The 72089-nt window shown below is 45.3% G+C and overlaps 2 protein-coding genes across 2 annotated transcripts; both read right to left on the reverse strand.

Moving 5' to 3' along the window:
* Positions 1–17881: 17881 nt before the first annotated feature.
* Tmem238l (transmembrane protein 238 like) lies at positions 17882–18121 on the reverse strand. The gene has a single exon (XM_076871407.1). The coding sequence runs from the start codon at positions 18119–18121 to the stop codon at positions 17882–17884; it is 240 nt and encodes a 79-aa protein (XP_076727522.1).
* Positions 18122–34187: 16066 nt separating this feature from the next.
* Pirt (phosphoinositide interacting regulator of transient receptor potential channels) lies at positions 34188–34601 on the reverse strand. The gene has a single exon (XM_076869370.1). It carries the CDS (start codon positions 34599–34601, stop codon positions 34188–34190), a length of 414 nt encoding a protein of 137 aa, XP_076725485.1.
* Between the last annotated feature and the right edge of the window lie 37488 nt (positions 34602–72089).

Genomic DNA, 72089 nt, shown 5'->3' on the forward strand with positions numbered 1-72089 from the left:
CTGGGAGCACCCAACCTTATCCACTTGGATTTGGGAATGGAACCACTGTTTGACCCAGCTATTCCTCTCCTCGGACTATACCAAAAGGACTTAAAAAATCAGTCCTCCAGGGGATCCCATTTGGTCACAGTCCTTTGCCTTCACCCAGAGAAGAACCCAATGGCAGAAAGAGCAGGATATCAGGAGTCAGGAAATACTGGTTCTAGGTCACGTTCTGTCAGGAACAGTTTGTACGACCTTGGATGACTCACCCGTGCACCTCGGCTTTCTCATGTAGAAAACATGGGGCTTGGACAAGAGGGTGCTTTTGGATCTTAGGTAGGGGCGATTAGATGGGGCTGAACTGTGCTGACAATCTGCTGGGTGAAGCTGTGGAACTTCCACGTGTGAGAGGCTGCAGAGCCTCTGGGAGAGCACTGCTGTCAACCGTGCGAATTCCTTCTCACCTGTATTTGGTGACCCTCTGGGGCTCCGCATCACCAAGCCGGGGGAAAATCAACCTGCAGTTCAAATGCTTCCAATTTGACTTAAAAATGTGGGGAGCATTTTAACAATAGTGAACAAACAATAAAAATATCATGGGGGTAAAAGCCAACATTGCAACACATTTTTCTTTCTTTCTTTCTTTCTTTCTTAGGGATTGAACCTAGGGACACTCTACCTCGGAGTTACAACGCCAGTCCTGTTTCACTTTTCTAGTTTGAAACGGGGTTTCTCACTAAGTTGCTTGAACTTAACAGTTCTCCCTCCTCAGTCTCCAGAGTTGCTGGGATTATGAGCATGTGCCACTGCCCCCAACTACACACAAGATAAGAAGAGGTCTTGTTGGAGGCAGGTCTCTCACAACTCCATCCTTAAGTCCTGCTTCTTTTATGTCATTAAGATGTATTGGTTGAATGGAAAAAAAACAAATAATCAAGGGCCAAGGACCTGAACAGACACTTCTTAGAAGAGGATATACAATCAATCAACAAACATATGAAAAAAATACTCATCATTTCTAGCAATCAGAGAAATGCAAATTGAAACCACTCTAAGATATCATCTCACTTCAGTCAGAACAGCAGCTATTATGAAGACAAACAATAATAAGGGTTGGCGAGGATGTGGGGAAAAAGGCATACTCATACATTGCTGGTGGGACTGCAAATTGGTGCGGCCAATATGGAAAGCAGTATGGAGATTCCTTGGAAATTTGGGAATGGGACCACCATTTGACCCAGTATCCCTCTCCTTGGTCTATACCCAAAGGACTTAAAAACAGCCTACTACAGGGACACAGCCACATCAATGTTTATAGCAGTACAATTCACAATAGCTAAACTGTGGAACCAACTTAGATGCCCTTCAGTGGATTAATGGATTAAAAAAAGTGGCATGTATACATAATGGAATTTTACTTAACATTAAAGATGAACAAAATCATGGCATTTGCAGGTAAATGGATGGCGTTGGAGAAGATAATGCTAAGTGAAGTCAGCCAATACCCTCAAAACAAATGCCAAATGTTTTCTTTGATATAAGAAGGCTGACTCATAGTGGGGTAGGGAGGGGGGAGCATGGGAGGATTCGATGAATTCTAGATAGGGAAGACAGGTGGGAGGGAAAGGGAGGGGGCAGGGGATTAGCAAGGATGGTGGAAAGTGATGGACATCATTATCCAAAGTACATGTATGAAGACTTGAATTGGGGGTCAACCTACTTTATATATGAAATTCAGGAAAAAATGTTGTATATATGTGTATTGGGAATTATAATGCAAAAAACCCCACAAAGTACATGTATAAAGGCATGAATTGGCATGAAAATACTTTATATACAGAGATAAGAAAAATTGTGCTCTATATGTGTAATAAGAATTGTCATGCATTCCACTGCTGTCTGTATTTTAACAAAAGTAAAATCAATAAAAGATTTAAAAAAAAAAAAAAGATGTGTTGGTTGACAAGTGTCCTTTTTCCAGGGGCAGGCCCATCCAGTCTCAAACAGTAGCTGACCCATCATTGTTGGAGGAGAAGGATCCTGAGCCACATGGTCACCATCACTAGATCTGCTTTCCAGCCCCACCGTCTTATGAATTTCTGTGTGAGCAGGGCTCTGCAGGTGGGTATACGAAGCACCTCTCTCCAGCACCTTGCTGGCCCAGGAACCATAGCCTTGAGATCGCTGTGATGGAAGCAGGGCACACAGGTCAGTCCCCGACTTTGCCACAGACCACCACACAGCCTGTGTCCTGGAGTAGACCTAGAGGTGAAGTCTGAAGACCAACGAGGCAGGAGGTAGAGGCGAGATCTAGGGGGTCAGCCGTGTTGGGAAAGGGTATGCAGGACAGCCCGTCCACAGACTGCCCCTGGTTGGTGCTGGCCTTGTTTGTGAGGCTATATGAAATGCCCTGGTGGGTGGAGTGTATGGAAGGAGTCAAAGTCCTGAGCTGGCAGAGGGTGGGAGAAGAGTGTCGAGAAGAGCTGATAAGCATTTAGCTGATTGCTTTCCACAGGCTACCTTTGTTCACACAGGCAGCCGAGTCTCTGGTTTCATTTGTACTAGCCAGATCCCTAGGGGTGCACGGAGGCGGTAATGGATGGTTTTAAATGTCTCAAAAACTCTAATGGAAATCACAATATGTCTGTTTTCTGCTTTTTGTACACCCTGTTATGGATGTGTTTGATTAATAAATCATGGGGAAATGAATTAATTATTCCTTAATGATTACAGTCTCTTTGGCAGACGACGTATTTTAAGGCAAGAGAGATGGAAGATAAAAGAAGGTTCTGAAGCCGACGAGGTTAGGGACTGACCGAACATGAGAAGTTCTGGAAAGTTCTTTCCAATCCAGAACAGTTGGGAAGGGGCCACACCGTCTACAGCTGCCAGGGGCTGGTGGGACCAGGGGTACATGGGAGTCATGGAAGGCATAGGAGATGTCACCAGTCATTTGTCCTCATTTCTGCAGACTCAGGAAGTCCTGAGGTCAAGGGCAAGAGGTGGTGTGTGTCTTTCATTAAGGAGATCCCCATTTTGGGGGATTCTCTGATTCACTATGCCCAAGGCAGACAACAATGGAAAAACCTAGCATGGGGTAGCACATGTACCTAAAGAAATAGAATAGTTCAGCCCAGTGGTTCTCAAACTGTAGCCTGCATCCGAATGACTTAGAAGACTATTTAAAATGAAGACAAATGGGCCCACTTCTCAGAATTTCTATTTAAGTAGGTTTGGGGCTGAGACCCCAAATTGGTATGTCTAAGAAGATCCCAATGTATGTTGCCAGTCCAGTGAGGATTATCCTTTGAGGAAGACTCTTTCCCCCACTTCTCCCATCTCAGGATCTCTCTTCCGTGGATTTTCCATTCCCATTCCCCATGCCAACCTTCTTTGAATCTTTCCCTCAATTATTCCACCCCCCCACTCACCCTTTCATTTACTTTGACTCCTTGCCCGCCTCCCCCTCTCCTTTTCTGTATATCAGCCCCAGCCAGCTCAACTAGCCCACCTGACTTTCTTTCCAAACAATGGAAAACTTGATTATCTTGAAAAATAGGTAAAAGATTAAGGAGTGGGACTGAGGTTGTAGCTCGGTGGTAGAGCACTTGCCTTAAGTAAGTATGAGACACTGGGCTCCATCCTCTGTACCACATAGAAACGAATAGATAAAGACAGGCTGTTCACCTACAACTACATATAAATAAACAAGCAAGCAAACAAACAAACAAATAAATAAGATAAAGGAGAAAATCCAGTCAATCCCCATCACTGGCCAGGATACCAGGGGCAGACAGCATGGAGTATTGTGGATTGGTCAGGCTGTGAGGTTCCCCATAGCTAAAAGAGCTGCCTGGGGCTGGTGCTGTCTGGCCTGGACTCCATGTGACTAGATAGACAGCAGGACAAGGTTCCTGTGTCCAGGGAGATGTGAGGACGTGGGGTCGCCCAGAGAGCAGCATCCGGGCAGGCACATGTTCAGCATTCCAAGTCCTTTAGGGTAGGAGTGAGACTTAATGCAGCATGTATCAGAATCCCCAGGAGAGCTTGTTAAGTACCTGTCACTGGACCCCACCTCTAGAGCTGGTCATTTAGCAGGTGAGATGACCAAACAAACATCCTGATTTGTCCAAGTTCCTAGTATGTGGGATTTTTATTTATTTTTCTTTTGGAGCTTGATGGTTATCCATAGTAGTTGAGCTCATGCCTACAAACTCATACATGAATGGAAATCTATTTCAGTTCACATTACCCCCTCTTATCTCCCCCTTTCCCCTCCTGTTCAACCCCTTACTTCTCCTTCCTCTAGTCTGCTGAACTTCCTTTAGCTCATCTATTAATTTATATTTGATTAGTGTTTTATGTTATCCCATTCTTCCTTCCCCTTCTTTTATTCTACTTAACTTCCACGTATGAGAGAAAACATTTGATCTCTGAGTTTCTAAGTTTGGCCAGTTTCACTCAGCATGATCTCTCTGTTTCCATCCATTTAGTGGCAAATGCTGTCATTGCTTTCTTTTTAATGGCTGAGTAGAACTCCATTGTCCATATACACCACAATTTCTTAATCTGTTTATCTGTTGATGGACACCTGGGTTGATTTCACAGTTTAGCTATTGTGAATGATGCTGTTACAAACATTGATGTGGCTGTGTTGCTGTAGTATGCGGATTTTTAGATCTTTTGGGAAAATACCCAAAAGATTAAGTTAAAATCTCCAAATTGCTTTCCACAGGGGTCCTACTAATCTCCAGTCCCATCAACAGTATACAAGCGTTCCTTTCTCCCCACACTCCTCACTCCCTTTCTCGCCAGTATTTATTGTTGTTCATATTCTTGATCATTGCCATTCTGACTGGAGTGAGATGAAATCTTAGTGTCGTTTTGATTTGTATTTCCCTGATTGCTGGAGATTTTGAACTTTTTTTTCATGTATTTATTGGCCTTATGTGTTTCTTCTATTGAGAAGTTTCTGTTTTAGTTCTTTAACCCATTTATTGGTTGGATTATTTATTTGTTGCTGCTAAGTTTTTTTTTTTTTGAGTTCTTTATATTTTCTGGATATTAATCCCAAATTGAAGGAGTAGTTGGCCAGGGTTTTCTCCCATTCTGTAGGCTCTCTCTTTATGCCCTTAATTGTCTGTGCAGAAGCTTTTAGTTTTGATGGTACCCCACTTACTGATTGTTGGGTTTTATTTCTTGTGCTTTGTTAAGGAAGTCTGTACCAGCATTTATATGATGGAGTGTTGACCTTATGTTTTCTTCTAGCATTTGTAAAGTTTCTGGTCTAATTCCTAAGTCTTTGATCCATTTTGACTTGAATTTTGTGCAGGGTGAAAGACAGGGTTCTAATTTTGTTTTTCTATGTATGGCTCTCCAGTTTCACAGCACCATTTGTTCAAAAGGCCGTCTTTTCTCCAAGATGTATTTTTGGCATCTTTGTAAAATATCAGTCAGCTATAGGTTTGTGGGTTTGTCTTTGTGTCTTCTATTCCTTTATCTTCGTGTATATTTTGATGCCAATACTGTTTTTGTTACTACTGTGTCATATTATAATGTCAGATCAGGTGTTGGGATGCCTTCTGCTTCACTTTTCTTACTTAGTATTGCTTTGGATATTCTCTCTTATTCTTCCAAATGAATTTAAGAAATGGTTTTTTTTTCTAATTCTGTGAAGAACATTATTGGTATTTTGATGGAGATTACATTGAATATATATATATATTGCTTCGGGTAGTATGACCATTTTGACAATATTAATTTCTTCCTGTTTAAGAACATGGGATGTCCTCCCATCTTCCAAGATCTTCAAATTCTTTCTTCAGTGTTCTATAATTTTCTCTGTAGAGCTCTTTTACCTCTTTGGTTAGATTAATTCTCAAGTGTTTTCTTTATTTTTGGGGGTGATTGTGAATGGGGTGGTTTTCCTGATTTCTTCCTTGGCCTTGTCACTGTTGGAATATAGGAAAGCTACTGATTTATGGGAGGATGTGAAACTTTGGATATTAAAACCAAGAAAGCCCCAGGTAAATGGGAATGAGTTGGTCACCCTGTATGTGGCTGGAGAATCTGCATTTCTTCCAAGTTCTCAGGCCAGGTAGCTACTGTTGATCCCTGACTCTACTTTGAGAACCAATGCTTTTACTCTTCCCTAGAAGCCACAGAGGCCCTGGAATTCTTTTTCAGAGTGAGAAGCTCTGGGCAGGGGCCAGAGTTGAACCTCCAAATAGGTACAGTCAGGAAAGTAGATGTGGACTTGGGAAAGGACAGCCACAGGTTTGAGATTGAGGGCAGGGAGGAGGACTGGTCAGAAAGATCTGGTCGGGGTGAGAAGACATCTGGACTGAGGCCTCTGCAGTCCTCATTGTGGGATAAACCTGAGACTTGGGGTGAAATAAAGCTGGATGAAGAGGAAAATATTTTCTGGGACTGGGGCTATAGAGAAAAAGGAGTCAGAAAGGAAAAAATTTGAGATCATTGGAGACTGGGTACCTCTATTTGGGAAGCAGGGTTCTACCAAATTCAGTGCCCAAGCTGTTGACTTGTAAAATAGATCATGGAATCTACATGTTGATTATTTCTCCACATACTGAATGGGGGGGCATTGGGGGACAGGCAGGCCTGTGTAGGACAAGGCACTGCAGAGAGCTGGGAGCAGGGTCTGGTCAGGGAGGCCACAGTGGTTATCTGTAGCCTACATCTTCCTCCCTTTCTTGAAAGTTACCAACGTCAGATACTAAAGGATCTTCCAGTAGGGGCAATCTTTGGAACCCAAGGTTGAATGAGGCCAGAAGTGACTGACTACCTGTTGCATAAAAGACTAAATGGAAGCGCGAGACTGTATGACAGCTATAGTCATCTCTGGACTGCCTTCTGTTTAGTGCTTGGATGAATACAACCCACTTTCTCACTCAGAAGCTTTGGCATTGCCAGACACAGCATAGTAAACCTTTCACCCCAATATCCCTGACAAGGGGTGACTGGCTCTTGTCCTCGTTTTCCTGTCTGGCCTTCAGCCTTCTTATGTGTCTACCCTGCCCAGAAACTTCTGGGAGCCTCAGAAAAGTTTATTCAACGCAATCAATTTTAATGAACTGTTAGTTGGCACTCACCATGTCTACCAGGAACCAATAAAACCCCAATCTATGCTAGACTCTTTCAAGTACCATTACACATTTCTTCTTACTGACTGGTGCAATTCTGATAGTGTTTCTTCCCCCAGAACAAACGTAGGCCCTTAGTAGATGAAAAAAACTGGGAATTCCCACCAGTCTTGTTTACTGGGCCAGGCTTATCTGCACAACTCCTTTTACCATTAGGGTTGGTTTTTACCCAGAATGCTCTCTAGCCATTCATGCAAATACATTTCTGAGCCTGCCTCAACTGTGATGGAGTCAGTTTGGGATCCAGCCAGGATAAATTCCCCTCTCTCGCCCCCCCACCCCATAATAATAATTTCACTGCGAGATGGATTGAATCTGAGGGGCTTTGAGGCTATTGGTTGGGGATAAGCTACCCTTCCACTTAGCATGCCTGTCTTCCCCATTGGTCATCGCTGTAGTAAACTTTGAGGACATGGTTATGTGCAGACTTGATTATTAGTGGCAGACTTGACTTTAAGTAGCTTTAAAAATGGCAGGCCCTTGAATCATTATGAGCCTGATGACATGACCTAAGATTTACAGCTCTGTTTTGATTTCTGTGAAGGGGAAATGCCCTGTTCTAAGCTACTTGTCAATTAAGGATGTTGCAGAAGTCTCAAAAGGCCAGTGCTGAATCATGTTTGATGCCTGTGACTGTGATGTCACTCCTGTCATCTCCTCATTGTTGAGGACCACCTGTAAGGTTATTCAGCCTGTAAGGGGCACAGGGAACTGACTTCAGGTATGTGAAAAGGCCTAGCTGTCTCCCAAGGGAGCCAATAGGAGGACTGTATGACTACGATGGAGAACAGAAGGAGCTCCCCAGGCCCAGCCTCCTTTTGGGAGGCTTTCTGAGAGGATCTGAGCCCTCATCAGACTCAGTCTGGCCTCACGGGGCCGCACCTGTTTCCTCCTCTCTCTCTCTGAGCCCTGCCTACGTGATGGGCACTCATGTGCTCAGCACTCTGGCATCTGAAGTGATGCAGAGCAGTGTTGTCCTGCTCATTCCCTGGGACAAAGCACAGCAGGTTGGTGGCTGAGATGTGAACATGCATGACTCACTGGCAGCGTGAGCATGCCTCACTTCCCTGGCCGCTGCCCTGCTTGCTTGCTTGTTCTGCCTGAGGCTCTGCAAGGCTGGGGAGAAGGCAGTCAGCGGCTTATGAAGGGGAAGAAGGACTTGATTAGCAGTCTGGGGACCTGGGCTCCAGACCTGGATCTGCCGCTATCAGCTGCTTGAACTTGGGAAAGCCACACCCCCCTGTGGGTTTCAGTTTTCCCCCATCTCTAAAATGACTGGAGTTTTGGAGCTCTTTGCTCTTCCATATGTCATAGACCCCAGCAGCAGCAGCAGCAGTAGCAGCAGCAGCAGCAGCAGCAGCAGCAGCAGCAGCATCTGGGAGCTCATTAAAAAGGCACTCTCAAACCCTCAGCTCCAAATCCTTCAACAAGATCCCCAGGCAATTTGCATACCGTTGGAGGACTGCAGCTCCATGATCTCTAAGATTGCTTTTCTCTTCCTTCCTGTCCTCTAATTCTGTACCCTATGGAGTTTCGGAGTATAGTCCCTGCAGATGCGCAGTGGTGGCCCGAGAGATTTGCCCATGGAGGAATTTCCCTCCAATTTCCAAATGTGCTGTCTAGGGTGTGCCTTCTCAGTTCCAGCTCTTAAAGGTAGCTCTGGGGTGGTTGAAGATAAATTCCACGAGTTCCTTCTCTGTGAACCTCTCTTTTCTTCCTGGGGCTAATTGAAGGGTTTGCAAGTAATCAGCAATTTAATTCACCTCCCCATCCTATAATCGCAGGTTTATTCAAGTCTCATTCTCCAAAGCAGTGATTACGTACATGCTGCATCCTGCAAGATCGCGTCCTGTAGTTTGGGAGACAATTCAGAGGGTCAAACAAACGGCCTGTGTGGAGAACCACTGTGTATGTATCTCACTGCCTTGAACTTGCACACTGACACATCAAAGAGTGAGAGAGAGAGGAGGATTTAAATAGGGTGGGAAATCCCCTGGCGTGAGTCATCCTGAGGTGGGATCAGCTGCTGCTTAGCCAATCTCAGCTCTTTCAGCCTCTCCTAGATGTGAACATATGCTGTGAGCTGAGTGTGATCTTAGTTTTTTTCAAGATGGGCCTATTTTGAACAGTGTGGCTGCTGTTAAGTGGAAGTCAAGAACTGCATTTGGTTTCCAGACAAACAGAAGACAGTTCCATTTCTATAATTAAAAATAATAATAATAATAAAAAAAACAAAAGAAAATCCCAACTGTGTTTGTCTCAAGAAGTCATCAGGTCTCCAGCATAGTGTGTTCCTAAGGACAGAATGATTTTGATTCACTGCAACTTTTCCTTCTGTGCTAATTTCAGAAACCTGTGTAAGAGCAGGTGGCCACTCAGGGTGTGTAGTCAGCTTAGACACACAAAGAAAGTTCCAGCTGGGAAGATCAATAGAATTACAAGTCAAGATGTTTGGTGGGACCTGATGTTGTAATTCCAGCTACTTGGGAGCCTGAGAAAGGAGGATCCCGAAGTTCGAGGCCAGCCTAGGCACTCTCTTCAAAATAACTAATAAAAAGGGATTGGGATGTAGCTCAGTGGTAAATGACCACCTGGTTCAATCCTCAGTGTAGGGAAAAAAAAAAAAAAAGTTCAAGGAGGAGAACCTTTTTTTTTCAGTGCTTTAACTAGAATGTTCTTTTATGACATCTTTTCAGGTTTCTGAGTTAGCCTCATTCTGAAAAGCCAAGCAGGTGGCTGAACACAGAGATATTGAAAGAGTCTATGGTGTTGGGATAGCCCGCGTTATTTTTCTATCACTCTTGTACTGTGTTTCCTCCTGGGGGCACTTGCACTCAATGCAGAGTTCCAGGACTTGTGCTAAGGCAGATTAAGCCAACTGGGATATTTGATGCCCTAAAACGGGGGGTTTGAGCATTTTCACAAAATCATGCAGACTCAGAATTGTGTTATGGCAAATTGAAAATACAAGTGCAAATCTTCTTTATTTATACCATAATATATATGAGACAGCTTAAAGGAAACACATACAAAAAAAAATGAATACACATTTTGGGTGTAATATAAATAAAAAGTACAAAATCAGACCAGGGAAAATATAAATTAGTGGCGCAGGTCAAGCCTGAGTGACAAAGCAGAGCACAAAAAAAGTCAGATCGGCCTAGGAATGTCGGCCCTCCCAGTTGCTGTCATTGGACTGTTCTTGCCCATGTGCCATGTGAGCTAAAAATAAAGTCTGGCCCTTAAGTCATGAAATGAATGATATGGGGACAGCACAGCAGAGGCCAAGCTTGCTTGTCAGAAAAATGCTTGCAGGGTTTTAGGGGACTAAAGGCTCAATGTGAGCAATTCCTATGGCTTAGCTGTACAAATGGGTGGGGCTGCGTTAGCGGTACACAGCAGGCCCCGCTGAGGAGGAGAGAGTCTCTGGCACACAGCACTGGCTGTGCCTTTGAATTTGCAACCGTCATATTGGGATATGCTGCTGGGGGGGATGTGTGGATGGTGTGGATGAGGTGGAGACTTCCGAGGGCTTGCAGAGTCTATCCAGAGTCCCAGAGAAGTAGCAGCCATACTATGGGAAAGTGCACTCACAGGTGACCCCTCTGGATTTTTGGGTTTTGGTTCCAATTGTCAGTTTTAAGGGCATTGACCAGAGAGGAGCAGCAGAAGATGGGACGTTGCTTTTGGCATCTAAGCCCACAGCTGGGTTGCTGCCACAAAGACCCCACTAGGAGAACTGCCTGGCTTCTCAGGCCCTCCATAAACAGTTTGGGCAGTGACAGTGATGTGGGGGCAGGAGTGCTGGGCTCTGACACTCACAGTCTGTCACACGCACTGTTGCCTTGACATTTCAGCCTCTGGTTCTTCTTGGACACCCTGAAAGGATGTGCCACAAAGAGAGAGCATCTTGATTGGATTCTTCTCTATCAGATGGGACCTGTGTTGAATAAATGAAGACAAACGGATCAGCTGAGACTCAATTTACATCGTCTCATGCCTGGATGCGGTGAAACGAGGGTAGTTCTTAGAGTCGACCAGACTTCAGTTTGGATACTAGAGCTAATCTTCCATAGACCTGCAAGCAATTTAAGACCTTACCTGTGGAGTGGGGGTTTGAATCCCTTACTCAGAGAGTTGTAAGCAAATCAACGAGACCATGAAAATAAATGACTGGCCTAATACATACTGAGGTGCTCATCAAATCTTTGCACCACTCCCCACTCTTTCCTGAAGGCAGAGCTAATCCCTCTCTCTGAGCTCTGCATTTCAACCCCTATTCCCACCTTGGACATGATCAGAGATCTGTCCTCGGTCATCATTTCAACATCCTCTTTTCCTCCTTCCTCTCCTTCATTTACTTTCCTGCTCATTTTTCTATATTCCTTTCTTTAAAAAAAAAAAAAAAAAATCTTGGGGCTGGGGATGTGGCTCAAGCGGTAGCGTGCTCGCCTGGCATGCGCAGGGTGCTGGGTTCGAGCCTCAGCACCACATAAAAATAAAATAAAGATGTTGTGTCCACCGAAAACTAAATATATATATATAAATTCAAAAAAACAAGCAATCGCCCTGGCTTCTTCATTTCCTCACCAAATACTTTAAAGACTATTCTGTACTCGCTTCCTGCACATCTCAACAGCCACTTCACCCAGCAGCACCGGTCGGATCTTTTTCCATTTACAGATAAGGGCTCATTGCCAAGGCTGATCACCTTTCCTCAGGCTTCACCCGAGAGAGTGAGAGCTCTGACGCATCTGATGGTCATTTTCCCCACTCTTGGTAATATGTCCTTCTTTGTCCTCTCTACCACCTTCCCAGTATTGTCTTACTGTTCCTGGAAATTTTCATTTGAGCTCCCAGATCTGCCCTCCTTCTCTCCTCCCCCCCAAGCGCAGGCCTGCTCCCAGGTTCTGACCTTGCTTTCTGTGAGAAGCATCCACGGCGAGGCCTGTAAAGGGTCACATGGTCAACGTTATAGGTTTTACAGGCTCTATGGTCTCTGTGGCGAGGATCCCACCCTGCCAATATAGCATAAAGCAGCCGTGGACAATCCGTAAATCAATGAACTGGATGGAAGCTACCAGAACTTTACTTGCAAAAAATAGGAGGTGGGACAGATTTGACCACGGGCCATAGTCTGCCAGTTCCCAGTCTAGTGGAAAGAAGATGAGTGAGCAACGGATACATAGGTTTCACAGTCGGGCTCCATCATGTTGGTCAAATGACCTAAACTCTATGCTCCTTTTTATCCTTATTTGTAAAGGGGGAATAATGATGGTGATGATGGTGATGGTGATGAAGGTAGTGTTGATGGTGGTGATGGTGGTAGTGATGGTGGTGATGGTGATGCTGGTGATGCTGGTGATGGTGGTGATGGTGGTGATGGTAATGATGATGATACCTTCCCCAGGGCATTATTGATAGTGGGAACTGGGATAACGTGTAGTGGCCTTGGGCCAGGTTCAGTGAATCTTATTGTTCTCTTTCTGCTCCCTTTCTTCCTCTCCTTGCTCTTCCAATCCCTGTATTCTTCCTTATTCCTTCTGTCTCCTTGCCCTCTTCAATCTCATCTGCAGTCCTATCTCCAACCCTACCTCCAACTCCATGTCTGATCTCTCCTCTGAGCTAAAAAGTCTGCACATCCAATGCCAACTGGGTAGTTCTGCTCATGGGCACCATTTGCATCTCAAACTCAACTGCACCATCTTAACCAAACATGCCTTCTCCTGACCTTTCTTTTTCCATGGACAGAATGCTTTCTGAGGTCTTTGGTCCCACCTCCCCACTTGAGGACACAGGGACCGGCCCACTCCCCCAGCCTGTTTCTGCCTTCCCCCAGTCCTCTCCTGGCCATCGTTGCAGCTGGAGCCCATAATATCCATCATCTGGCTCTCTGAATGTTCCCCCATCTCAGAGTTTCTCCTCCTTAACCCCTTCTGCCAAGCACTTCCTCTAGCACAGCAGAGGCATGCCATTCTCCCATCTATAGAGGCAATACTATGTCATGCAATACTCCGCCATCCTGGCTAAGTGTCAGAACCTTTGCCTGGCCTTCCCAGTCCTGCCTGGTCAGCAGTGAAGATCCCAAGCCCAAGTCCAATGCATCTGCTGAGCCTTTCTTAGACTCTCTAGTTCTTTGATCTCTGCAGACTTTCTCTTGCCTGGACAACCTCCCCCCGGGGGTCTCCACCTGCCACACTCTCTTCAGGCCAGCATCTGAAACCACTGTAGCCAGACATGCCACCCACCTCCCCACCCAGCTTCCAGCCAGGAGGCTAAGCGTGTCATCCTAGATTTCAGAGCCCCCTGCAGGGCTGTGTTTATCTCCTGGAATGAATTTCCCCATGCTTCACTTTTGTGAAGCATTGAGAGCCTGAATTATCTCCTCCTTTAGATTCAAAATCCCTGGAGAGATTTGAAAACAGTAGGTCAATCCACACAGTGTCTGTCCAGCGTGTGGGCTTGCTGAGCGGGTGCAGGGGCGCTTTTACTCAGCTCACCTTTGAGCAGACTTGGCAGCAACCTGGCCTCCTCCATGGGCTGAGAGGAGAGTCTGCCTCTTGAAAAAGTCAACTGTGGAGGAACAAGTTTCACTTTCTGGCACTAGGGGCTGTGCTTCTAGCATGCACTCTGGCTTCAATTGGTTGATAGAGGGTGTGCTTGTTCCTTTGAGTGTGTGTTTCTGGGTGTGTGTTTGTGTGGCAGGTGTGAGAGGATGTGAGTGTGCATGCAGGGTGGCTGTGGGTGTGGAGGATATATGATTGCGTTTGTATGAGCGGGTGGAGGGGGACGTGTTGGTGTGTGCAAGAACATGTGCCTGCAGTTGGGAGGAATGCGTGTGTGTGTGCATAAGGTGTTTATGTGTTTGCAAAGTGAAGGAGGAGATGTGTGTGTGTGTGTGTGTGTGTGTGTGTGTGTGTGTTGTTGATTGTGTGGGATGTGCGCCTATAGGGGCAATAGAAGAGATAGGTGTGTATATAGGGTGCATGTTTGTGGGGGTACATACTTTTGGATGCTGTGTTATAAAATGACAAAAGAGTCCTCACACGATTTTGCCTGGGCACTTATCTTTATCTAGGAGAAGTAGAAAATGGAGCCGACAGTTCTGAATACAGAGAGACTGAATGATAAAAATCAAAGGGCAGAGTGTCTCGCTTGGTACACAGTGAACTATAAAACACGAACCCTTCATCCAGAAACTTATGGGGCACCCTTTGAGGTTTAGTGGGTGAGCTGTTCTCTTGTCCCTGGAGAACTTGCAAAGTTACAAGCCAGGCCCCTGCTCTATCCCATACCTGATCAGGAAGAGGACCTTTATTTTTCTCTCTAGGAGCAGGCCCTATCAACATCATCTGGAGGAACAGTGGCACTGGGCTTTGAATTCAGGAGTCCACATGCTTCCCTTTTACCCCACTCTGAGAATCAGAGAACTGGCAAGGCCAGTTATGATCTACCTATTAATCATGAATATGGTTAGTGATTATATCCAGGCCAAAGGTCAGAGAATGTAAGAGACCTGAGACTGTTTGTTTGGGGAAATAGTTTTTTGACATCAGCTGTTTTTGTTTGCATGAAGTCTTGCATGCAAGTTCAATGGGTAAAACGACCCAAGAACCCAGCCATTCTGGGTGAAATTCACTGTGTGGTGTGGTGTGGTGTGGGTGGGGCAGCTGGGTTCCTGCTCTCTCACCCTATCCTTCAATCCCCTCCCAATGGGGGTGTCTGGGCAGCACAGTTTAAAAATCTCCGTCCCATGAAGATAGATCTCTCATTGTAAAGGGAAGTAAAATGACTGCCCAAAGTCCCAGCGTGTGGAGGGTGTGCAGTTCCATAAGTGAGCAGCCTGCTGAATACCAGTCCCAGCCCACCCTAACCCATCCCTCTGGGCCAGTCCTAAGACAATGCAGGCAATGGAAGGAAAGGGGGAGGCTAGATGGGGGGGGAGCTGACTGACTCTGAGGGTCTCCTGGATGCGGAGTTTGGGGACGGAAAAGGTGAAAGTGCTATTTGCATGACTACTCGATGCATTACGCAATGGACCTTCCAATTTCCGAAGACCCACTGAGCATGTGCAAAAACCTGGCATTCTGGGGCTGCATCCACTCTCCTACCTTCCTAAAAAATGTGAACACCATACACCGCCCTAGGAATTGATCCGAGTGCTCCAGGGGTGTGTACCTCAGTGACAGGGCTCACCCTTTGGACTGTGCCCAGTTTCCTGCATTGGGATCGAGGCTTAATGGACTACCCTTTGCTTTACTCAGCCATCACTTGCGTGGTGTTGAACAGATTCTAATCCACTCAATCTGAGCAACATCTGTATGCGGGAGAGTTATTATTAATTGCACCATCTCTGTCTTATAGACTCGGAAACCGGGGCTTGGAGAGGTGAAGTAACTTGCTCCAAGTCGCACAGCCAGGAAGGGGCGAAACTAGACCCCCAAACCAGATAGTCTGGAACTTGGCCCATAGTCCTCACCTCTGGGCTGTGGAACTTCCTTTGGATGTAGGAAGAATGTGTGTGGCAAAGGGCCTCACACTGAGCTTGTGCCTTGGTTTCCAGAAATGGTAATACTAACTATCGTTGCTCTCTGCCCTGTGGCCAGCTGATCTTTTGGGAACGCAGATCCAGTTATGTCCAGCCCCAACCCTTGCTTTCATCCCTTCAGTGGCTTTTTATTATCCTTAAAGTCATGATCAACATCCTCAACGGGGCTTTCAAGGCCCTGCCAGGCCTGGCCTCTGCCTACTCAGGGCCGTAACCCTCTCTCGCGCTTGCCCTCTGTCCTTCTGTTTACCTACTCTCTTTTATTTCCTGCTCCTCCAGGACCTAGGCCTAAGTCATCTCCTCTCCTTGAATGATTTTCCAATCGACTCCTACTTTGGGTTTGGGATTCAGCCTCATATCACCTCCTGCAGGAAGCCCTCTGTGACTCTACCCAGCTGGATTGGTTTCTCTGTTGGAGGTTCTCGTGCGTGGCATGATGCTCTTCCCCTTCCTGGTCCTCACCTGACTTTGTTATTGTACTCCTGTTAGTGTGACTCTCTGGCTAATGTCTGTCTTTCTCACTGGACAAGCAGATTTCCTGAGAATAGAACCCTCCTGAGTCTTATTCTTCACAGCATCCCCCAATGCCTCATCCATTCCCAACGAACCATCAAAAAAACCTTGGTTGGGGGGCGGGGTCTCCTTCCTTAGAATTTCCATAATGCAAAATGCGAGCTGACCTCACCCACCATTACCCCACTTGAGGGACAACGAAGTATTCCACATTAGGAGTCTGGGTCAGTTTACTTACCCCAGACTACACGTTTAGTAACAACACAGGACGTCCGGGAGAGCCACACCATTGGCAAAGGGTCTTTTCCTGCCTTACCTCTTTTGGGTTCTCTTAACGAAGGTGAGGAAGAGCATCCTCATTTTACAGTTAGGAACAATGAGGCTCAGAGTGCAGTGCCACCTGTCCAAGGTCACCCAGCTAAGAAGTGCGGAAGCTCAGAGAGAGCCCTTGGTATTCGAATATCTCATCATCTGTATCCTCTACCAGTTTACTCCACGGAGGCCAAGTACGAGACTCCCTCAATTTGCTGGTTTTTTTTCTTTTTTTCCCCTAAGTTCTGGGGGTTAGATATAATCTTGTATAAGAGATAACATCCATTATTTCCTTCTTTCAACTCAGCAATAACCTTTGCCCCTACATCTCCTAATCAAAAGGGAGTGCCCAACTGTACCTGAATGCAGGTTCCACGGCACCTGGGGAGGTGGGGGGGTATGGTGAGATCGACTCACCCAGGGCTCTCCGGTTTCTATGCCCTGGGTGAAAGCTGCCTATTTTGAATCAGAATCGGAAGGGCCAGACCGGCATGGTCTCCTGGGCTCTATCTCCATGCGAAAAATCTCATCCGTAGCTGCCTCTCTGATTTCATGCTCTCCACCGAGCTCCCTGCCTGGCTGTGACATACAGCTCAGTTGAGGAATTCCTTGACGCTATGGTCTGTTGATTTCTGGTGTGTTGTGGCTGGTCTGGGCACATATGTCACCTGCATGGGGTATATATGTGGGATGGGGACACTGCTAAGGAAGGAGCAGGTGTCACGTGCACTTGGAGGCAGGTCCCGACCCCCTCTGGGGTGTCCCATGGGGGCAGGTGCAGGGAGGAAGAAAGTGAGAAGGGCCATTCTGGGTGGTTCTGCTCTGCTTCCTCCCACACAGCCCGGTTCACACCCGCTCTGTGCATGTAAGGGCGTAAGCAGCCATTCCGGAACTTTCCATCCTCTCCTAGTGCTGGAGGCTTTTTTTCCTACAAAGGATTCTCCTCTCAAGTTCCAAGCTGAAGGGAAAACTCCTACTTCTACACATCAGGTCGGGATCCTTTGTGGGATATCAGAGGTGGAAGGGGCCATTGAGGGCCTCTTTCCAGACTCTTGCAGGAAAACAATCCCTGGAGGAGAAAAACCCCTGCTCCCCATTCTGCCGGCTAGTTCACCCCAGCACGGCCGTGGGCCCACGTTTACAGTCGGGGTACATGGCCCAGCTGTTTGTCTACTTAGTCCTGGCCTGTCCCTGCTCGTCTGAGTCTCCCTGACCACCCTGCCAGGCAGGTCTTGCATGCACTCACCTGGTCCCGGTGGAGGGCTGCCTGCTGGGTGGGAGCTGTTAACACATCACCGCCTGATGGCCCCAGGTTGACAGCTTCATGTGGCACCTGCATCCCTCCTCCTCTGCCTCGGCCAAACTACAAGTCTAGCTTCTCCAGAGGCACCTCGATGTTGAAGGAATACCAAGCGATCCAGAACAGCAGGCTGAGAGCCAGGATCAGGGCCCCCGTGTAGACTAAGAAGTCCCAGTAGTTCAGCGTGGCAAAGATCCCCAGCAGCAAAACCACCAGGCCCACAGCGTCGCTCAGGAGGGCGATGACCAGGAAGAACACACAGCGCCCGGGATGGCATCTCCCACAGGGCCTGCCCAGGAGCATTGCCCGGGGAGGAGCAGGAGGAGTCCAGCTATACTCCCTGGGGTGATTTGCATGGGAGGGTGGCAGCCCTGCCTGCCGCTGCTGCTGCCTTCTCTCCCTCTGGGCGGGAGCAAATGAGTGAGCCGGCTTTGGCTGCGTCTTGGAGCCACAAGGAAGTACACGTGGGTCCACCTTTATGAGTCTGGCAGCCAGTGGGACAGGATATTTCTTAACCGTTTCATGGTTCAGGAATGATGCCAACCCTGAACAGTCTGACATCACTGTTCACTGGGCTGGTCATCACTGGGACCAATCAGGTGACATGGCAGAGGCATCCAGTGCCTTGGATGGATTTGCAAGTTCAGGGGTCCTGCAGCCACGGAGGAGGGAATGTCCCGTGGTTTGTTCTCTGATGTGGAAGCCAGAGAGCCTTTGAATGTCCTGTTTCTGAGACTCAGTGGCTTCATCTGATGTGATAGAGTGGAGTCTTTTTCTGTCTGTGCCTTCTGCCCTCCTCTTAGGGAAAGGAGGACCTTCATCTCTATGCCCTCGAAGATATCATGAGCAGCCCCGAAGGGTGATATGCAAAACGAAGAGATCTTATCACTGCTGTCACTCACAGGTGTGCAGAGTGACCATCACATGACCAAGATGCATGGCAGCTCTTGGCCCCTGTGGCTTTGCTACACAGATGGACACCTCTCTGTCCCTGATTCAGACCAGGGACTCAAACAAGGTGACTAAGATTTCTGGGCCCCAGTTTCTCCAGATAAGTGAAGGAAATAATTTCTACTGTGTCTAGTCTGGGGATCAACAAGTTTTGCACTCAAATTTATGTATAGTGGAAAATTCTTTAGTCATCCTGGTTGAGCGATATACCCTTGACTTTTTTTTTTTTTTTTCTCTTTAAACTGGGGATTGAATCCAGGGGCACTTTACCACTGAGATACATCTCTAGTGCTTTTTATTTTTTGATTTTAACCAGGGTCCCTCCAAATTGCTGAGGCTGGCCTCAAAATTTCGATCCTCCTGCTTCAGCCTCCCCCTCTGCCCTGCCTGCCTCTTCAGGCCAGCCACACTCAACTCAGATGCAGAACATCCCAGGAAATGTTGGGGTTTGGGGTCTCCTCAAATGTTTTAGGGCTAGCCTTGTCCCTCGGTATCCAGGGAGTGATTGGTTTCAGGATCCTTATGGATATCAAACTCCATAAAACACTCAAGAACCTTATAATAAATGGCATCGTGTTGGCATAAAATCTAAGCACCCTCTCCTGTTTACTTGATTCCCTCTTTTTTTCTTCTCACCCTCCCTTCCTTCCTCCCTCCCTCTCCCTTTCTCTTCTTTCTCTTGCAGTACCCAGGTTTGAACCTAGGGGGCGCTCTGCCACAGAGCTACGTCACAGAACTTTTTTTATTCTTATATTTTTGAGACAGGGTCTGGCTATATTCCCCAAGTGGGTCTCAAACACCTGCAATCCTTCTGCTTTAGCCTCCCAAGTCACTGGAATTACACCTCCTGTAGGCTTTAAATCACCCCTAGATTACTCATGCTACCTAATACAACGTAAATGCCATGTAAATAGTTATTACACCGTATTGTTTAGGGAATTATGACCAGAAAAACATCTGCACCTGTTCCCAACAGATGTAGTGTTACTTGTAATCCACAGTTTTAGAGGATCCAACTGTACTATTCTTTCTCTTTCTCTCTCTCACACACACCCACCCATACACATTTCCAGCCGAAAAACTATGACAGATTCACAAGCCCAAGGACCAAAATGGAAATCACTTACTACCTCATTATTCAAAGCCCATTAGCATCATTCCTTGGTATTCCTCCTCCAGGACCAGAAATCTCTGTTTCCTTTGTTACAGAAGCGGGCTGCTTTGTATTCTTGCTCATTGGTAACCTGTGGCCATTCTTGCATGTCATTAACCAAGGCTCCAAGCACGCTGGCCAGGCGGTGAGCAGCCTCCCGTCCTGCCCTGTAGCTTTCTTGCTCCCGCTTCTTGCAGTGATCTGCCCTGTGTGTCCAGGCAGTCTAATATTTGAATAGCTGGAAGAGAACAACTGGGACATTTGATGAAAAGCTAGATGTGTGAACTGGAGCCCTGGCTTGGAACAGGCTGGAAAGAGGAAGTGGGAGAGGAGACTCTGTAGGAAGAGGCACCCGATGTGTGGGAATGGAAAGCACCTGGGGTGGAGGTCGGCCTAGACCAGGGCAGCTCATCAGCAAGAACACATTCATCTGACCTGGCGAGGAGTGGCTTGCTGGGCTCCTTTCAGCAAGGACACCAACGCCCTCTTTCCACTGCGATCCTCTAGGACTCGCCAAGACTATAAGGATCCACTGTTGGAGATAGCTCTGTTGCTTTCCCAGGCCTGCTGTGACAAAGTACCTTGAATTTGGTGGCTTGCACAACAGATGCGTTGGACCACAGTTCTGGAGGCTGGAAGTCAGATCAAGGTGCCGTCGGCAGGGTTGGTTCCTCTCTGGGCTTTGAGATAGAAGTTGTTCCCACCCTCTCCTTAGCTGCTGGTGCTTCTCTCTAGCAATCCTTGGCTTGAAGAAGCCTTACCCTGAACCTGTCTTCAGCTTTACCTGGTGCTCTCCCTGGGCCCGTAGCTGCGTCTGAACTTCCCTCTTTTATACAGGCACTGGCCATATTGAACTAGGAGCTTACCAACCTTACCAGAGCCCTACCACCCAGGAGGTGACTGAGCCTTGGACATTTGCAGAGTCAGGTCTGGGAACTGGGACTCTGGGTCAAGTGAATGCCTGACGGGCTCAACCCTGTCTCAATTTCAGCCTGCTTTTTTAGGATCAGAAAAGGATTGCTAGGATGCTTTTTATGACCTCCTCTAAACGAATCGAATCTGTGCAGGCTCCATTTCCAAAGATGATCACTCTCTGAAAAACTGGGGGTTCGGACTTCAACATGTGGATTTAGGGTACATAATTCAACCTTTAACCTAATTAAAGTAACTGGCAGACTTGTTCATTTGTTTGCTTGGACCCTCTTTGATTTCTAGCTGTGGTATAGCTAGAACATTTAAAACCTCACACTGAGCCTTCCGAGATATGCTTAAGTGAAAAGTCAGACCCACCATGCCACCAGGTACCAGGAAGGATGCTTCAGCCCTTGGGACACTGAGATTCCACTGGTTGCTTTTGCAGCATCGGGAGAGAGGCCAAGAAGGCAGGTCTTGCTCTGCCCACTGTCTGACGGGCTGTCCCTCCCATCACCAAACCCAGGAGCTCATCTTCCACGAGTGGATAACCCTGAGTGACCCCCTACACACGTAGAAGCTTGAACTGAAGTGGGATTCAAATGACACAGATATTACAGAGTGCCTACTATGTGTTGAGCAGCAGAGAACAAGATAAAATACAGAATCCAATACCACAGAGCTAATGCTCGAATGGGGGAAGACCCAACTACAATGCATAACTATAAAGCTCTAATAAAAAAATAAAGATTTAAATCATACATGAATGATGCAGTTTCAGGGGGCGATAAATGCAGTGGAAAAAGAAAAACAAACAAACAAACAAACAAAAAACCAGGGAAATAAGAGAGAGCAGGCATCTGTTATGCTGCCCTGAAAATTTGCTTTCTGAACCACGAACATGGTGTGTCGGGTGCAGCTGGACCCCCGCCCCTGGCCTCTGACCCAGGTTTGGTCACTGTCCCTCTGCTGTTGAGGGTTCCTCTGGCTGTTGGGGCTGCCGCCACCCCTGTGGCTCAGAGAAGTTTGTCCTGCTGTTGCCTCACAGCTCTGCCTCTCGTTGGCAATCGATCCCTTCCTTGTCCCTCCCTTGGCAAAGTCATCGTCATCTGTCCTCTCCCTGTGATGTCACAGGATGACAACCTCTCCATGACCCAGCTCTTAAAAAGCAGGCTGAAGTTGAGACAGGGTTGAGCCCGTCAGGCATTCAGCTGACCCAGAGTCACAGTTCCCAGAGCTGACTCTGCAAATGACCAAGGCTCAGTCACCTCCTGGGTGGGCAGGGCTCAGATACTGGGTGGAGGTAGCCATGCCGTCCTGTCTGATAGGCCCTTCTGCCTTTCCCCGGTGCAGAGCTTAGTAGAGCGCTACTCACGGACGGTGTGACTTTGCACAAGTTACTTACCCTTTCTGTGCCTCAGTTTCCTCATTGTGAAGGAAATCCCTTATTTTGTAGAGTTCTCGTGGAGAGTAAATGAGCTCATAAGTATAAAGTGCTTAGAATCTGTGTACTACAAACTGGGACAAGTAACACTGTTGTCATTGTAATGGGTATCTTTGCATTCTTTCTATCATGATGCTTCTGGAAGGGAAAAACCCAGGTGGAAGGATCTATCCTTGACCTTCTTGAACAATTACTTTCCTCCCCATGGCTTCATATGGCTATAGCTCCTGGCCCCTGGCTTCCCTCCATGCCACCCCGACTAAGTCCGTTAGGATATCCGGAGGCCTCTCTCCATTCTTGGATGGGTACAAATCCCCCATTCTCATGAAATCCTGTTCCCAGACCTCATCTGGTCCTTCAAATCCCTTTCCTCTAAAACAAACTGGCTGTTCACCTTTCTCATCCTCAAATCTCTCTACCTTCCATACTTTAGTAGTGCAGGGGTTATCCACCCCCACGATGTGGCCACAGCTGCAGTCGACTTCTATTATTTATTCTGGAACACTAGTAAATTAATTTTGTAATATTGTCTTATTTTGTTAGTGTTCCATAAAAGTGGTTTTTTTAAAACTTCAATCAATTATTGTCTCTGACAGTAAAAAAAGAAGCAAACTGGTATGACTTAGAATTTAAAGATGTAAATGCTAAAAAAAAAAAAAAAATCAATGTAATTAAACTAGACATGGCTCCTTGAACTTTTTCTGTAGCAGGCCACAGAGTAAACATTTTAGATTCTGTGACCATGCCACTGGTCACTGTTAGAACCATTCCACTTAGCCACTGTAGCCAGAGATGATCTAGAAATGAATGGGTGTGTCTGTGTTCCAATAAAACTTTATAAAATCAAGATTTTATAAAGATTTGGTGACTGTTGAGCTAGACACTGTTGCTTAGGGCAATTGTTGAATCGGGGGGCTTATTCTCTCAAAAGAAGGACCAAGACTTACAGATTTTAGAGGGTGAATAAATGTAATAGCACCCATCAGAGACTTTGTCCTAGAAGTCATTTGAAAGACTGAAAATTGAAAGGCTCATACCTTTTAATGTAAGCCTGCGTACCAGCTGAAATCATGTTCACCATATTCCTGGGGCGATAGAGCCAGAATTTGGAAAATCATTGATCCTTGTCAATGATCTCCAATCAATATTTATTCCTCCCTTTTTTTTTTTTTTAATAGACTGGGACTTAAGATCAGTATTTTAAGAAATATGTTCACTCCTTTCTTAGGAGCTATTTGTTCTTTCTCTGTTAGGCAACTAGGCTGACTTTTGAGAATTCTCCAAAATGAGTTGCCTGGACCTCTGGGATCCCTGCTCAGGGGCCCTCCTTGCTGCTTAGCGAACTTGTTAACCCCTTCCACTCCACACTGGGATGAGCAAAAGCATCTCCCATTACCACTGCCCCTTGCTCATCGTTTCCAGTAGGTGGATGACCCAGTCCCTATTTAGCAGAGAATAATATTTCTATGCATTTGGACTGCACTTTAATGGACAGTGGGCATCTGTCCATGTCTAGCCTCTCCTAGTCCTCCCAGAAGCCCCATTCCTGTCAGAGTGGAGAGCAATGAAGGGATTTCCCTGTGTCCTCCCCCAAGTAACAGCTGCAATTAGAACCTGGTCCTGTTTGCATTAAATACAATCAACTGTCCCTCACAGCCTGTTCGCCTCCCTGTTCTCATGCAGACTCTTTGCCCATCAAAGTCCTTGGGGAATCATGTGACTTCCTTGTTCTTCTTGAATTGAAAACATTTAAAAATAAAAGTGTTAATTTAATTGTGGCAAAATATCTGTAACATGAAATTTACCATCTCAGCTGTTTTCAGTTGTACGGCTGGGTGGCATTATGGACCCTCCTGCTGCCCGACCACCAACACTGCCATCCATCTTCAGAACATTTTCATCTACCCACACTGAAACTCTGGACCCCTCTCCCCAGCCCCTGGCAAACACCATTCTACTTTCTGTCCGTGTGAATTTTATTACTCCTTCCGCAACCAGCTTATTTCACTTAGCACAATATCCTTAAGATTCATCCACGTTGTTAGAGGATGTGTCAGAATTTCCTTCCTTCTTAAGGCTCATTAATATTTCACTTTATGTAAATACCACATCTTGTTCATCCATTCTTCTGTTGATGGACACTTGGGTTGCCTATTGTTGTGAATAATGCTGCTGTAAACACGGATGTATCCACATCTGTCTTTGCTTTCGGTCTTTTCCCCATACATACCCCAAATTGGAATTACTAGATCATATGGTACTTCTGTTTAATTTTTTTTTTTTGAGGAACCTCTTCTGCTTCCCATCCTGGATGCACAATTTTACATTGCCACCAGCAGTGTAGGAGAGTTTCAGTCCCATCACACCTTTACCACAGATTGTTTTTTCTGTTTTCTTTTGAGAATAGTTATCCTAAAGTGAAAAGTGGATTGTTCTTTAATTGGATATTTACTTCTATAACAGCACCTGTTCCATTTATTGGAGTAATTTGTTTGATTCTCGGTCTCCCTCATTAGATGGGCATCTCTTTCAGTTAGGGATTGGCTCTGCTTTCTTGGTAACCCAGCAATGAGTGTTTACTGAGTAGATTCATTTTATAATTCCTGGAAACTCCCAGATGATTGGAAAGGTGGAAACTTTTCCTCCAGATTCCCTCGACTCAACTCAGTGCTACTCCAAGTCCCTCTGTATCTTCCTGCTCCTCCCAGTTTCCAGGGATGTGATCCTCCACGATTATTCCCTCCAGAGGAGAATGCTTCCCTGCCATACCTTAAGGTTTCTTCTAGTGGCGGGGGGGAATGGTGCTCTTCTGAGTCTGCTGCACTTTTAGGTCCCACCCTCTAGCCCACTTGGTTCTATTGGCCATTTCTGCTGCCACTCAGCTCTGAACTCATTGCTGGGAACACAGCAAGAATTGTCAAGAGATACAAATCCTAATGTCCCAGGACCAGGCTGTTTGGCTGGGTTTGGTACTAGAACCTACCTATCTGCTACCAATTTTTTTTTTCTTCTTGAGAGTATTTATCTCGCATAACTGAAACTCCACAATATTTTAACTTACAAAATTCACTTAAAAGGGACTGCATGTGATAAGCGTTCCCGTTTGGGTGTGTGCTTGTGGTGTGAGACAATGTAGAACGTCAGGAGGCGAAGTGGTTGGGTTATGAGAGTTGTAACCTAATCGGTGGATTAGTCCACTGACATGGATTAACTGGGTGGTAATTGTAAGCCGTCAGGGTGTGACTGCAGGAGGTAAGTCTCTAGGAGTGTGCCTTGAGGGTCTATATTTTGTCCTCGATGAGCAGAGCTCTCTCTCTGCTTCCTGGTAAGCCATGTCCTGAGCTGCCTCCACCGGGTCCTTCTGCCATGATGTTCTGCCTCACCTCAGGCCTGGATCTATGGAGTCAGCTGAACTTGGACTAAACCTCTGAAAGCATGAGCCCCCTCAAAATGCCTTTTTCTCCTCTAAATTGTTCTTGTCAATCTTGTGGTCAGGCAACCTAAAACTCACAATGAGATAAAACAAAATCCATTTATATAAAACAAAGAAAGTAGGAGGAACACCCACATGACATGGGTTACCTCACAGCTACAGGACAGACGACAGGGTGCCCAAGACTCACCTCAGGGCAGTTGGAACGGATGGATGTCTCATCACAGTTGCGAAGGACAGGAGGGAGTTGAGGAAGAGAGGTGATGGTGTGTGTGTGTGTGTGTGTGTGTGTGTGTGTGTGTGTGTGTGTGTTAGTCAGCTTTCTGTCATTGGGACCAAAATAGCTTATAAGAACAACTTAAAGGAGAAAAAGTTTATTGGGGGTTCATGGTTTTCGAGGCTCAGTCCATGGTCGGCTGACTCCATTGCTGTGGATGTGAGTAAAGCAGAATCTGGTGGTGGAAGGGCAGGGTGGAGGAGGGGAATGTGAGACGGAAAGGGTGGGGAGAAGATAAACCCTCCCAGAGTACAGTCCCAGTGACCTGTTTCCTCCAGTTAAGTCCCAGCTCCCAATGATCCACTCAGCTATCAGTGGTCTAATCCACAGATGAGATCAGAGCCTTTGTAATCCAATCATTTACCTCTGAGCTTTGCTGCATTGCCTAACACATGAGCTTTTGGGGGACATTTTACATCCAAACCAAACATAGTATCAGTCAACTTTCTGTTACTGTAACAAATACCTGAGGTAATCAGCTTATAAAAAGAAAAGATTTATTTTGGCTCACACTTTTGGAGGTTTCAGTTCTTGACCGGTTTGGGCCTGTTGCCTTTCGGTTGGTGTGAGGCAGCATACCGGGTCGGGGGAGAACAAGCTGCTTACGTATCTCAAGGTGACTGGAAAAGAAGAGGCTGGGGTCCCAACTTCCCCTTTAAGAGCACACCCCAATGACCTAACTTCCTCTCACTAGGCCCCACCTCTTAAAGGCTCTTCCACCTCCTAATAGTACCATGCTTGGGTCTGAGTCTTTAAAACATGAGTCTTTGGGAGACATTCAAGATATAAATTATATAGCAGTTGAGGTCTCCACTCTCATGGATCTCCTCTGCCCTTGCTTTCCTCTTTCCTCTCTTGGAATGTTCTCCCTAAATCTTCACTTGTCTGCCTCCTCCCCTTCATTGAGGTCTAAAGGCAAATGACCCCTCTTCAAGAGAGGTCTCTTGGACCACACGATCAGGCAGTTCCTCTGCCTCCATTCTCTATCCCTTCAGCCTCTTGATAACCCCTAAAACTCTCTAGCACCTTTTTATTTGGTGCCAGGGGTCCTTATTCATGGTCTCTCTGCTTCTACTAGGGAGAAAGTGCTAGAATGCAGGAATTTTGGTGTGTTTTGTTCAACTCCCTCTCCCTGTGACAGCCCAGAATAGCACCAGCGAGGTGCTTAATAGCTATTTGCTGACTTAATGAGTGGAAGAATCCTGTCTTCATGGGCTGCCAGGGAAAAGGCTTCCCAAGCCATCCCATGCCCTTCCCACATCCAGCTCTGTCCCTGGCCCTCCCCCTCCTCCTCCCAGCTGAGCCGACTTGCTTAGTTTTCCAGCAGCCTGTCTGGCCACGTGGGGGCCACACCCAGCGGACACCCACCCCAGCAGGTCTCTTCTCACTGACATGGGTTTTCCCAGGAGCTGGTCTCACTCCCTTTCATGCTATTGTTGTGTTAACCAGAAATGGGGCTGCTCTGGACTTGGTGCCAATGCCAACCAAGTCTGGTTACTAAACCCAGTCCTCAGAGGGAAAGCAGGCCACGCTCTCTCCCCAGGGGGACGGGTGTGGACTGCAGGCACCTTCAATGGGGCCTTTCTTCTCTTCCTGGTGAATGAACACTCATGGCGTGGCTGGCTAGGGTCCCAGGATTATTTATTTACTTGGTGTTCTTACCTGAGCTTTGGGAGATTCTTACATGGATTCTGAGCAAAATTCTAAGGGAACATGTGCTCATGCAAATTCATCTCTGTCTTAAGAGGATCTCCAATAATTACTGTAATACTACTGGTATGAAACCTGCCATTGGTTGCCAAAATATTGCATTTCTTTGTTCAAAATCAGGCATCAATCAGGGTCACACGTAGAAGAATCTATTTATGGCTTTACATGTTCAAGCTCAAATCTGTACTTACCAAGGATTTTGAAATCCTTGCACTGTGGTTTTAGCCTGGAATTCTCTCTTCCTGGGACAAAGATAATAACAATGTCGGCATTTTGTAGAATTCCTACTGTCTTAGACCATTTAGGCTGGTATAACAAAGTTTATTTCTCATAGTACAAATTTGGATGGAAGTCTGAGGTTAAGGTGCAAGCATGGTCAGTTTGGGAGAAGACCCTCTTGCAGTTGGCAGATGGCTGGCTTCTTGTAACCTCACATGGCAGAGAAGGAGAAAGCTCTCTGGGGTCTCTCATAAGGACACTAATCCCTCTCATGAGACAAACTGGCTATCTCTCAAAGGACTCACCTCCTAGTATCATCTTGGGGATTAGATTTCATCTTGTGAAATCTGTGGGTACACAAACCTTCCAACCACAGTACCTGATGTGTGTGTATATTCTGTTGGCACTTTCTCTTACAAGGGCCTATGGGGTAATTACTTTCCTCCTGCATACCTGGAATTCTGAGCTAGAAATGGGAAGTTATGTAATATAGCTGAAAGGGTCAGTTTGGAACCCAGTTCTGTTTAGCACCAAACCTCTCATTTTCCCATGAGAAGAAGAACTGCTTCTTACCAAATAAATGTGTGTGTGTGTTTTTTTTTTCCTCCAAAGCCGAATTTGTTAGATAAGCATGAGCAGTTTGGTAGGAGAAAGTACAGCTTGGAAAAAAAAAAAAAAAAGAAGAAGGATGAAGAGTGAGATTGAGTTGGATAAATGAAGGGAAGAGAGAGGAATGGGGTTGTAGATGAATGGAATATCGCTGAGGGAAGGACAGAGATGGAGTAGAGCAAGGGAAATGAGGATCTGAAAGATGTTTGAAGGGAATTGAGCATGGCTTGCTGTTAGGAAGGGAATGGCAAGAGGTGAGGCCTCACGGGCTGAGTTGGAGAGCTGAGACTTCACAACAGGACAGTATTGAGCCATGGAGGGTCTTTACATTTAGGAAGATTTTGCATTTGGGAAAAGGTTACTTTGGTGTATCATGTAGCATGGATTGATTAGGAGAGATCAAGACAAAGGGAGGAGACAAGGTAAGGAACTGATAAAATAATCAGAAAAATGGATTGCACTTGGCTTAGAGTGGTGTTAGTAGGGGAATTGCTAGTTGCTGTAACAACTAAACCCCAGCATTTCAGTGACTCTATAAAATCAAAATTTATTTCTACTTCATAGACCCATTCAGTGTAGTATCCCTGGTCCTCATGGGGCTTTTCTGCCCTTGATAACTTGGGCTCCAGGTTCCTTTCTTGTAGTGAGCTAGGCTAAAAGAGCCTGGAGGAGACGTTCTAAAAAAGGCCCAGCTGGCAGAGTCACATGCAACTTCTGCTTCATGTTGCTTTGCTGATAGTCATGCCTGGATGCTAGGGGTTCTGGGACATGTGGATCTGGTGGAACAGCTGCTTTTCTCCTCTCTAGGAGGGGAATAATGAATAAATGAATAACTAATATTATCCAGTGCTTGATACATCAGAGTCTTCTGTGGATTTTCCCAAATAGTGCTCTGAAGGAGGTGAGTACTTTTATTCACCCATTTGCAGTTGTTAAGGTGACAGGTGTGGAGAAGTGAGTGGTCCCAGGTCAAGGAGCCCAGGGAGAGCCTCTATGGGAGGTGAAGGCTGCCAAAGAGACAGAGGCCTCAGGAGAAACCAACTGTGCTGATCTCTTGAAGTCAGACTTCCAGCTTCCAGAAATAAAATTTCTGGAATTTAAATTTAAATCGCTGTTGTTTAAGCCAGCCAGTATGTGGTATTTTGTTGCAGTAGCCCTAGCAAATTAATACAATGATTTTGCGATTGGGAGATTATTCTAGATTATCCACGTGGGTCCAGCATAAAGACTCAACATCAGGGCCTCATAGAAAGCCCAATGAAGTGTTTTTTAATAGAAAGAGGAGGCAAGAGGGTCAGAACAGGACACGTGACGAGAGGAGAGGCCAGGTTGATGAGATTGCTGGCCTTGAGATGGGAGGGACCACCACCGAGGGATGTACGCAGCCCCCAGAGCCTGGAAACAGTGAGTGGCAGGTCCCAGGTGTTCAGATGCAAAGCAGCCCAGATTGCACTTTGATTCAAGTCTATTAGATCCACGTTGGACTTCCAACCTCCAAAACCGTTAGATGGGAAATTTATGTGGTTTTAAGCTACAAATTTATGTTGCACGTTTTTATAGCCACACTGGGAAGCTAACAGAGTGTCCACAAGGTATTTAGAAGTTTGGGATTGTTTGGGAAGCCCCCCCATCACACAGAAAAGAACCGGAAGCCGATGTCAGAGAAGAAATCATTCAGAGAAGTGCTTAGAATGAGGCAGAGATGGGGACCTAGGGAAGAAGTGTCAGGAAGATCCTCTTGCCAGGGAAAGGCAAAACAGCAAAGCTGTTTCTTTGAGGACTGGGTTTCAGGACAAAAGTGTAACTTGGCGGGGGTAGTGTGGAGAGCCACTGAACCCCCCCGCCCCGAGAATATTCTTCAAATGTGGCCCCTCTGAAGTTGAAGGCTATGATGGATAGGTTCTAGAGGAGGCTGTGGAAAGCATAACCAAGAAGTATAATAGTGAATACAGCCAGAGGGGTGCTTTGGTTTTTATGGGCAGCACCCCCACTAACCAACAGGGGGCCCCATTTCCTCTTGTCCTGGGGTTCTCCTATCCAGCTCTGATGTGGAAACCCAGCATGGATCTATTCCAGAAGACCAGAGAGGCAGGTTGGGGCCCGACCGACTTGGGTGCCAATCTCTGAGCATCCCTGCTTTCCTCTGTCCCTGTCTGTATCATAACAAATGATCTGCTTGTCTCTCTCCTCTGGGGACTAGCCTGATTGCTTTCTGAGCTCAGAGGTCACGTCCCATCACTGCACCCCCAGCTCTGATGTCTGGTGCGTGGCAGGTGCTCGGGAGATTGCACTTCCAGGCTAATGGCTACCCTTTTCCAGAGGGATGCATCCAGAGCCCATCTGAGGACACAGGGAGGACCCAGGGACCCGGGGAGTGATCTACTACAGTTGCTGCCATGGCAGAATCACGCTTCCCTCCTCCTTCAGGTCTCCTAGGTGGCCCCACAGGAGACAGACCGATGATTCATGTTGACAGTTTTTCCTTTATTGAAGGTGAGCCCAACTTAGTCTATGTGATTATTTGAGGGACTTTTAACAACTATTCCCTTTTCCTCCTCTTTGTGGTCACCCTGGAGATTTTGCCAGGGAACCCTGCAGGGCAGTGGGAGATGGTCTTATTCTTGGGGTGACCTTTAGTGAACCTTCCTTCTCCTTGGGGTAGGAGACCTGGACTGGGAGGTGGCCTGGATTTCTTTCTACCTATACCTGCAGGCCACAGGGGAAGTAAGCATGGTCCCTCAGGTTCTCCCTGGAGACTGCTTGAGCTGACTGCACAATGCCAGGTTCTGGCTGGGCTGGTGGAGATCCTAAGAGGTGCCCAGGGAACTGTGTATGTCCCTTTTCTTCCAGGAAAGAACATATAGCAATGTGGGAGAGGAGAGAAGATTTAATGGACATATTGTTTGAGTTCCTGGTGAAACAGAATGAGAACCCAGCAGACACCGTGAAATAGAATACAATTCAACATGACGCGACATTGATTCCTTTAGGCTTCAGGTTAGATCGAAGTCTCCCAAACAGAACAGCTATAGGGAGGAGGGGCCAATAACACAAATCAGTGAGCTGAAAACACAGATGCTGGTCCTGTCCTTCCATCCACAGGCATGAAAACGGTCACTGCAGGGGAAATAGGATGTCTGTGAGGCGCATGCTCACACAGGTCCATCCAACACCTCAGGCATCCATCAGGGGCAATGATCTTTGACAAAAGCCTCTAAGAGGTCCTGTCTCAGGGTGTCCCTAGCATATTTCCTGGCTCACACTCACGTGGGGGAATCCTAGTGGATGCTCAGGATTTTTCTTCATAGCCTTTTCTCATTTTTCTCTGCTAAAAATTTAGTGTGAGGAGCAGGAAATGGGGGCAGATACTGCTGAAGTCATGGTGGTACCCAAACTTCCTTCCACTTAGACATGCAGGATAGGAACATCCGCAAAGGTCCTCCTCCCATAGCTGTGCCCAGACTCCAAGCTCTCGGGCTGATGAAAGGAGGCGTGCAGAGTGCAGATTTCGGGTGCACCAGCTGGGGGCCCATCCTGAGGACTCCCACTGAGGCGCGCTTTGGGAATGCAGGAGCAGTATTACAGGCTGGTCTTAGATCTGTGTTGATATCAGAAGAAAGGGAAATGGTCTGCAAGTCCTGTCACTCTAGGGAATAGAAATTCAATTAGTGACATAGCACTTGCAACAACTCCAACATTAATCCTGACCCACCTGTGTGCAGGGGATTTGTGGGCTGAAATACTTGGCCACGATGACATGGGTCGGGACATGACTATCCTAGGTGAGCCTGAAAGTCTACCGGCCCCCTGGACTCTCAGGTAGGGAGGTGGAGGGTATCCATTGCCTCCATGGAATTTCCCACAATGCAGCAGGAACAGGATGGACTGGGACTCTGCGTATGGAACCGCTGTGAAGGATGGAGACACCTGGAGGCTGATTGGAGAGAGGTTGCCATGGAAATTTGAGAAGCTGGAAGGCTGAGGAGTTAAAGGAGTGATTCTGGTACAGCTGTCCTCCCATCTCAGCATCCACCGCTGCCCTCTGGGTCTCTGGCCTGGCCTAGTGCAGCGGCCTCACAGGGGCTTCTCCTAATCTTTCATCTAAGGGCCTCTTGGTTGCTACAGGAAGTTTCAGGAGCACTTATCTTGTGGGCACTCTCTGCTCGGTGGCCCTCTGGAGACCTACTTCCAGCCCCAATTGACTCCAGGAGGATGGCAATGTGCCCCCAGGAGAAGATACACCTAAGGCACTTGGGAAAGCAGGTGGGAGCAGGCTGAGAGACGGGGTGAAACAGAACATCCGGGAGGTTAGGGAAGTGGCATGCAGATTCCTAATTTTATCATGCTCCCTTCCCCCGCCCCCAAGTTTCTATACATGTAAGGCGGTTAGTTCCTGCTTCCTCAAATACTTTTTCTTTCCCCTTTTGCTAACTTTTTTTTTTTTTCTTGTTCCCTTTGGTTCTCATCTTGGATGACCCTGCCTCCAGGAAATCTCTCGGCTCTCTCCTCAGTTTAGGTTAAACACCTCTCATGTTCCCACAACTACCCCCAAGAACCCAGCATAGGATATTCTAAGTGCGAGTTGGCTTGACTGTGTCTCTCACTTTGGGAGGCAGGATGGGAGCAGGGACTGTGCCTAGCTTGCTCACAACCCAGGGTTTGGCCCAGATCAGGGCAACTTGTTAAATATTTTCTTGTTTGGTGGGCTGGGACAGGGATAAGAGAAGGTGGGGTTTTCTAGAGTGAATTCCCTCTCTAGAAATCTACCGACCATTCAGATGTGGCAAAGGATCGATTCCATTTTCATCTCAAGAAAGATGAAGAGGAATATCATCTTACAGAATTCCTCTGCGGGTTTCCATCTTGCTGTTCTGGAAATAGGGTAGAGGAGATGGGGTTGGGGAGGGAAAGAGGAAGGTGAGACATCATGCATTTGTCCTTGGCTAATTGTCAGGGTGAAAGCAGAGAGTGAGAAGGGAGTTGGTAAATCAAGGGGAATTTTGACAGTCCTAGCCTAGCCCCTTGTCTGCAGTGTACATTCTCTATTATCAGAGTATGAAATGTCCTCAGCTGGCTCACTCAGAGCCATGTCCAGAGAGATGTGTCTTCCTGGACAGTGTATTTCCCCAACCCCCCTCCATGGTTCAGTCTGTGGAATGTTTGCTACTTGTGACTTGTTTGGTCTCCTGAAACACAAGTTAGTGTCTTGTCTGCTAAAGGGAGTTGGAGCTCTTAAGCCCAGCGGGCCAGAATTCAGACTTCCCTCCTCCTCCATAAAGGACTTCTTTTGGTCAGTTTTGGTTCCAGAAAGATGCAAATGCGGAATCCAGCTCAGGCACTCAGATATGTAAACGTGAGTTTCTCCTTAGGGTATAGCCTAGCCCCAAGGAATTTCCCAGCATGCACTGCCCTTGGCAGAGAAAGTCCAATGATGTCCGGATGTGAGAGAAGGGCAGGAGAGCAAAGAAAGGATCTGAAAGAAGCATCAGCAACAGTGGAGACTCAGCCAGCAGCGCTTCCAGGCTGCACATGGGTGGACCCTGAGCTCTCTTTCCCAGGGGGCGCTAAGAACAGGGTTTGCCTCCATCGGTGTTCTGGCACCCTAAGGAGGAAATGGGGATGTGAAAGTGGTCATGGGATCTCCTCTTGGTCGAGCCACCATCAGCGATTCAGGAGGAAGAACTTGAGGCTTTGGAAGAAACTCGACTTCTGTCTCTGCTTCTGTTTCTTTTTGATGATGGGGACCCACACCAGCCCACACACCAGCGTCATGAGTCCCAAGGACAGGAAGGCGGGCCCTATCATCTTGAGGACCACCTTGGTCTTATCATCCACGTTCAAGAGGTAGGCCAAGCAGGTGATGGCCACCCCAAAGAGTAGGGTGGCGCTGCCCACCGACATGATGATGATGGGCTTGTGGTAGATTTCCCAGTTACTCCTGGGAGTGGTGGTCCACACAGACTCACTTCGGGAGCTGATGCACAGGGAGCTGGCTGTCTGGCTGGGCAGCAGATCCTTGGATTCTGGAGACTTCTCGTCTACCTCCAGGGCCTTCGGGAGAGTCTCCATCGTCATAGCCGCTCAGGACTGGCACCTAGTACTGGCAAGTTAGAGACAAGAATGAGGTCAAAGGACTCCTTGTCAAATGACCTTTCTCTACCCAGCATCCCTCTCCAACCTGTCTCTCAATGGAGAATAATGCAGATCTTTTTTTTGCAGAAACCAAAAGGAAAACCAGATGAAATCCATGTTAATAAGCAATGCCCATGCTAGTATTTTTTTTTTTTTTTTGGTGAGAGATAAATATTATGTCATTCAAATCACCTCGTTTTAATATTTAACCAAGAAAACAATGGTGCCATTTTACAACGTCAAATAAGAGCTGCAGTTTATTGAGTGGTATCTTATTTTCAACCCAACCACTTTCCAGTTGTGCAATCTAGAGTCACTCAACCTTCTCTATCACCTTGGTTTTCTCATCTATGAAATGAGGGTAATACCACTACTTCTCTCACAGGGCTTTCAAAAGGGCTTAAGGAGTTAGGACTTGTAATGCTTTGGATTGATGCTTAGCGTGTTGTAAGTACTCCATAAATGGTATCCTTTGCCAATTCAAAGAGTAATCCTCTATGTGTAAATATGTGTATGCATGTGGCTGTGCCTAGCACTTCACCTAAACTCTTCCTTCCTTTACTGATGAGGTTTCAATCCGAACTGTGCATTAAGCTGTAGCCCTCTTTTACCTATCAAAAGCTCAGGCCCAAGGAGGTGTAGTGACTTGTTTAAGAGCCCAGGATAAGGAAGGGCTAGAGCTCAGATTTTTCTCTTGTTCTTGAAAATGCCAGGGTATGCAGACTGGGGAGCATTTCTCAGTGCACCCTGGGATTCCAAGGATCTTGTCAGCCCTGGACGGTGATGTTTGGGGTTCAGAGTGTGATCTTCCAATATCTAAATGCCACCCTTCCCCACCTTCTGAGTTGGTAACATCAAAGCAGATTCCCACCTTCCCTTTTGCTTCAGTTAGAATCTGATCTGAGTGTGGCTCTCAAGGCTTCATGGGTTGGAATTGAATTCCCAGTATGAGGCATTAGAGGGTGGAAACTTAGGCCAGCCCTGATGTTTAGAAGTGGGACCATGGAGGTCATTAGGATTAGATAAGATCACTGGGAGATGGGGGCCGTGTTATTGAATCCTCATGGCTTTGTAGAAGAGGGAGAGGGATCAGAAGACATAGGAACACACTGTCTCCCACCATGTGATGCCCCGCACTACTCTGGGACTCTGTCAGCAAAAAGGCCATTGTCAGATTCAAACCTTGAACCTTCTGAACTGAGCTATATAAACCAATTTTCTCTTTAAAGTGGCCTGCCTCAGGAATTTCATTATAATAACAGAAACTGGACAAATACACTGTTCTTAAACCTGTAAAATTGTGGAGTCCAGCAAGCTATCCTGCCTTTTCCAGCTTCTCACTAGAGTCAACCGCATTCTTCTCTCTGGGGTTCTTATCTCCGGTTCCCCACTCAGGGCATGTGGATGGATATCTGTGTGGATTAAACACCAGATACCTGCCAGAAGCTTCACCAGAGCGGTGTTTTATCAAATTCCATTAATATGAAATTAATGTCTTTCATTAAATGTGGGTTCAGGTGCAAATACCTATATATTTACACCAAGGTGATTAAGCTATGAATGACCAAGTTGGATATTTAATGGCAGACAGATTTTGTTTGGAGGGAAGGGGAGGCGGGAAGGGTCCAGATACCCTGCTTGGAGGTTTTCACCAAGTCACTACCTTGTTTCATCTTTCAGCTGTCTCCGGAGTGTCTAGAACCTGCATATCCTTGACTGAACAAGTAAGCAAGTAAATGCTTTCTCCCCGCCCTCCAATCCTCTCCCTAACCTGGCCACTTAAGGCAAAATCAGGACCTGCTCCATCTATGCAAGCCAAGTCTCTCTAGCAGAAGCCCATTGCCTCCCCTGAGATATGCTCAGATCCCTCTTAATTCAGCATTTGCTAACATCCCTATTCAGGAGTGGGATTTGGCAGATTCCCCTCCCACCCCCCCACCCCACTCCCACCCACCCCCCCACCTCCTCAAGAATGGAGGCTGTTCCTCAAGATCACAATGAATCCCACCCCAACTCCATCACAAATAAAGTGCCAGCTAAATGGCTAGAGCCAAACCCAAATATGGAGTGGGGACTTGCCTTTTGGTAACTTTTACCAGCCCCAGAGTCAAAGAGAGCTTGTGATAAAGGAGATGATGTCTGGAGCTGCTGACTCTGGAGCCCTGACACTCTAGAACCTGCTCTTTCCTCTTGCCTAAGGCATTTCATCTTTGTTGAATGTTTTTCATTTTCAGCACCTTCTTCAATTTAATCCCTTCAACCATTTGGGGGGACTTCCCTCCTCCACCGCTCAGGCCTGACCACTGGATTATTTCCCCACCATCCCCAAAGCAGAATGCATCCACTTTCTAGAATAAGCATTTCTACAGGCCTCACCGCTGACGGGAGAAAATAGAAATTGTAAAATTGCCAGTTCACATTCAAATACACTCGTGGGGAGGGAGCCTATTTGGATCTCTGCTACCAAAAGCTTTGAAAAAAAGTCACAATGTGCTTTTGTAACCACAGGCACACAGATGTTCGCTTCCTTTTGGATCCTGTGGCATATTTGCATAAGCTAAATTGTCATTTAAAAGACCATCTTCTGAGGCTGGGGTTGTGGTTCAGTGGTAGAGCACTCGCCTCACAAGCATGTGCGAGGCACTGGGCTTTATCCTCGGCACCACAAAAAAAAAAAAAAAAAAAAAAAAAAAGAAATAAAGGTTAAAACAAAAAATAAGAAATAAAATAAAAGGTGATTTTTCTCTCCTGTGGGGTGGAGTTGAGAGAAGAGAGCATAAAGTGTATTAGGAGATCTTATTGCAACCCAGAGTCATATGAGGATGCCTGCTCATCTTTAGTAGGACCTTTTCCCCACTGTGTAGTGATTTCTAGCATTTCGCCATGAAGGCTCAGGACATGTTATTGCCACGTTCCTACATTGGAGAGTCTGTGATGGAGCAGTTGGAATGCAGAGGGAAGACAGCTGGGCTGTGCCTGGGAAGACAGCTGGGCTGGGCCCAGAAGGGCTTGCTCCTTGTACAAAGGAAATGTACAACGAGGGGTAGCACTGCCAGGCAGGAGGGAGTCCTGGATTCTGAGAGAGGGGGAAGCAGGACTTACTAGGCCTTGCTGGAAGCACCTATCATATTTTTGGCCTGACAAAGCCAAAGTCTTATTTCACAAGGGCAGAGGCACAGGCCTGGGGAAATGTAGGAGTGTGTGGCTGGCCCTCACTTCCCTCCATCCCCTGGCCCAACTTCATAGATTGCTGTGTCAGGATTTCAGGCCGAGTTCTTTGGACTCAGAGCTCTTTGTGCTGCATCACAGTTGGTCTAGATGAGCCCTGAGCGTGCTTCCAATACAAGAGTCTTGACTTTTTCACATTCTGTCCTAAAGTGACCTTTCTCTGAGCATGGGAGGACTTCCGTTCGCAATTCTCTAACATTGATCCACAGCAGCACAGTGTGAGGAATAAGAACACCGTTGTAAATTTTTCATGTTACATTTATTCAACTTAAAGAACTGTCTTTTATTCTGAATTAGGCACTTCCATCTTTTTTTTTTTTTTTTGGCATTGGGATATTCTTCATCTTATGAAATGCCCCTGAAGGAAGAGGATCATCGGTTTTGATAGTAGCTATACTTGGCAAGAAAAATCGGGCCACTCTATGGGATCGGGATCTAGGTGGATGTCTGTCTGTCTGTCTATCATCTATTTATCTAGAATGCAATAGTCCATGAAATCCCAAAGAATGGGCATCATTAAGGAGTTGACTTAATTGGGAGGAAGGATGAATCCTTGGCAGAGTGGACTGGGGGTTCGGTTCACTCTGAACTGATGTGCAGGAGGATGTGCTTCTAGGTACACTGAAGGAGAGGCAGTTCTCTTTGGCCAGGCAGGGGACAGGTCATTTTCTCCCCTTCTCCCCCTTCTCCCCTCTCCTCTCTTCCTCTCTCCTCATATTCTCTCTCTCTCTCTCTCTCTCTCTCTCTCTCTCTCTCTAACTCTAACTAAGCTGGAGGGAACCACTGTAAACAGAAGGGAGGAGGCAGGGTGAAGCCATGGATAGAACACTGTGCTGGGGAGAATTCGGCCCATTTATTCAAGGTTCCAGCAAATCACTAAACTTACTCATAATGGCTACTACATGCACAGGACACCTCTGAGTCTTTGGCACCAGAGGGACCACAGTTTGAACCCACTTTTCCACTTACGAGCCATGGGATCCTGGGAAAGTTACCTAGGCCTCCAGAACTATAGTAGCTCCATATATAAAATAGGCATGAGAGGTTAGTTGCCTTATAGTATTACTGTAACTGTCAAATTGCAAAAAGGTATCACTTCGTGTTGTAGATATTCCAGAAATAGCCCTGGTTGGTGTTTTAATCATTTTCTTTCTGGTTTCCTGTTTTCTCATGTGTGAAATGAAGGAGTTGGGTTAGGAGACTTCTAAAGCTATTTTAGATTGGCCTGTAGACAGTGAATCAACTTGAATTCGGAGAATTCAGATTCCCATGAAATCACCAATTCAGGAGGCTGTGGAAATTTTACAACATTTTGTTACAGTCTGAATAAGATTCTGGGTTCTTTGTACCCCTGTTATAGTGGCTTTTCTCAACCATGGCCCTGTTGGCATTTTGGATCAGATAATTCATGGCCACAGGGGCTGTAGGTTGTGGAATGTTTAACAACACCCCCGGCCTCTACTCATCAGATGTCAGTATCACCCACAAACCCTCTCTCAAAAAATGTCTCCAGCCATGGCCAAATGTCCCTAGGGGGCAAAGTCAACTGTGATGAACCATTGTCTCAGGCTAGCCTTTCCTAGCACTTTAAGGGTAAAGGCTGAATTTTCTCCCCTTCCATCTCCATTGCACCTGGCATTTAGCATATGCTTGGAGAAGAACTACCCTTCCACATTTCAGTTAAGATATTGGGGTTTGGTTTGGATGTCTCAGGGGAATCCTCATTCTTTGTACTGTTGAATTGTGCTCCCCAAAGATAGGTCTACTCAGAACCTCAGAATGTGGATTGTGGATAGGGTTAAGGATCTTGAGATAAGATCAACCTAGATTAAGGTGGGACCCAAAGCCAATGACTATAAGAGAAAGGAAAGGGAATTTTTATTTTATTTTTTTGGTACTTGGTGGGCATTTGACTACTGAGCCACATCCCCAACCCTATTTTTTTTTTTTGTACTTTTTTTAGAGACAGTGTCTCCCCGAGTTGCTTAGCACCTCACTTTTGCTGAGGTTGGCTTTGAACTCAAGATGCACCTGCATAAGACTCCTGAGCTGCTGGAATTACAGGAATGTGCTACCATGTTGGGAAGGAAAGGGAAATTGGACACTGAGAGTTTAGGACTACGTGAAGGGGGAGAAGAGATCGAATTAATGCTTCTAAAAACCAAGGAGCATCAAGGGTTGCCAGCAACCCCCAGAAGCTGGGAGGGAAGGCTTGGAATGGATTCTCCCTCCAAATCTCTGGAAGGAAGCAACACTGCAGACACCTTGCATTTTGACTTCAGGCCTGTAGAAATGGCAGACAATAAACTTCTGTTGTTTTAAGTCACTATGTTTGTGGTGATTGTTTTATGGTAACCTTTAAAAACGGAATGCACCCAACTTCTTTTAAGATTCCTGACAATTCAGAGGGGGACAAGGGATGAGGAACCCAAAGGCTGATGGACACTTCCTAACTCATCACAGATTTGAGTGTCTATTGGCCTTCAGAGTGGCAGGTTGAGAATGGAGGATGGGTTCTTCTCCCCTGGAGGCCAAGTTGGAAGTATCCTGAAACTGGTTTGGTATACAACCAGGGAGAGGCAAGCTGCATGCTCAGCCATGAAGCAGTGCTGGTTGGAACCATAGAAGAGAGGAAAGAATCTCCACACAGGAATCTCACCAACAGGAGATGCTACCCACAAAATAATACGTGCCATGAGACTCCATTTACATAAAATCCAAAGCCCAATAAAACAATCTGTGCTAGGACAGAGCACGGAAGTGCCCCCTTGGGTGGGCACAGTGACTGGAAGGGGTACAAGATAGGAACTTCTGGGTCCTGGCAGCATTCTTGTTCTGACCCGGCCGCTGGTTCCACGGGAGTCTACTTGTGGGGAAAGTCCATTTGTGGTAGGGCCTCTTTCTGTGTGTACCTTCTACATCCATAAAATGTTCAAACCAAGACAATGAAAAGCAATTGCTAAATGCAATATGTTCTTTTCGTTGGATTCCGATGAGAACAAACCGATTGTACAAAGGCATTTGGGGCAATTAGGGAAGTTCTTTTTTTTTTCTCCCGGTAATGGAGATTGAACTCAGGGCTTAGTGTGTGTTTGGCCAGCACTCCCCTAACTGAACTGCATCCCCAGCCCCAAGTAGGGAAGTTTGAATAAGGACTAGCTGAGTCTTAGTCTATATGGGAACCACCATCCCTTTCCCAGAAACAGGTCTACTCCTGGAGATCTCCTATCCTCCAAGAAGCTTGGTTTAACCCAGGTGGTTCCTGGCCTTCAAGGTCAAATCAACTGGCCCGCACCCTCCCTGCTGACGGGAGGAGGGGGCTGTTCAGGAACACAACAAAGGCAGCTTCTACCTTCTGTTTTAGTGGATTCTTCTACTGTGTTACAATTTTAGTTCACTCATTTAACAGAGAGCATTTGTTTGGTTTGGTTGACTCCTAATGGTTAGGCACACTTATAACTTACAGTGTGGTGTTTTGGCCGACCTCTCTCTGTAGATTCAACCAATTTGGGGTCAAAATTTAAAAAAAAAAAAAAATTATATTGAACATATACAGACTTTTTCTTGTCATTACTCCCTAAACAAATTATGTTCTAGCAGCTATTTACATAGTGTTTGTTGTTTTAATTATTTTATGTTTTAGCTTATTATATATAATCTAGAGATATCATTATGTGTATCCATAAGACACTACTTAAACAAACAACAAAAAAACTATAAGTAAATAGCAGAAAGATCAGTAAAGAGAAGGGGATGGGGGAGGAAGGAGGGAAGGATGAGAGGAAGTACTGGGGACTGAATGATAGCAAATCATATTCCATGCTTTTATGATTATGTCAAAATAAATCCTAATATTTTGTATAACTGATAAAAACCATTAAAAATGAAAAAAAAGTATATTGGAGGACATGTGTAAGTTATATAAACCACTATACCACATTATATAAAGAACTTGAAAAGCCTCCGATTTTGGTACCCACAGGGTGTTCTGGAACCAACCCCCGACAGATACCAAATCAATTCAGGGTAATTAGCATATCCATCACCTGAAAGATTTATGATTTCTTTTTGATCAGGACATTTAAACACCTTTATTCTAGCTATTTGGACAACTGAAAATATTTATTCAAGGATTTTATGTGTCATTGGACCCACCCAGGAGAACAGGGCATACCAGTCTGGAACATAAGAGTTTATGGACTGAAGGGAAAAACAGACATTTTCCATATTGATGATGACTCCTGCCAATGTGGTCAAGGATAAAGTGGCTATCGAATCACACCTAGAGCCAAGAATCCAGTCTCCTGGAAGGATGATTAATTGGAAGGAAACAAAGAGACCAATAGGAGCTGGGTAAAGCTTGGTAAGGGGGGAAACTTCTATACCAAGGTCTCTAGGGTGTTTTGAGAGTGTGAATTGTCAGGGACTCTGTTAGGACTGTGACTTTGCTGGGGGCTCCAGTGCTTGCTGAGTGTTGAGGGAGGGGTGAAAGATCAGGCTGGAAATGGAGGCAGGATTCAGATCAGATCCACCACGGGGTGGCCAACTGCAGATCACTCTGTTCCTATATAGTCTGCAAGCCAAGAATGGTTTTTAAAAATCGTTGAAGAAAGCAGAAGAAGACTATTTTGTAATAAACTAAAATTATATAAAATTTAAAATTTTATGTTCTAAATAGCTAAGCTCATTTACTTATTTATTGCTGTTTTTGTAATTATAATTTCAGCTCAACAGACTGTATGGCTTGCAAAACCTTAAAATCGTCACGTTTGGGTCCTGGACAGGAAAAGTTTGCCGGCATCTGATAGAAGGTATTGAGGGCCAAGGTAAAGAGTGGCAATGGAAAGTGATAAAGGGTTTAGGTAAGAAGATTGATGAGCTCTCATTTTCATAGTAGGCAAATCAATCCAGCTGCAGGAAAGAGAGTAAATAAGGGAATCCAAGACACAAAGAGCAATTTAGACGCTGTCACAGCAGTTCAGGTGAGGGACAAGGTGGTGGCGTGTTTGGTTGCAGCAATGGAAGTAGAAAGAGATGCACAGATTGGAGGTTTACTAAGCAAGGAGGTAAGGATGGCAGACTGTGATTGGAAGGAGACTGTGAATCCAAGTACAAAGTCCTTAAAAGAAATTATGATTTAAGCTGAGAGCAATGGTGCTCACCTATAATTCCAGCCACTTGGGAGGCTGAGACAGGAAGATTGCAAGTTCAAAGCCACCCTCAGCAACTGAGTGAGGCCCTAAGCTACTCAGCAAGACCCCATCTCAAAATTTTAGAGAAATATATAAAAAATAAATAAAAATTTAAAAAGCTTGTGCTGTGGCCCAGTGGTTAAGCACATCTGGGTTCAATTTCTAGTACCAAAAAAAAAAAAAAAAAAAAAAAGAAAAGAAAAAAAACCTTCTCTCTATATATGATTTAGAGATAAACAAATATGGATCATGTTGCTAAATAAAATGAAGGACACTTGTTAATGTAAACTTGATATTAACAACAAGTAGTTTTTTTTTTAAGTATAAGTATATCCTAAATATTGCATGAAGCATTTATACTAAACTCAAATTTAAGTGTGTGGTTTTTACATTTATTTGCTAAATTTGGTAACCCTGAAACTCAAATTTAAGTGTGTGATTTTTACATTTATTTGCTAAATTTGGTAACCCTATGTAGGGCCCCATCAGTTTTCTCAAAGAAATGTTGATTTTTGAGTGGGGGGGTGGAGAATTGGGACATGGAAGTGCAGATAGGGGCTAGGAGGATGCTGTCCTGGGTTTGTGAGTGGCACTTTTCTGGGGAGGCTTGTGGGAAAGGACATGCATGGCAGAGAGTTTGTTGTTAGAGGAGACCCACATTTAATTCGGGTCAAAGGAAGAAATAAAATTATGGAAAGATTGAGGATGTGGGGAGATTTGTTTGTGAAGGATTTTGGGGTTCAGATGGCCTGGAGGAATGGAACTAGAAGGGAGGAGGATCAATGGTACAGTAGCATCTTGGGAAAATCCCTAGACCCTCTGACATCACTGTAAGATAATTCTTCCCTTTGCCTTGGAAACAGATATAGTTGATAGACCATTGTTCTTAAAGAACACTGTTCTTAAAGAAGATTCCATAAGGAACCGTGGGCTTATTCCTTAAACCACTCATACTGCAACACGGAATGAGAGCTGGTCTTATTAAAATTACCTTTGTGTCCAGATATTGGTTGCTTTGGCCAGTGTCTATCAGACAAGGAGTTAATAGGGTTGCCATTGGCATTTAAACCAAATTTCAGTTTTTCCCCTATGGAAATCAACAAAGGAAGTCATCCCAAGTCCCCTTCCCAGGTGTAGAATGGCAAAGGTGTGGCTGCAGGTGGCAGGTGCCTTCCACCTGTTCTCTGACTCTTTTGAATAAGTAAATTTTCTAGTGCTCCCGGCAGAGGGCAGAAGCCCTGTGTTTCTCCAGGAATAAAGGGGCAGCCACACCCTTTTTACTAGTTTCTCACTTTGGGAGTCCTAACATTTCACTCTTAAAGGAAATTCCAGGCTGAAGAAGTTTAGCCTGATTCTGGCAAGACAACAGGCATAATGATGAGGATACACGTGTGGTCTGAGGTGTGTCCCTCTTGAGCACTGTTCAAGGAGGTCAAATGGTGAGGAAAGGCAGGGAGTGTTGGTTTCTGAAGAATGAATCCTAGAAATCCACCAGTAGATGGGGAAATCTCTCAAGCCTTGAACCAGGACCTGAACCTCCCTTAACCTTACCTGGAGTGAACCCTCAGGGGATGCTGTTCCCACTGGGAACCAGCAACAGAGGCTGCGTGATGGGGCTTCTAGCTCTCTTCTCCTTGGCCTGGATGTGAGAGGGTCTGGGGTTCCACTTGAGATGCCCAGAACCCCACAGTGATGAACCCCTGGGCTCTGTGACTTGAACCCCATGTCCTGGTATTGAAAGAAGAGTTTATCCCTGGCTTAAGTGGACATGTGATCAGAAAAGAGACACGAAACAAGGAAAGGGTAGAGAGAAGGTGGAAAAAAAAAAAAAAAAAGAAAAAACAGGAGGATAACTGATTTTCAACAAATTCACCAAAGGAATTCCATGGGAAAAAAGAAAAGTTATTTCAACAAATGCTGGAATAATTGGATATTCCCGTGTTAGAAAAAAATGAAACGTTTCTTACCCACCCTACACCAACAGAAATCGATCGGAGGTGAATTTTATGAACCGAAATATTAAAGCCAAAGCTATAAAGCTTTTGGAGAAAACAGGAGAATATCTGTGACTTGGAGATGAACAAAGATTTCTTAGAAGAGAGGGGGAAACAACAACAACAATAAAAAAAAATGAGATTTCATCAAATTTTAAAATGGGTGCTTATTTAAAGTCATTGTTAGGAAAATAAATAGGCGAGCTCTGGACTGGGAGAGATATCTATAAAATAAGTATCTGCTATAGCTTATTCATCAAATAGTCAATGAAAAATGGGCAAAATATTTAAAAGTATTTATCCATTATGAGCTAAAAATGAGTGAAAAAGTGCTTAAAATGATATCTAACAGGACAATGCACATTAAACCCACAGTGAGATATCAGCACCCATTCACTACTATGACTAAAATTTAAAAACTCTCACAGAGCTGCATGGTGATGAGAACCTGGACCCACCAACCAGAGCTCTCTCTGGCCACTGCTGTGGGTGTGTAAAATTGCCAGTTTCTTACAAAGCTAAACACACATCTGTCCTTTGACCTCGCAAATCTACTCCTAAATAAACTTGCTCCTGAGAAATGAGAACGTATACCCACAAATGACCTAGACACGTACTGGACGTTTCCATTTACAGAACATGCTAGAGTTCCTGAAGGTGACAAGCCTCACAGCAGTGGTGGGAGGGGCGGGGAGGAACCAGCTAGAGGACACATGAAGGATTTTCTGGGGTGGATGGAGGTGTCTTCTACTGACCCAAGGTGGGGCTTACTCAGGGCCATGAAGAGATGCCTCAGTGAGAGGAGAGAATGTATTCATATATTCATGTCCCAACCTATGGTTTGGTGCTGAGGATCGGCAAGCTGGTCAGTTATAATGAGTGTTCAAGATAATAAGGAATTCTATTCCCTTCAGTAGATTCCTCAGTGTCTGAAATGTACCACTTAATGGGACAGTGGTTAAAGTGAATAGAGACGACCAAATATGTGTCTGTACCTATAGTTCTGGGAGCTCTTTCTTTCTCTCCAGAGTTCTTCAGGGGCTGGAGCTGGGTCTCCCTCAAGTTCCTGTGCTCTCCAGCAACTGCTCAGCATTTGCTGAAGCCAGAGACTCAGTAATTTTTGGTAGTCTCAACATTGAACCCAGGGACACTCGACCACTGAGCAATATCCCTTTTGATTTTTTTTTTCTTTTTTCCTTTTGATTTTATTTCAAGACAGGATCTTGCTAGGTAGCCCAGTTGGCTTTGAACTTGCCAACCTCTTGCCTCAGTCTCCTGAGTAGCTGGGATTACAGACCTGTGGTGCCACTGTGCCTGGCAAACATTTGTTAAATGGCTAAATAGAGGGGTTATGGTGGGTGGAGTGAGGAGATGCTTTGCAGGAGGTTTGCAAAGCAGTTTCCTTTGGATTTGTTTGCTTTTCCGGTGTCTGGTTGGGGCCAGAGAACCCATCCCTGGCTCAGGCCTGTAAACCATTCAGATCAACAATATGATCAACTCCTCCTCCCCTGCCCTTCCTCTGCCCCTGAGTCTCTGTTCACATCATGAAGACAGGTTGGTCTTCTGCTGGCCAAAGTTCTGACAGTCTTCTAGGACCCCGAACTGCTGCTTCTCCACAGTACAAGCAATGTCAGACAATAACGATAACTAGTTACTAAGCCACCCAACCTTCATTGTGTGCTGGGAGCCATGCTAAGCCCTCGGTCTGTATCCTCTGGTTGAATCCCCCCAGAGGATAAGGGGGATTCCTGAGGGAAGTAGGATTGCTACCCCATTTTGCAGATGGGGAAACTAAGGATCAGAGAGGTGTAAGTTATTTTTCCCAAAGTTACGCATTGGTGAGTAGAGAGGCAAAAAAGGAATGTGAGATTTTGGAGCCTATGTGGCTTCAGAATCCAGGTTGAGATCTATTCTTACTCCTCTTGGGGGTTGGTTTTTGAGAAGAGTGGGGAGGAGGATATTGGAACTGGGACACAGGCAGTGAGTAGCACTGTGACGGTGGCTACTCTGGCAAGGGGTGGAGCAGGCTGAGATTGTAGGGCAGAGCTGCTAAGGATGTGGGGGCTCTGTGGCGGGAGCTCTGAGCTGGACCAGTAGGGCAGCAGGAGGCTTGTGGCAGAGCAGGCGCAAATTTACCACCGTTATTCCACCAGCTGAATATAAAGTACCTGGTATGTGCGGCTTTCCTCACCGGGAGCATCCATTTAAATCCTCACAGCACCTTGAGGCTGGTACTATTAGTACCATTTCCATTTTGCAGACGAGTAAACCAAAGTTCACAACTGCCTGTCCTCAAATCCTGCACCATGTGTTCTCAGGGACAGAGCCCTGTCTCCCCCCACACCCCCTTCTTCTCTTTTCTTCCCCGCTATTTTCCTTCCTAGCATTCCACCACCTCTATAGCTGTTCGTCTTTGTCTTAGAACTCATTTTCTAGTCCTTCCCTGGAGCTACCCTCATTTAAATGTGCTATGGTCAATACTAACAGGGTTGCCATGTTTAGCATATACAATTACAAGGTGTCTAGCTGAGTTTGAGCTTCAAATCAACCACAGACACTTGTTTTTACTATAAGAATGTTCTGACATGGCATGGCACATACAGATACAAAAAAAAATATGCATTATTAGAAGTTCAAATTGAATTGCACATCCTGTAATCCATCTGTAACCTTATTACAAGGGGCCTCACTGTACCGCTGCTCCTGGGCCTGGAGTTATCTAATTCTTCCCCTCTCTCCTTGCCAGACCCCTCCACCTAGCCAGTTCTGATAGGAGCTGGGCTATTCTGGGAATTGCAAGGACCTAACACAGAGGAAAGGACACACATGACCTAACAGCGAGGAGTCTGGCTGGCCCAGAGAACGGGGATGGGAAGAGAGGCGAGGCGGGCTGCCGTGTGGAAGTGCTGTGACGGCTTAACTGATTATCCCCAAGGAGCATCCAGCCTGGGTGAAAAGCGAAGGGTCTTCCCCTCTCCCTTCCAGACTCCCTCTTCCTGCCACGCCCAGCAGCAGCTTGTCCAGGCTCATCCACAGGTTTTTTCCTTCTCTTGCTCTGCTGTCCCTCTCCTTACCAGGACATCCAGTTGGTGACAGTCCACTCCTCTGATAAGGTAAGTGGGGCCCTGTGCCCGTGCTGATAAAGTAGAGGCCACAGGGACTTTCAGAATATGCTGTTGCTGTCACCACGGCCACCACAGCCACCCATCTGTTTCCAGCTCACAGGACTTCTAAGAAGGAAGCTTTCCCTAAGGTCACAGTCAATCTGGAGGGTGCCCCTCACTTTCCTGTTCAGGCCACGCAGTCAGTGTCCAGGATCTGGGGGAAAAACAGCTCGGGAGATAATGTGTGTAACCACATCTAGCTTTACTCCAAGGCGGGTCCCTATGCACATGCCTGCCAGACGGGAGCCGTGTCTTTGTCCGTGTTTCCAAACGCCTGCCTTGTTTCCCCTTTTCCTGAGATGAAGACTGCCCGGACGGACCAGTGTGCTCCACCTTGTTTTCTTGGCACCTGCCCTGGGCACGGGCCACACCTGCAGGAAGGAGGGACCGATTGGCAGCCTCCGAGGTCCAATAAGGGATGCCCAGGAGGGCAGGCTGGGTCTGAGGTCTGGCCCACACATGCTGGGGTCTGTGGGTGACCTTGAACTTCACTGTCTGGACTTTCTGTGCCTGTTCCAATAGGTTTGGGTGGTTGAGTCCTGCTCACCCCTTCCCTCCAATGGCTTCCAAGCATGGAAACCCCGTGTTATACATGCAGGGCTAGAGAAACCCTTGGCACAAACATTATTTTCTCCCGGGCGCACGGCAAGAGACACTTCCCTCTACCATGGTGTACCAGCACTGCTTGGGCAGTCCCCTCCAACCTGCTGGCAGCTGTCACTCACATTTGCCTCCAACTCCAGTTCAAACACTCAACACTCTAAAGCCACATTAACCCCAGCTCCTTCCTCCAGGGAGGTGGAAGAAAAAGGCAGAAGGGAACCTTCCCTTGCTTACTTACTGTCCTCGATGTCCCAAGGGAGGATGGGGGACCCGGGACCCACTCGGTGCTCGCTCAGGGAGGAAGGCGGCGATAAGTTCCTGCTCCAGTCCTTCATCCCAGCCAGAGAAAGCCACCCTGGCCACATCCAGAAGTCGGTGTGCTGTGAATCCCAGCAACCGAGCAGGCTCCAGCGGGGATGAGCTCACCAGGATGTGGCCTAATGGGTTAACTCTTTGCAAGCTGCTGGCACAGGCACTGGGGATGTGGCTTTCTCGGCTCTGCTCAGCCACTATTAGATGAATCTTGTGAAAAATTCATGAGGCTTCTCTGCAGTCCGGTGGAGGCGTGCATTTGGTTGATGGTGCCTGGGAAGGGCGGCTCCTCCCGACCCCAGGCTCGGCAATCAGATCTGGGCTGGGGGAGGTGCACAGTGGTGATGGTTGATTATACTTCATGACTGACCCAGAGTCTGGGTCAACTGTGCTCAGTGCAGGATTTGACAGATCTGGGAAGTCCCATTTGCTTTGGAGGTTGGAGAGGACACATGCCGATGGCAAGAATACTTCTGGGTACTTTCCAGTGCCTATGGTGGACCCCTTATGTTTCAAAATGCCCACACATAAAAGCACCCCCTACCCCAGATCCAAACATCTCTGAGCTGGGGCAAAGCAGCATGTTCACCTTTACTTCTCCCAATTATGTCCCTATTGCTTTTCTACTGTGACAGATGAGAAGGACACCAATCACTGCCAGGGGAGAGGAAGGTCCCCCACTTTATAAGCCTTGGGCAGACTATGCTTGGGGAAGCTGGATGTCAGCTGCTGGGTTGACAGTTTTCAAGATGCCAATGGATACGCTGATTTAGATCGGCCCTTTTCTACACTAACCCCAGGATGTGGGGAGCTGTTAGGGTGGTGGGGTGGGCAAGGGTCCTTCCCACTGGTGATTGTACTTTGGATGCACCTCTGTGGTCTGTAGAGAAGGCTCCTTCAGAAGTGATCCAGGGGAGATGAAGTCCAGGCAGGTGGGATTCTCCCATCGTGGGCGCCTTAAATTTCCTTACTCATGTGATGAACAGGAGATTCGCAGGCTGGGAAGGCTCTGCATAGACGGCTCTGTAATCCAATCAGTGGCTAGGGAAGCAGAGAGCTTCAAGGGCGAGACTGTCCACTGGGCTGGGAGGGGATCCAGCCGGGCAGACTCCTCTATGAAAGATGAGGGCATCTGCTCAGGGAACTGGGGAGGGGAAGGCACCCCTGGACTTGAGTGCCTGGGAGAGGACTTGACTCTGAAGGCTTTTGAGGATGTTACTTGCTCTGTTGTAGATGCCTCTAACTTTATGCTCAAACCTGTTTATCAAATCAATGGTTTTGGGTGTGCAAAGCCACCAACCCTAAGGTGAATTATTTTTGCAATGCAAATTATCGAGTTATTTATGTTTTCCACATTTCAGATTTCTGTGCTTTCCTCCCTACTCTCACAGTGTGGCACTGTGGTGTACTGCTAGCTATCAGAGCCAATCCCTTATCAATCACTTCCTCCGCTCAGACACGATTCTCAGCACTTTATCCCAGTCATAATTCACTTATTTCCTCCACAACCCTAGCAGGGAGATATGTGGGATATACTGTTATCCTTACATTTGGCCTTGGACAAATTACTTCTCTGAACTTTCATTTCCTCCTTTATGGCCCTTGCTATATCATGAGTTCTTCTAGCAAGTGTTTAATGAATGTATCTGATTATATATACATATTATATATATTATATATATATATACAGTATGTATATATTTATTATATATAGAATATATATAGAATATATATAAATATATATAAATAAATTATATATAAATATATATATAAAAATTTGGGGTCAGAGTAGAGAATGGTGAATGTCCAGCTGTGCTATCTGGTGGGAACAGAGGAAGAAACATGAGAATCCAGCTTGTTCCTTTCAAATGTCCTGGGATGAAGGGGTTGCAGCTAAAGTTTGGTGTTTAAGGGGCAGAAAACAGGGATGGGTGTTACCTGGGGATCCCTCTTAGTTTCTTATTTATAATTCTCAGTCCCGTGGCTCATATCTGCTCTGGCTGAGCTCTGCTTCCCCTCACCTGGCCAGGGCAATGCTCCATGTGACAATGGGAAGACTGGGAGACCAACTATCCAGGTTTGCTCGGTACTGATGGGTTTCTAGAGATGCTGAAGTTTCAGGGCTAAAACTGGGAAAGTTCTAAACAATTCAGAATTAATTGGTTTCCTTGGTTAAAACTCTTAGGCATGCCATTTGGAGCCTCTGTGCTTGTGCACACAGGCTTGCCCCGTCTGGAATGTTCTTTCTGCTCATCTTCATTTAGTTAACCCAATCATTCTGGCCATACCTGCTCTGTAACCTCCTTCCCAAGGGCTATCACAGTTGTTCTTTTGGTTTCTTATACATCATGATTCTCTATTTGCTCCTATCTCCCTGAAAGTCTCCCACTCCTTGGAGTACTTTTATTCAATAAAAATTTTTAAACATACAGAACAATAGAAAAAGGTTATTTATTGAATCCCCACACGTATCCACAATCCGGCTGCAACAATGATCAATACTCACTCTTTTTCATTTGTCTTCCTCCTATGCTTTTTCTTTTCTTTTTTAGTATGTTAAAGAAAATTCTAGACAAGTAAATCCTGCAAGTAGAGATATATCTTTTCATTTTCCTTTTCTTTTTTCTTTCTTGTTCTCTTTCAATAACCAGCCAGGTGTGGTGGTGCATCCTTGCAATCCCAGCGACTGAGGAGGCTGGGGCAGGTGTATCACAAATTTGAGGCCAGCTGGAGCAAATTAGCGAGACCCTGTCTCAAAATAAAATAAAGTAAAATCAAATAAAGAAGGCTAGAGCTACAGCTCAGTGCTTAGAGTGCCCCTGGATTTGATTACCAGAATCTCTAGCCAAATATAAAAACAAAACAAAACAAAAAACAAAATAAAATTTAGATATTCCTTAATGTTAATACCCATATTTCTCTAACTGTCTCAAAACCACCTTTTAATAGATTTCTCCAAAGCAGAATTCAAACAATGATCCAACCCTCGTTCTTGGTAAATGTGCCTCATAAGCTGCTTCCTCCTTTGCTCATATCATTTATTTATGGAAGATATCAGGCCTTTTGACATCTTGGATTTAAATTTTTTAAATTAACAAATATAAATTATATGTATGCATATATTTATCATATACATGTTTTCAATTGTACATGCCATGGAATGCCTAAATTGATCTAATTGACATGTCTAACCTCATGTACTTACTAGTCTTTCCACATTTTGGATTTGGTCACTTACTTTCTCATGTGTCATTTGACAATTTTCCCTACTGTGCCAGGGCTGTATCTCAATTTCCATTATGACCTCAGATGCAAGCAGACTCCACTATCTTGATCCGATGTTTAGAGGACTCTGGCTCGTGTGTCCCAGGGTTTATAGCAGGCCTGTGATATAGGCAGGCCTGCATTTTATATCTGATACTTCCTTGTGACATGGACACAGGTCACCAAGACCGAAAACCCGAATGCAGTGATCATTTCCACCACCCCCTTCCTGCCTGTCATGCCAAGGCACAGAGGTTGACAAATAGACTCTCGGATTAAGTGCAGATCTGAGTCCTTTTAGAGGAGGGGATTGCCCTGCGCAGGAGTTTCCACAAGACCTTGGCATCTCTTGCCAATGCCAGTCCAGAGAGGAGCGTTAGGTTCTAACCTAGAGTGAGAGCCTGGGGTTGTGTGGCAGCAAGGGAGGGGAACTGTCCTGGGCTGCCCTGTTGGCTGTGGGGCAAACAAACCTAATGAAGAGGCACTGTTGATGCCATCTCTTGTTTCCCAGACTTTTTATCTTAATCTAAGATGGCAGCTCATTATCCTTAAAAATAAAATAAAATAAAATAAAGTAAAATAAAATAAAATAAAGTAAAATAAAATAAAATAAAATGCAAGGGAAAACAGAAAACAAACCAAACCTACCAATTCTTCTGGAAAGTATCCCCAGAGGGAGTCCCAGTTACCACCCTGTTCTCTTTGAAACTCTTTCTTCCACTTCCTGTCTGTCCCTCTTCCTCTTGCTCTGCTTCTGTTGCACACACCTGACAATTCTCAATATGTCCCAGTTTCCTAGGGGGATAGCCAGGGGGATGTGGAACCTTCTGGTTCTTAGTACTTATTAACTGAGCAGATGGTGTGAGACCCCAGCCAGCCAGGTCCTGCTTGGGGAAATGGAGCGCTAAGCAGGCAATGGGAATTTTATAACGAGGTGGGAGGGGATGGAGAGGCTGGGCACCTGGAGAATGAAAAAGCTAATAGAGGTGATAAAAAGGTTGGGACGGAGAAACAGCTTTTTTTTTTTTTCCAGGGGAGTGGGGAGGGGAAGGGTAGTTCTCATTATCTGCCAGGACCTTTTCTCCTTGTTAGGTGGTGCCTGAGTCCCAGGGGCAGGGTGGGGCGCGGGGTCCAAGGGAGGGTGTGGCCAGAGGGCGGAGGTGATCTGCTCCTGGGGTGCGCCTGCCATCTAGTGGTGAATTTTAGGTAGGGTCGCTACCTGAAGTCTATTACAAGTATTCCTTTGTCACTGTGCCCCCAGGGATCTGTCCTGGGAGGCCTGGTAATTCACACTAGGCTTGAAATTAGAAAATTCAATTTCAGTGTTTGTGGATAGATAAAATATCACCAAAATATTCCCCCCCAATTTCAAGATTCTGTTTTTCTTTTGGTATTGGGGATTGAACCCAGGGGCTCCTATCAACCACTGAGCCACATACCCCACAAACCCCACCCCACCCCACCCCACATGTTGTTTTGTTTTTATTTTGAGGATGGATTTCACTTAGTTGCCCAGGCTGGCCTCGAACTACCATCCTCCTACCTCAGACTCCTTAGTTGCTGTGGGATTACTTCTCACCTGGCCAGTTTTCAAGATTTCAAAGAATGAAGGGGTCTTGATATTTTTAAATCATTAAAAGGATTCGTGTGTTCATGTCTTTACCAAATATTGATTACGGATCTGTTATATATGCTAGGCCCTGCTTTAGGATGGGCTCTGGGAATAGAATTGGCCTCAAGGAGCTATAAATTTACGTAGAGAAAGAGACCCTCAACCAACCATTCCAACCTACAAGGAGAAACTCATCAACACAGGTAGGTCTGTGCTGTGTTACTGAGGATACAAGGGAGGGCTGGTCTGAGTGGTAGAGGGAGAAGTTTCCTGGAGGAGCTGATGGCTAATATGACCCTTGAAGATCATGCAGGAGCCAGTAAAAAAGACGATGGGGCAGAGGAAGAGACAGACGTGGTGGTGGTGGAACTAGAGGTTGTGCAGCCCCTAAAGACTACGGAAGCCAGAGTCTGTTGTGGTGAAGCTGGAGATGGTGGAGGTAGAAGTGATCTGAGATTAACACGGTATTCACTATGGAGTGCTGCGGGCATTATATTTGCAGAGGGGAAGAGTGTTGAGATCCCCACAAACAGCAAAACTGTGGACAGGATCTTTGCCATGGAAAGATCTTAGATCTTGGTAACTCTTCAAAGTGCCACGGGTGTGAATTTTGTGGCCAGCCAGTGACCACAAAAAAGAGCTTGTCCAAAGAAGAAGTGACCCCCCCCTCCCCAGTGACTGTCAGAGCCCAGAGAGCTTTCGGAGAAGTGGGGTGGGAGGTGATCATCCAGGTCTGGAGCTAACTGACCAATGTATCCTGCAGGAGATAATTGCATCCTTAATATGTAAGCTACTCAAAAGGACGTTTCTGCAACTTGCAGTGGAAAGAGGAAAACTTTCTGGACCAATCAGAGAACACATAAACTTTCTTCTATGCAACTCAGATGGGAAGAAAGCGCTCTTATTTATAATTTTGTGTTCACCCTTCCCCATCCTGATATATATTTGGAGACATAGGAGGCACCTAATAAAGGTGTTTTATGTTGAACCCTGAATACCATGGTGCAGTGGCAGATACAGGATTTATTGGAACACCAAACACCCCCACTAAAATATACCCATTAACTTATTTGAGTCTCTATAGAGTGATCTCTCTTGGATGGTTTTCAAGCAAGCATCTGTACCATAATTTCTGTACTACTAGACATAGGATTGGCAAATTGTACAAATAGGTTTGGATTAAAAAAATTTAATAAAACACCTTCCTTAGGTGCCTCCTATGTCTCCAAGTATATATCAGGATGGGGAAGGGTGAACATAAAATTATAAATAAGAGCACTTTCTTCCCATCTGAGTTGAGTAGAAGAAAGTTTATGTGTTCTCTGTTTGGTCCAGAAAGTTTTCCTCCAAGGTCTGGCTGTTGAATGTTCTCCCCTGGAACACAATTTTCCCTAAGACAGATTCATTGAAAAAAAAAGCGGGGGGGACTGTCCTGCAACCCCATCCAAGGATACATAGTTTACCAAATGGAACAATTTGTTGCACTAACTTGTCCACATTTCCTTCCATTCTAGTCACTATCGCTCTTGTTGAGTGAGTGATTCTGCCCCCTGCCTCTCCATCTGTAGCACATGAATTCATTCAAGAAATGTGTCCTCACCATCAGGCTCCAGGACGCTTCCTTCCATTGCAGGGTAAACCAGAGCTCTCCCTGGGCATTCAGACTAGTGAGAAAGTTAGGCACTAAAGAGGCTATCATGCCAGGAATTCATTGTGATGAAGACTAGAAAGGGATAAATCACGAGTCTTATTAAATGGTAGCTCCTGAGTATGAATGAATGAAATATCGGCAAGAGGTCCTTCCTTAGGTAGCCTTCCATGGGATTCAGGAGAAGAGTACACTGGAGACTGTTCTAGTGAGGTGAGGCAGAGGATATAGCCCTTGGTAAGTTCAGGAGGAGGGAGGGAGGGGCAGAGGTATTTTGGGGGGGTATCTTGGGGTGGAGAGAATCTGGGTTAGACTTCAGTGCTTCCTGTGTGTGTGTGGGGGGTGATAATGAGGTAGGTATCCGTCTACAATCCACCAACCTCCAATCCCTGAACCCCGTGCATTCTGAAGATCTCAGCTTCAACATCAGGGTTCCAATCCAGGAGAAACCCACAAAGTTGGCAAAGGGGACTCAAATCACCCTACAGTATTTTGACGTATCCATTTCAAGATGGCCTGATGGCTTTTAGGGACTAAAAGTTGCTGATCTGGTTTAGATGGGGTTGATCCCCTGAGGGCTCGCGTTGCAGAAGCTTGGTCCCTTGTGTGCAGGTGTTAAGAGGTGAGGCATGCTGGGAGTCAGCAGCTCTTTGAGATTCAGGCATTTCTCAGGGGACCCTGGCTAGTTTTCATAAGAGGGTTATTATACAGGAGCAAGACTGGTCCTTCCTTGCTGTATGTGGTTCCCTATCTCTCATGTGCTCTGGGCTATGATGCCATCCACCATAATGTGATGTAACCAAGGGACTTCCCACCAGAAGCTAAATTGATGGAGTCACCCAATCTTGAAATGTTAGCCTCTAAAACTGTGAACCAAACAAGCCTCTTTTCTCTTTACAGTATCCAACCTCAGGAGTTTTACTGTAGCCATGAAAAGAGATGAATATAATTACTGCTCGCTCTCCTTCCAGTGAAGAGTTCCCCAGAGTGGTGGTGGTAGTTTAGGGACACTGTGCTGAGGATGTCACTCTGTAGAGAAGGTCATTCCTCTTTACTTTGGAACACACTGGGCTGTCTCCCACACAGACCTTCCTGTGCACACCAGCCAGTAGATACTGTGTTTACTCATTCACTGACTCTTTCTGTGACAAAGGAAAGAGATTTATTTGGCTCATGCTGCGGGAGGCTGACAGGCCTAAGAGCATGGTGCTGATGTCTAACGAGGGCTTTCATACTGCGTCTTCAGGGCTGAGGGACAAGGGAGCACACGCCAGTCAGAGAGAAAGTTGGCTGAACTTCATCCTTTTGGTTGGAGCCCACTCACAGGCTAAAATCTTAGCCCATCCACGAGGGTCATTTGTGATCTAATTACCTCTGTGGGTTCCCCACTTGATGCTGTTACGATGGCAATTAAACTTCAGCATGAGTTTCTCAGGGGACATTGACATCACAGCCTTTGCCCTCTTCACCTTTCTTTTTCTGGCTGTCTGGACTATGAATGTGACTATTATTGCTGCAATGGTCACCTGAAGGCAATGACAAAATCCTAAGGATGAATCTAATCAGTAAGGAAAGGGAAACAGAAAGGTAAAAGAGCTTGGATCATTGAGGATATTGCAGAGTTGTTACGACAGTCCCGGACAACCTGCCTCTGGGCTTGATGATGGGGTGGGGGGAATCATTATCTGATTTAAATCAGTAGAATTATTTTCGGGGAAGGTGTCTTTGTAACACAGAACCAAATATAGTTCTTAATTGATACAGATGCCATGTTCCAAGAAGTCCTGGACACTAGCAAACAAATTTGAACAAGAAAGGGTTGTTTTCCTCAAGTACAGCCTGAGTAAATACTGGATAGTATATGACAGAGAGAGAAAAAGGATACTTGCTCACACTAAACAAAGCAGTCATGAAATTTATTTGGAAAAATAAGAGACCCAGAATAGCCGAAGCAATCCTTAGCAGGAAGAGTGAAGCAGGTGGCATCACTATACCAGACCTTAAACTATACTACAGAGCCATAGTAACAAAAACAGCATGGTATTGGCACCAAAAGAGACATGTAGACCAATGGTACAGAATAGAGGACACAGAGACTAACCCACAAAATTACAATCATCTTATATTAGACAAAGATGCCAAAAATATGCACTGGAGAAAAGATAGCCTCTTCAACAAATGGTACTAGGAAAACTGGAAATCTGTATGCAGCAAAATGAAACTAAACTTCTGTCTCTCATCATGCACAAAGTCAAAGTGGATCAACAAAGTGGACCAAGGACCTCAGAATTAGACCAGAGACCCTACACCTAATAGAAGAAAAAGTAGGCCCAAATCTTCATCATGTTGGATTAGGCCCTGTCATCCTTAACAAGACTCCTAAAGGGCAAGAAATAAAATCAAGAATCAATAAATGGGATGGATTCAAATTAAAAAGCTTCTTCTCAGCAAAAGAAACAATCAGTGTGGTGAAGAGAGAGCCTACATTTTGGGAGCAAATTTTGCCACACGTACGTCAGATAGAGCACTAATCTCCAGGATATATAAAGAACTCCAAACACTTAATCCCCCCCCCCAAAAAAAAAGAAAAACCAAACAACCCAGTCAATAGATAGGCTAAGGAGCCGAACAGACACTTCTCAGAAGAAGATATACAATCGATCCACAAATATACAAAAAAATGTTCAACATCTCTAATAATTAGAGAAATGCAAATCAAAACTAAGATTTTCTCTCACACCAGTCAGAATGTCAGTTCTCAAGACCATAAACAACAACCAACGTTGGCAAAGATGTGAGGGAAAAGGCACATTCATACATTGTTGGTGGGACTGCAAATTGGTGCAACCCATCTGGAAAGCAGTATGGAGATTCCTTAGAAAACCTGGAATGGAACCATTTGACTCAGCTATCCCACTCCTTGTTCTATACCCAAAGGACCTAAAAATAGCATATTACGGTGATGCAGCCACATCAATGTTTATAGCAGCTCAATTCACAATAGCCAAACTGTGGAACCAACCTAGATGCCCTTCAATAGATGAATGGATAAAGAAACTGTGGTACATACACACAATGGAATATTACTCAGCAATAAGAGAATAAAATTATGGCCTTTGCAGGTAAATGGATGGAATTAGAGAATATCATGCTAAGCAAAATAAGTCAATCCCCCCAAACCAAAGGTCAAATGTTTTCTCTGATAAGTGGATGCGAATCCATAATTGGAGTGGGGGGCATCATGGGATGAGTGGAGGAACTTTGGCTTGGCCAAAGGGGAGGGTGGGGAGAGGGGAGGATCATGGGGTAAGAAAAGATGGTGGAATGAGATGGAGATCATTACCCTAGATACATGGAAGTTTGCACAAATGGTGTGACCCTACTTTGTGTAGAACCAGAGAAGTGAAAAACTGCCCCATTTGTGTATAACAAATTGAAGAGCATTCTACTGTCATGTATAACTGATTAGAACAACAATAACAACAACAAACACTCACAAGAAAATTAGCCAGTGGAATGTAAGCCCCATGGAGCTGTGATTTTTTTTTTCTATTATCTTTACTGTTTTATCTCTTGTGCTTAGAACAGAAACAAAGGTATTGGGTGAATAAAATGGAAATAGAACACGTCTTTCAATGAAAAGAGAAAATCTTCCACCCGGAGAAGATGATGACAAAAGACTTCTTGGACTACTGGTTGTGTTGGAGGACACAGTCGGCTGGGTGGGGCACTGAGGAACTGGACTCACACAGGGAGCCTTGGCCGACGGAGGCGAGCTGGGCGGCATGTCCCAGGCAGTTATCCTCACAATTGCTTTTGAAGCATACAGGGCTTTTGGTGGCATTGATTACTGGAAGCTCTGGGTGTTCAATTTGGCTCAGAGTAGCAATTAAGGACAGCTTGGTGAGAGTACTAACCCATTTAATTAATGAGGTCATTTGTTTTGCTGAGAATCTCATCAAGGCCTTGGAGGAGGACTTACTGCCGGTGGATTGCATCCCCAAAGGATGGACACTCTCTTCTCAGCCCATAAAGCCCCCCCATCCCATTCTGCCAAAGCCGTTCGCCAGTTGTAATTGACATTCGCTTGTCCTTTCACACGAATTTCTCTGTGGACCCGTTTGACTTAAGCTGTCCTCCCTGGTGAGGTTCTTAAAATGGATGAGACGATTTCCGCCAGCATTTACAGTGTCTCGGACCCCTGTCCCAAGAATAACAATGAAATTTAACAGCGACAGTGTCCTGTTTTATTTTCCCCCTTACATCTACAGAGGACACCACACTGGAGCCTGAGTCTGGCATCTGCCAACTCGCTGATTTCCATGTACCCTCTCTGTTTCTACCCAGTCCAGATAGGTGGGGTTGGTCATAGAGATCTGGGTCCCAGGCTTTCTCTTACGCTATCGAGGTCCCTGCAAGCTTCACTCTTCAAAAATAACTGAGAAACTCAGAAAGAAAATATCGGTTAGATCTCTTTCGAGGTAACACGAAGTTGTGAATCTACTTAAATACCACTCAGTGCTTCTGTTGCTCTATATCCACTATTGTTCCATGGGGGCACATTGTTTTTTTCAATTTTCTTATATGTTATAATATATTCATACATTCACACCATAAGACAGTGCAGTTTGATCAGTTTCATTCCCCAGTTCGTCCCCTTTTCCTCTCCTTGTCCCCCTTCTTCTATCCTACTGGTCTCTGATATTGGGAGTCTCCAAACTTAATGATGGTATCTTTGAAAGTCTCAGAATGGCCTTGGATCTATTTGCTTCTTGAAGTCTAGGTAAGGTTTTTTGAGGATCGCTTGTGGAAGTCCTCTCTGTGGTTTTTACAGCTAGCTGTGTCCCTGCCTGGTCTGGTTTATAATCTTGTGGTTGCTTCTGGCTCCAAGGATTTCTTTAACTGAATTAATACAGTCTCCTGATTGTCCTCTAGGTACTCTGCACCATCTCAGATTTGAAACTCGGGTCTGCCTTCGATTTCACAGATTCCCACCCTAAGAGTAGCTTTGGGGAGAGAGAGAGAGAGAGAGAGAGAGAGAGAGAGAGAGAGAGAGAGATATTTCACAGAACAATGGCGATGACTTCAAAGATCCCAATAATAACAATACCTAAGGCCTCGTGTAGACCTCAACAGGGCCGAGGACTTCAGATTATTCTTAGAAGTTCTTAAAGTGCTATTATTATGCGATCTATAATCACCTTCTGATACTTTTGAATTGATACTGCAATGGAGATAGGGGTATATAGATCAATTACTCTGGAAACAAGGTAGACTAAACTTGATGTGAGGGGTATACTCCGAGGGGCTCCCCATCACCAGCAACCAATTCTCCAGTTCTCCAGACACACACTGAGTGTCTGACTTTGATTCAATTGGGTCGTAACTACCTAGAAGCTAGTGTCAGATCCCACAGGTGTAAGTCCCAGTCCCACCCGACTGTCCCTACTTCACATGCCAGTCTCAAGTCCCAGGCCACCTGTCGTTCTGACTCACCAGTCAGAAGTCGGCACTACTCCTGATCATTTGCTAGAATGGCTCGAAGAGCTCACGTTTATTTGATATTAGAGAGGATTTCAGCTCAGGAATGGTCAGATGGGAGGGCAAAGTATAGAGGAAGGACCACCATGTGTTCATGAGCCTGGAAGCCTTCTCAACCCCATTGCTTAGGGGGTTATATGGAGGTTTCATGACATAGGCAGGAGGAATTAAATCATTGGTCACCGGTGATAGAACTCAATCAATCTCCAGCCCCTTTCCCCTCCTCCAAGGTCAGAGATGGAGCTGAAAGTTTCAAACTTTTAATCTTTCCTTGTTTTTTTCCGGCTTACCTGTGTCCGTCCTAAAGCTACCTCTGGGCCCTCAGTCACTAGTCATCTCACTAGCGTACAAAAGATAATCACTCCTGAGATTGACAGAGCTTTAGGAACCCTGTGCCGGTAACCAGAGACAAAAACTCTTGTTACCTCCCACACTCCAATCAGGAATCCACACTCCAGGGATCCTAGGGGAAGTGCTTCAAATATTGCTCTGTAAATCTGCACCAGATGATTAATTGAACATAAAGGACAGTATATATCTATATATATATATACACATATATATGTATATATATATGCATGTGTGTGAGATGTATATATAAAATATATAATACATATATAATATTTAATTCTGCTTGCATTGTGCATGTGAAATGAAGTTCAAAAAAAGTGGTTGTCTATTAAAACTCCTGGTTCTACTTCCCTTGAATAAACAGGTGTTAAGAGGCTGTGGAGCCCCCTCTCCCACTGGGTGTGGTCCCCCTCCCATTCCCCTTATAGCTAGCTAGGTGGGAGGGGGTCCCTGCTCGGTGACCCACGCTTGAAGGCAAAGCTCAAAATCTTTTTTGGTAACTATTTTAGGCTATCCCTAAAAGTTATCCCTCTGCATCTTCAGATTAAACCAACTGCAGATTGAAAACATTTGAAAAAAAAAAAAACTGTGTCTAGTAAATGTTTACAGACATTTTTCTCATCATTAGTCTCTGAACAATATCAGCTTTAGCATTTTGACTGTACTAGGTGTTATGAGTAATCTAGAGATGATTTAAATGTATGTGCATAGTTTATGTTTTTTTTTTTTTATTTAAAGAGAGAGTGGGGGGGGGGAGAGAGAGAGAGAGAGAGAGAGAGAGAGAGAGAGAGAGTGAATTTTTTAATATTTATTTTTTAATTCTTGGCGGACACAACATCTTTGTTTGTATGTGGTGCTGAGGATTGAACCCAGGCCGCACGCATGCCAGGCAAGCGCGCTACCACTTGAGCCACATCCCCAGCCCCATAGTTTATGTTTTATAAACATCATTTTATAAACGATGCAGTAGTAGTAGTTGCACATAAAGTCCCTTAAAAAAGGGACTTGGGCATCTTAAGATTTTTGGAATCAGCAGAGGGCCCTGAAACAAATTCCTCATAGACATGAAGGGATCATTGCACTTTGTTCTTCCAATTCAGTGTGAAAGTAGCCACAGATGATTTGTAAATTCATGGGTGTGGTTGTATGTCAATCAATTAAAAAAAAAAAACAAAAACTGTCTATGGGTGGCTTCGGCCACTGTACTATACTTTTCTGATTCTTGACCTAGATCTGATGGTGCCAGATGTACCCATAGTTTTTTCCAATAACATAAACTAACAAATTCCTTTTTTGTTTTTTTAAAAGTCTTACAGTCCTTACTAATAACACAACAGTAAAGGAGGGAAGAAGCTGAGCCTGGCTTTAGAGCAGTGTTTCTCAGAGTGGTGTGTCTGGGAATCCTCTGGAGAGGGAGTTCAGACAGGGACAGGCTGGCCTGGCTCTCCTTGACTCTCCATCAGCTCATCTGGGGTCCAGAATTTGCATTTCTAACAAGTTCTCATGAACTGTTGATGCTGCTGGCCCCTGGACCACATGGGAAGGCAAGAGCCTTTCTGGAACAGCGGTTCTTAAACCTCAGTGAGCGTCAGAATCTCTGGGGGTTCCTGTTAAAACACAGTGCTGGTGTCCATCCTGAGTTTCTGACTCAAGAGTTCTGAGGTGGGACCCTAAATTTTCATTTAGTTTTGCCAGACTGGGGATTGAACCCAGGGGAGACCTACCACTGAGCTACATTCCCTGATCTTTTTATCTTTTGAGACAGGCTGGCCTTGGACTTGTGATCTTTCTGTCTCAGTCTTCTAAATCACTGGGATTACTGGTGTACAATCATATCTTGCTAAATTTACATTTCTAACAAACTCCCCTGAGATGCTGATACTGAGAAACTGATGTGACTCCATTTTTGAGAAATCAGCCTCTACCTCAGAGCAAGGCCAGTCCAAAGGAAGGGAGTGTGACCTTTGTCCTTGGAAAAACCCACAGAACCTTCCTAGGCAGATAGCCACCCTGCTGAGTTGTTTGTCTGTAAATAACAGGAGAGATCTGTGGTGCCAGGTGTCCCTGACTCAGTTAGGCTAGGTGAAGACCCATAGCAACCCCCTAGGAATCTCCAATCAGCATGAGACAGGGAAAATACCTGGGATGCCAGATGACCCCCCAGTAGTTTATGGTGGTTGATAACATGTTGGGAAACCATGTAGTTTAGCACGTACACCCCTCATGGCTTAAGCCAGTCAGTTCAAATGAATCCCCCTCTTGTACTAACCAATCACCTCTACCCAACTTGTTCTGCCATTGAATGTGCTAATCAATGTTAAGAGTTGTTGTTTGACTTTCCCACCATATGAAATGATTTGCTGTGTGATGTTGTGACGTAGAGAGTATCCCCCCAAAACCTATAAAATCTCACTGAACAAAGGACCAGGACTCACTCCCTGGGACCGCTGCATCAGAAATGGTTGTGAGTCCAGGCTCAAGCTTGCAATAAAGATTTTTGTGTGACTGCAAAGTTTGGCTCCTGGAGGTCTATTGGGGTCCCATGAATCTGGCATTAAAATACTCATACTCTGAGTAACTATTCTTTACAAGAACTTTCCTTTCATTCTTTTCATCTTCAGAGGAGTGTCTTTGGGGCCAAGGACCCATTGTCTCCCTTCCTAGACTATATTCTAGTTAGGATCCCTGGAAAAGCAGCCTTGAGCCACTTTGCAGGACTTGTGTGGAGACCACTCATGGAATGGTGATCGGGGACAGACAGATATGAGTGGTGGGATGTTATGAACTTGGGAACAATTCTATAAAATGGGTCCATTCTGCTGACTCCCACATGCTTTTAATTTTTCTTGGTACTGGAGATTGAACCCAGGAGCACTTACCCACTGAGCCACATCCCCAGTTCTTTTTATTTTTCATTTTGAGATAGGGTCTGGATAAGTTGCTTAGGGCCTTGCCAAGTTACTGAGGCTAGTCTCGAACTTGCAATCCTGCTGCCTCGGACTCCTAAATTGCTGGGATAACAGGTGTGCGCCACTGTGCCCAACTTGCTTTCACTTTACAAAGGCAATTTACCTGCATCGCTGCCTGGTTTCAGTTGATGGGATCTGTTAAATTTTCTTAGCAAACTACCTGCTATCTGCAGGGAACATGCAGGCCCCCAAGTGCCATTAAGAATACAAGTAACTCTAAAGGTGGGAACTTTGGTGAACTTTACAAAGATCAGATCCTAGAACTCAGGGAAATAAGCATAATTCCCCCTAGCAATAAATCTGTAAGAACAAGTTTCAATTAGAACAAGTCAGCATGGTCCAAATTGACTTAGATTTGTCCTGGCAGTAGGGTAGGGGTAGGGGTAGGGGCACTGTCCTTTCCTTGAATCATGCCAGAGAAAGCCGGGGATTTTCATTGCTGCATCTCTCCTATGTCTGCTCTTCCTCCCGCTCAGCCCCGAATCCTAGTGTTAGAGAATATGAGTGAAAGAGATTAGAGTCCAGAAGAGGACATGCCCTTTTAGAAATGTTAATATAAGTTGGCAATTTTATAGGAAAATAGTATAGTACTCATTTTTTTTTTTTTTGCTTTGCCATAATTAGAATATTCATGAAGCTGTTTGTGGTCCAGACACTTATATTTGTAGAAAACCATGCAGCCATAATTTGTGGACCCTTGCTCCTATTTTTCAAGGCTTTAACTTATGCTTTCATCAATTTCACATCGACATTAGACTCAGTGACAAAATATCAGTGCTCAGGCAGCCCCACACTCACGCGCTTTGGTGTGTGGGTTTGTGCGACTGTACCTCTCCTTGTGTGGAAGTGAGAATTCCAACCTCCAGCCACAGCGATTATAATACAATGATGACTTGTATTTGTCCTAGGCATTATTGTTGAAAACAGGACTGCCTGGTAGAACTTTCTACAATGATGGAAATAGGTTCTCTTTCTGTGCAATATGGCAGGGGGGACTTGAAAGTCTGATATCATCCTTCTGTCAGTCAAAAGCCAAGAAGTGGGCCTGGGTGAGAATCTCTAAACACTGCATTGGGATCCCCAATAAAAATGGAGAATAGGAGGAATATACAGACCCTCTCCCCTCTGAGAGGACCCATTCTTCCCTTTGAGGATGTCCCCCTTTCCCCTTTCCTATCCTCCTAATAAACTCATGCTTGTTACTTCTTTGCAACATGTCTGAACCTGATTGCAAGAATCAGGGTTTGAAGGGGGATATGCAGCCACTAGGCCCATGTGGTGGTGAACTCTTGCAAAGAGGTTAAGGTGAGTTTTCTGGGTGTGTGGGGGGGGAAACAACAGCCAGCATCTCAATCAGAGGTCCTTCTTTCTGCCCAGGAATCCAAGCCACCTTAAAATTTACAATCTCAGATAATTAGTAAGTAACAAAACACATTAGTCAGAAATACATTTACAGAACGTGAAGCCCCTGAGAGACCTAGTCCACATGGGTTCTGGAACTAGATCAAAGGGAAATGGCTCTGGTGGTTTGTTTAAGGAGGTACATCAAAGGCAGGCATAAGGTTTCAAGGGTGGAGTCTTATTTCCAGATGTCTTGCAGTCAGCATGTTGATTGACATCTTGGCAGGACACACCCATCTCAGATGCTGTGTGGGCCACGGGCAGAGCACTAAAGAGATTTACATTGTTCTCGGGCAAGTGACCAGAGGAAATTTCCACTGGCCATTCCCAGACACCAGATATCTCTATCCACGTGGCTTCCATGCATGGTGACCCATTTGTGACCCACGGATGGCTCCTGACAGTGAATCAAGAATTGCAATTTTAATTTTGTTTACTTTTAGTTAATTTAATTTTGTTTTCAGTACTGGGGATGGAACCTAGGGTCTCATAGATGCTAGGCAAATGCTTACAACTAAGCCACATCCCAAGATCTTTTTATTTTATTTTGATGCGGCCAGCCTCAGGCTAGCCTTGAGCTTGGGATCCTCCTGCCTAAACCTGTCAGTAGCTGGAATTACAGACCTGCACCACCACTCCTGGCTTAATTTAAATTTGATTAGCCAGTTAATGTTATTGGCTGCTATATTGGACAGTGCAGGCTAAGAAGGTACTTGCTTATTTGATCTTGGCTAGCCATCTGAGAGAGGAAGGGAGAAATGTGGCATTTTATTGACAATGCGACTTCATTAAGGAGAGGTGGCAAGATCACAGGGCAGTAGTGATTCTGTGTAAAGGCACACCTGGGTGTAAGGCAGGTGTTCATCCACATCATGTGCTAATATATACATAGCAGAGGGCTCTCTTCATATATCTTCAAAATAATTCTGCCACAGACCACCACAGGCATTGCAATTTTCCATAATTTGAATAGAAAATGGTTAGATATTTTTTCCCTATTAGAGGGTATACTGTTTCTATGTTACATTCCCAAGTAACCTATAGTTCTATAGCACAAAGTCTAAATGTGTAAATTAACATTTTTTTTTTTTTTTAGAAAAAACTTGCATTCTTTCTTTTGGAAGGAAAACTTTTGACTAATGCAAAATTTAAATAGAAGGTAGAAACTTTGACATGTGGATGCTAACACACAACATGGGGGAGAGGGGGAAGAATAGATATTCACTGGCTTAGACAGAGAGGAATGAAGGGAAGGGGGAGGGATAGGAAAAGGAAAGACAGTGGAATACATTTCCTATGTTCATGTATGAATGCCCCACCAGTGAAACGCCACATCATGTACAACCCAAAGAATGGGATCCTAATTAGAATAAGTTATACTTCATGTATGTATAATATGTCCAAATATACTCTACAGACATGTATATCTAAAAAGAACAAATAAAAAATTAAAAAAAATAAAAATAAAAATCGGGGATTCAGAAGTAATAACTGAAACAATATAGGATTGATGTATGAGTAACTGGAAGGGCAAATGGAACAGAAGAGAGAGTCTGGGACAACCTAGGTATGTATGGGAAGTAGTCTGTGACAGCAATAGCATATCAGGCCCATGGGGAAAGTATGATACCCATGTGCTGAATACACATATGTGCATGTTTACATATGCTACCAACATAAATGGACGTGTCTGTCCTGACCCAATTTGTTTCAAAACCAGCCTTAACTCAGGTACTGGGCATGCAGTCGGCAGCTTCAGGCCTCTCCTGGGTGGGGCTAGTGGGAAGCCACACCTCTCCATCTGGACTACAGTGGTCCAGCCTCCCTGGCTGGGCTCCCACGGGACTCCCCAGTCACCTTCCAGCTGGACCACATTCCTATCAATGTGGCTTCCCAGAGAGGCCCAGAAAGTCCATTTTCTCTAGGTCACGACTCTTGCTCACGACCTCTTTCTTTTCTTCTCCACAATGCCAGGTCCTTCCCCCTTTAGGTACAACTCTCATGGGTCAGAAGTATCACATCAGATAGGTTTTCCAATCATTCTAGGGAAAATGGCATGACTCTTTCTAGAAAGCAACACTTTGCAAAAAACAACAACAACAACAACAAAAAAAAAAAACAACAAAAACTCTAGAAAGGCATCCAAGGGAAGAAATGTTTCTTCTAGAAGCATCAAGTCCAAATCCTTGACTCAAGTTGAGGGGTCCAGAAAATCCACCCAATCCAAGAAAATTATTCACCTTTTAATAAAAATTCTCCCCAAGAATTTCTGAACTTGAGAATGAGGAATATAGCATTTTTAACACTGTGCTGGGGGCACCCAGGCTTACACTCAGAGCCAGGACCTAACCTGGGTAATTCCCCCCTCACTGCCTTATTCTAGTCCTATCAGGTCATCACAATGTCCTGGGGAACATTACTACTTGTACCGCACACCCTGAAGCCCTTTCTCAGAGTTTCAGAAAGACAAAGCTATGGACACGAGGAGGAATGAGCTGAGTGTATTCTAGAACCAATTCCTTAAATTGCTCCTGAAGCATGTCCCATCCCTCATCCTGATAGCTGAGAGAGTAAGAAGTAAGTGGCAGTCAAGGAGCTAAGTCACCACCTATTGCTTGGTCCATATAATTGGGTTAATAATTAAAGCGTAACTAACGAGGACCTCGCCCACAAGGAGTCATTATGTGTTTCTTTTCTAGACCTTTGTCACAAAAACAGGAAAACGGCGTCGTATGATGTGCTTGTTCTCAGAACTGCTTGGCAACCTCGGCTTTAATGGCCACCCAGTTTAGCCGAACACACAATTAATTATGATGTCTCATACCTAGAATATTAGGTATGCAAAAAAAGTCACGGAGATGACTGTTGTGAAAGTGAGTCAGATGGATCTCCCACTGTGGACTTCACCCCGGGAGAATATTTCACAATTTTTTCCTCTCCTTCCTTGAACAAGGTTTGTTAAGATGCATATAATTCTGTAGTTATATATATATATATATATATATATATATATGAATTTTCCACGGAGGAAAATACCTCTCCCTAACCATATGGCCATTGTATAATGGTGTAATTACTGAACAAGCCCAGGTTTAGCATGCTCATTAGTGACAGGTATTTGGCATGTCATAACAGTGTGGAAAATTTATGGGTGATGAACGTAGAATCCAACATTGGGTTTGGGAATAAAGAAACTTGAGTTCTACTGTCAATTGGTTATGGGCCTTTCTCAACATGCTATCTCATTCAACCTCAGATTCTTCATCTGTTAAGTAGGTAGGACTGTGATAACTTGAGGTGGTGTGCCTTGGGTTGCTCTCCAGACCTACAAACCATCCAGGACAAAGAGGCACAGCCGTTACAGATAGGACATAGAAATACAGTCAATCTTCTGACCACTGCTCTGCGTTCATGAATTCATTAAACAACCATGAGTCAAAGCTATTTAGAAAAAAATGGCAACTACACAGAACATACAACAGATTTATGTTTTTCTTGCCAGTATTCCCTAAACAATATAACAACTATTTAGGTAGCATTTACACTGTATGAGGCACTATATGTCATCTGGAGATGATTTACAGTATATGAGGGGATGGACGTAAGTCATATGCAAATACTACACCATTTTATAGAAGGGATTTGAACACCTATGTGTTTGGGCATCCACAGAAACATGGCTTGATTGCTGGGAAGAAAGGCATGAAAATAGTAATGGAGCCTTTAGGCTGGTAAAGAAATAGACATGCCAGCCCAACATGTGGATACCAAGAGATAATGCACTTCTTTATTGATAGGCAAATGACCCCAGTTTAAAAGCCTCTATGCCCCTTATCCCTTTCCTAAGCCCATGGCCAGCTCTGGCAGCAGATTCTCTCCCCAGGATCCTTCCCCTCAGGATCAGATGAAGTTCAACATCTGGTCCAGCAGGGGGCCTCCTGACACAGCATCCTAGGTCCATGTGTCAGGATCCTTTTTGAGTCATCAGGACCTTGACCTTGCCCAGGGCTAAATGTTTATCCTTGATTAATGCCACATACTCCAAGAAGAGCATTGGGACATTATGAATTCACAGTTGTTTATACTTAAAGCAAACAAAAGGAAGGTAATTTAAAAAAAAATGTTTCCCATCTCTGTTTTTGTTTTTAGTCAGCTGGAGTCAAGCACAGACTTCTAGCTGGGAGTATTCATGGATACATGCCATTGTCCTTGTACTTCACCAACAGACCCCCCCCCCACCCCCTCCGTCAAGGGCAGGGTCTTGGATCATTCAGGCAAGAATTATACTGAAGATAAATGTGGTGGCTTTGGAGATAATGAGATTTGATTATGCAAATATGATTAGAGTCCAAAAAGCACATAAATAAAATTGGTCTCCAGTACCCCAAGTCACTCTCTAGGCGGTGGCCACTGAAGCCGTTGTGATTATAGCGGGTTGGTCTGTGGGAACTGTCCCTGGGTTATTCACATAAAGGACGGAAGTGACTCTGCATCTCTCTTCAAGGATGCCATCAAATTCCCTGCTCGTTCACTGCAAATTACGGAAGGCTTGCTGTATGTTTTTTGTATCTCTTCCAGAAGCAATTTTTAATATCTTTGAATGCCTATGGCTTATTTATTCATTCATCCAACTAACAGCTATTGAAACGGTACCCTGTGCCAGGCATCTGGGTTAATTGCTGGGAAGAAAGGCATGAAAACATCTTCACTAAAGGAGCCTCCAGGCTGGTGGAGACAGAGACGTGCACACACAAAATGTAATACTATAAAGGAGTTGTTTTAATGGACACTTCCCCGCCATCTCCCCTGGCCTCTAGATAGCGTTCGTCAAAGACAACATTTCCATTCTGTCTGAGACATCCACTTAGCATAACTCTTTCTTCTGGTTTTCCTCCCATTTCTCCCGCTATTCCTCTCTGCCTGCGTAGTGAGCTTCTTTTTCTTTACCGAAACGATTCAAAGTTGGAATTCCACAGGACCTAGCCTAAGCCCCTTTCCTCTTCTCCCACTCCAAACCCTTCCTAAGCTGCTGTTCTCACTTCTGATGCTTTAGTCACCATCTCTGTGCCAGTCTCTTGAGAGGAACCGTCTTATTTATTCAACTCTCTGCTGATGTCTCCGGATACCTCCTAGCCTGCTTCAAACTCAACACGTCCAAAATACGATTAACCAGTTTCAGAACTTTGCCCATCCTAACCTGCTTCTCTTCCCATGTTTAATCCAGGATGTTTCTGCTGGTAGGTCAAGTCAGAAACCTATCAATCATGTGGCATTCCTCTCTCTTGGATCTCGTGTCTCATACCATCATCAAGTTATGTTAGTTCTGTCTTCTCAGGATCTCTGGAGTGTTTCCCCATCCCCAGAGCACCACCTCATCCATCCCAGTCTTCACCTTCTCTTACCTGGATGAGGTAACATTCTGGTCTCTCTAGCTCCATTAGAAGGTCTTCCTCCACACAGCAGATGAGGGGACGTTTGAATTGTGTAGATGAAGGTCGGTAGTGGTTGCTATTGAAGTCTGCTGAGCCTTTGAGCTAACATTCTTCCTCCAGACCTGCAGTGTCTCTGGAAGCCTTGTTTGTGTCATGAGATGAGATCTCCAGCTTCCTGTGCCTTGCTTATTGCTCATTCAATTAGAGATGAGTCCCCTGATTCAACCTGGCTCCATTGAACTCCTTCTCCTTCAAGTTTGAACTGGTGCTAATAGACAATGTTGTGGCTCTCTGCATTGCTAGAACTTTTAAATCTAATGAACAGATCCATTACCTCTCATGTTTACTATTATGTGGCTGTGTGGTAAGAACATGTAAGAACTACTCTCTTAGTATATTTCAAGTATACAATATAACATTATTAACTATCATCACTATGCTGTACATTAGGTCCCCAGAATTTATTCATTCTGCACAACACAGCATTCAAACCCCTACCCTGCTTTTTTTTGGTACCAGGGATTGAACTCAGGGGCACTCGACCACTGAGCCACATCCCCAGCCCTATTTTATATTTTATTTAGAGGCAGGGTCTCACTGAGTTGCTTAGCTCCTCACTGTTGTAGAATCTGGTTTTGAACTTACAATCTCCTGTCTCAGCCTCCAGAGCCGCTGAGATTACAGGCGTGTGCCACCACACCCCGCCATTTGTACGTTTTT

Source organism: Callospermophilus lateralis, chromosome 11, assembly GCF_048772815.1.
Source record: "Callospermophilus lateralis isolate mCalLat2 chromosome 11, mCalLat2.hap1, whole genome shotgun sequence".
NCBI lineage: Eukaryota > Metazoa > Chordata > Mammalia > Rodentia > Sciuridae > Callospermophilus > Callospermophilus lateralis.

Excerpts from the sequence above, each read along its gene's own strand:
- Pirt (XM_076869370.1), bottom strand. The coding sequence starts at position 34,601 with ATGACGATGGAGACTCTCCCGAAGGCCCTGGAGGTAGACGAGAAGTCT.
- Tmem238l (XM_076871407.1), bottom strand. The coding sequence starts at position 18,121 with ATGCTCCTGGGCAGGCCCTGTGGGAGATGCCATCCCGGGCGCTGTGTG.